Here is a 68,937-nt window from a genome sequence, read left to right as displayed (position 1 = left end):
AGAAGAAGAAGAAGAAGAAGAAGAAGAAGAAGAAGAAGAAGAAGAAGAAGAAGAAGAAGAAGAAGAAGAAGAAGAAGAAGAAGAAGACAAATTCCTTCATGCACTTTTAAGACAAAACAAAGGAGAACGAATATCTGAAACAAAAAACAAGACACAAAATAAAAAAAAAGATAACAAACATAATAACAAAAAAAGACGAAAAAGACAGAAACAAGACAAGAACAGAGAAAGAGAAAAATCCTTAACAATAGTAGTAGTAGTAGGTAGTAGTAGTAGTAGTAGTAGTAGTAGTAGTAGTAGTAGTAGTAGTAGTAGTAGTAGTAGTAGTAGTAGTAATCACAACACAAGACAAAAAAGAAAAAAATGTAATTAATAAATCGGATAAAGAAACAAGGAATACGGACAAGAATACGGACAGCCAAAGAACACAAGACACCGGCGCAACTCAACACAACACGTCAGCGAGCCCTTTGTCCCGCCGCTGGTGGGGGGCGCGACAACTACTGAGAGAGTACGGGGAGAGATGAGAGGGAGATGAGGCAAGCAAACTTACTCTCCCACGTGAAGCGAGGCCGCGGGCGTGTGTCAGGCGGCTTTGATGGCAGTGAGAGAGAGAGAGAGAGAGAGAGAGAGAGAGAGAGAGAGAGAGAGAGAGAGAGAGAGAGAGAGAGAGAGAGAGAGAGTTGTTACGTCCTGCTCCTCCTCCTCATTCTTCTTGTCGCCCTTCTTTACTTTTTTTTTATTCCTTTTCATCTTGCACCTCTTCTTCCTTATTCTCTCTCTCTCTCTCTCTCTCTCTCTCTCTCTCTCTCTCTCTCTCTCTCTCTCTCTCTCTCTCTCTCTCTCTGTGTTCCATAGAAATATTCAAAATGACAGACTACACTAACTTCATCTCATTTCTCTTCTAACCTTTTCTAGCACCCTCAACTTCTATTAATTTCTGTTAGGTTTTGCTCTCTCTTCCTTACCCTCACTAAGCTCTTCTCTGCCCTAATCCTTATCCTGCGTAGCTTCATATTCCAAAGTATTTTCAGTAAAATTCAATCTTTTGTGGTGTGTTATTACGTTTACCTATTGTAACATAGTAATTCTGCGAGTTCTAATGTATTCTAGTCTACAAAGGATCATCATCATCATCATCATCGTCATCATCATATCGCCACTGACCAGTCTAGCATAGCCTCTACCATAACTACACTTCGTTCTGTCGATCTATTCTTGTACATTGCTTACCACAGCCCAAATTAACCTGACAGCAGCTCGTAAGAACACCACTATGCATAACATAAACACGCACCTTAACCTAACGAAAATGTAACCTAACCAAACCCAAACCACTGAAGTCTAACACCACTAAACAGCCTCTAAACCCTCCGCAACACACCACAACGCAGCCTACCTAACCCTCACCTCACCAACCAACACACCTACCACACTACCACTTACCACACACACACACACACACACACACACACACACACACACACACGTGCAGACACACACATGACACACACGACACACATAACGAAAGCAGACACGACATTCCTCTTATTTACAGTGTGAATGAATTAGTACGCATGAAAAAAAAAAAATAATATAAGTAGTACGTGTGTGTGTGTGTGTGTGTTTGTGTGTGTGTGTGTGGCCTGAACTTAGCCGACACTTCCCACTGTGTACCTAAACAATCCCACTGCCCTCGCCGGACCACGCACAGGTAATGTACATAAATATCTAAGCAGGCACCATCACGCGCTGCCCCACTACTGCTGCTATTACTTCCACATCACCACCGCTCCTCCTCCTCCTCCAACCGCTACTTACCTTGCTCGCATCACACCTAAATCTTGCCGCTATAGTTTACTCCCTGCAGTACTCCCGCAATCACTATTACATCTACTACTACTACTACTACTGCCGCTGCTACTACTAATGGCGGTGGTGGTGATGTTATTACTTACCGACTGCTACATACAACTAACTCCCGCTTTTAGTACTTTTGCGCACAGCACCCTTAAATCTTCCGTAATATTGCCTGACAGTGTAAGACTTGTTTAACAGAAGGCCCCCCCCCCCTCGTACACACAAACACACACACACACGCACACACACACGCAATCTCATGCACGCAGCCCACCCAGCCATTGTCTACGCATAACTTAAACACTAATAACTTGTACGTCGCGGGGCCACCACCACTGTTATCGGTTTCTCAATGACTGGTCGGGGCGGACAGACATTGTTGGGCCTTACCTTTGTCCAGCGCCCCGCCCCGCATAGCCCCGCTCCGCACCACGACACAGAGGGGCGCTAAGGTGTGTGTGTGTGTGTGTGTGAGTTAAATATACCTCACATCCTAATGTCATGAACGTATCTAGTTTCATCATTTCCTATTTTCTCCACGCGGCCTTAGCGAAGAGAGTCACCAACTTTTTTTTCTTTTTTTTTTTGTGTAGGTGTGTTTGTGTATATGTTAAGAGGGGAGTGGCGTGCCCTCCTCCCCTATGAGACCCATACACAACCCATAGCAGCCTCGCAGGGATGTGTGGCGGCGGGAACTGGTCTGGCAGGCTAGGAGGTACAATTGCAACAGAGAAAAGAAGTATATGTATCTATCACTGTTACTCTCTTGCCCTTTCAAACCCATCTCGGTAACACCTCGTTCGTGCCTCCGTACATGCACACCTAGTACATCCTTCACGTGCATCCCTTCGTACCTACACCCTACGCGCACTTCCCTAGGTGTTAATACGAATATATAAATACACGTCAGTAAAACTAACACAAGACAGAGCAGCCAAGGTCGGTAAAGTGAAGTGTAAGGCGAGTACGAATGCAACGGTCGGGACGAAGGTGTGGTTGTCATGACGACGGATATAAACAGAGCGGCGCCGTGAATGTCAACACCTGGGTGGAGGCGGGGGAGGAACGGACCACCAGCCAAACTTTTATCTCCCACTTCATTATTGATCCCCCGTTTTCCTGCCGCAGACCGAACCGCCGCCGCCGCCGCCGCCGCCACCGCCGTCCTTGCCGCCTCCTCCACCAAACGGAACGAAGCCTCGACACCGACTCGGATCAGTGAGTAAAGAAGTTGTGTGTGTGTGTGTGTGTGTGTGTGTGTGTGTGTGTGTGTGTGTGTGTGTGTGTTAGGATATAGGTTGTTTTTTTTCGCGGTCTTAGTTGTAAAACTTGATATATCTAAAGAAGAAGGTGGAGGAGGAGGAGGAGGAGGAGGAGGAGGAGAAGAAGGAGGAGGAGGAGGAGGAGGAGGAGGAGGAGGAGGAGGAAAAGAAGGAGAAGAAGAAGAAAGAAAAGAAAAAAAAGAAATAGAAGAAAAAAGAAAGATATGAAAAAAAGACGAAGAAGAAAGAAAGAAAGTAAGAAAGGATAAGAAAAAGAAGAAGGAGGAGGGAGGGAGGGAGGAAGGAAGGAAGGAAGGAAGGAAGGAAGGAAGGAAGGAAGAACGAAAGAAAGAAAGAAAAAGAAAAAAGGAAAAAGAGGAGGAGACAAAATTATTTTCTTCTACAGCTTTAAGTTACTCCTAACACAGATTCCTCCATTTTTCTAGATGCATTGCTCAACTTGCATCATCCTTCAATGAGTTCCTAAATTTGCAAGATTCACTTTCAGAAGTCGTGACTGTAAACACATTATTATTATTATTATTATTATTATTATTATTATTATTATTATTATTATTATTATTATTGTTATTACTATTATTATTGACTTACTTATATCACTATCGTAACTATGCACTTTCACTTTATTTTAGAACTTGTTTTCATTTTCATTAACCAAATTGCCATTATTAGTGTATTATTAGTACATGTTTCTTAAGTCCCCTCACGTTTTGTATATTTTCATCTCTCTTGAGCTTTCTCTTCGTAAATAGTTCGTAGTAGTAGTAGTAGTAGTAGTAGTAGTAGTAGTGTCATTATTATTATTACTATTTACAGACGCTAAGTATCACAAAGGCTGTACGAGAGCCTCTCAGAATATGTTTCCTCACCATCTTATATTGATTAACCTTGCTTCTTTCTTTTTTCGTCACCTGAAGATCTACCCTAAAGCGAATGGCATTTTTAAACTAAATCTCACGGAAGTAAGGTAAGGCAAAGTTGAGGAGTGAGTAAGTGGTATTTGATTAATGGATTTAGCTTACTAATTCCTTTCAAGTGGTCCCTTTTTATTCCTTATATTTATTTACTTATTTATTCATCAATTTATTAACTAATTTATTTATTTATTCACTTTCAATTCGGTGTTCATTGCTGTTTTCTTTCATTATTCTTTCTTTATTTCTTTATTTCTTTCTTTATTTATTTGTTCATTTATTTTGTTATTCTTTTCTACTCAAGTCATCATATTCACCTACTTACGAAAATTCCCCTTTGGCATTGAGGTCCCTCCTTCACCGATTCACCTACCCATCATACATACTCAGTCCATTCCCTCTCAGTCCCCTTCCTGCTTCACCCTCCACACTCACCTACCCACTCTAAGACCCCTTTCTCACCCATCCACCCACCCAAACCATCAACAGGACACACTGCAGATAGGAAAGAGTGAAAACAATACAATTAACAGTTAAGAAAAGAGAAAAGAGAAATTTTTTTTTATTGGACGCAAAACAAGGAAACTTGGCGATAAACAGACAAGAAACTTCTTCATAATAGGAGAAGGAGGAGGAGGAGGAGGAACAGGAGCAAGAACAAGAACAAGAACAAGAAAGAAGACGACGACGAAAAACAACAACAACAACAACAACAACAACAACAACAGCAACAACAACAACAACAACAACAACAAAAAGACGAAGAAAAAGAAAGGAAGAAAGAAGACGAAGAACAAGAACAAGAAGAACAAGAGAAACAGGGGGGAAAAAAAAACAGAAGTGACATCAATAAAAGAAAAAAAAACAAGAAAAAAATATAAAGACACTTCCACCACCACCACCACCATCACCAAGGATAATAAGGTTCACTAGTCAATGGGAAGGACGAGACAAAAGGTAAAGGAGGCGGAGACACAGCAGGGAGGGAGAGATGGAGGAAGGAAAAAGCCTGAGAAGACTGGCCAAAGTAGTGTGATGAAGCAAAAATTACCCTAGACAACCTGAAGAAGGGAAGGGAAGGGAAAGCGAGGGAATAGAGGGGACGGGAAGGGAAGAGAACATAATGGAAGGGACAGGAATGAGAAAGGAAGGGAATAGAAGGAAAAGGAGGGAGGAAAGGGCAAGGAAAGAACGGTAGGGAGAAAAGGAAGGGAAATATAAGGGACGGGAGGAAGAGAATGGAAATGAAAAGAAGGGAATAAAAGAGAAGGGAAAAGGAAGGAAGAGAATAAAGGAAAAGTAAAGGAAGGAAGAGAATAAGCGGAAGGGAAAGGACGTGGAGAAATGACAGAGATTGAAGGGAGGAGAAAGGAAGGAAGGAAGAGAATAAAGAGCGAGAAGACGAGAAAGAATGAAGGAAGGGGAATAGAATGAAGAGAACGAAAGAAAAGGAAAGGCAGGTAAAGTACGAGAGAGAGAGAGAGAGAGAGAGAGAGAGAGAGAGAGAGAGAGAGAGAGAGAGAGAGAGAGAGAGACTGGTCTTCAAATGTCACGTCGCCACACCCTCTCTCTCTCTCTCTCTCTCTCTCTCTCTCTCTCTCTCTCTCTCTCTCTCTCTCTCTCTCTCTCTCTCCTGCCTGTACTGTTTTGAGACACAGACAGACAGACAAACACACAAGAATATATTATCCAGAAACAAAGTAAGGAGCAGACAGACAGACAAATAGACAAGCAGATGAATAAACTGAAAGATAGACAGACATGTAGACAGAAAAAAAAAAAAAAAAAAATAAGTACAGGTGACGAGGGGAGTGGTAGGAAGATCTGTGTAAGGGAGGGAGGGAGGGAGGGAGGGAGGGAGGAGGTAGAAGGAAGAAAGAAAGGAAGGAAGGAAGGAAGGAAGGAAGGAAGGGAGGAAAGAAGGAAGAGCGAAGAGAAAAATATAACGAGGAAAAAAAAAAAGGGAAGATAGAGGTACGAGATGGAAGTTAGCGGAGGAGGAGGAGGAGGAGGAGGGCACCACTTTAAAAAAAACTATGATCCCAAACAAAATCTCTCTCTCTCTCTCTCTCTCTCTCTCTCTCTCTCTCTCTCTCTCTCTCTCTCTCTCTCTCTCTCTCTCTCTCTCTCTCTCCACCAAAAAAACAAGAAAATTACCAAAATTGCCAAAAATTACAGACGGAGATGAAAACCAAACCAAGTCCTGTGTGTGTGTGTGTGTGTGTGTGTGTGTGTGTGTGTGTGTGTGTGTGTGTGTGTGTGTGTGTGTGTGTGTGTGTGTGTGTGTGTGTGTGTGTGTGTGTGTGTGTGTGTGCCCCAATGAATATCCTATGGGGGTATTTGGGACGGGGGGTGATGCTTGAGGGGGTAAGTGGGGGGGAGGGTGTAGGTCGTGCTGTTCCGGGCAATGGCGGGGGATCAATTATGAACGAGCACCAAGCCGCTTGTCCGGAGAACGCACTTGTTAGCCAATTGCAGGGACGCTGATATTATATGAGTTTCATGATGGCCGTCTGATCCCCTGCAGCGCCCCCGGCCGGAGTAAAACCCTGGTCACCTCCCTCTCCCTCCTTCTCCCTCCCTCTCTCCCTCCCTCAGTGTGTGTCTTTTCCTCTTCTACACTTTTTTTTTTTTTTTGAGGGGGAGGGTCAGTTTATCTTATTTCTGTTCATCTTCCCCCGTCTCGCCTTCCCTCAGTGTGTCTCTCCATCTCTTCTTCTGTTCTCCTGTTTTTTTTTTTTTTTCAAATTTATGTTACTTTTGGCCACCTCCCTCCCTCCCTCCCTCCCTCCCTCTCTCTCTCTCTCTCTCTCTCTCTTCTTCAGTGTGTGTCTCCTCGCCCACCCTCTTCTGCTCTTTCTCTCTCTCTTTTTTTTTTTCTTCAATTTCTATTACTTCGTTTTTATTGTGTCACTTTCTTTCATAGTTTTCCTCCGTTTCACTTTTGTCTCTTTCTTTCATACTTTTCTTCTTCCCTTTCTCATATGCTTTAATTTTTTTTTTTTTTTTTTTTAGATTATACTGCTTCTTTATCTGTATCATATCGTAATTCCATCCCTTCCTCTTTTACTTTCTTCTTCTTTCAAGGAAACTGACGGAGACGACTCTGAACCCCTAACTTCATAGAAGCTGTTTTAACTACAGATGAGATGTGAAGTTTCCAGTTTAGATTATAAGAAAAGGACAGACCGAGGATGTTCAGTGTAGAAGAGGTGGCCAGTTGAGTGTCATTGGAGAAGAGGGGATAGTTGTCCGGAAGGTTGTGTCGAGTTGATAGATGGAGGAACTGAATTTTTGGGACAATAAAAAAAAATGTTAAGTTTAATTTTCCTCAATCAGAAAATTTACAGAGATCAGAAGTCAGACATTTTGTGGCTTCCCTGCGTAAGATGTTTAAATCTTGAAGGAATGGACGTCTACAAAAAGACGTGGAAAAGTGCAGGGAGGTATCATCAGCGTAGGAGTGGACAGGACAAGAAGTTTGATTAAGTAGAATTATTGATGAATAATAGGAAGAGAATGGGCGACAGGACAGAACCCTGAGGAACACCACTGTTAACAGATTTAGGAGAAGAACAATGATTGTCTACCACAGCGGCAATATAACAGTCAGAGAGGAAATATGAGATGAAGTTACAGAGAGAAGGATAGAAGCCGTAGGAGGATAGTTTGGAAATCAAAGCTTTGTGCCAGACTCTAGCAAATGTTTTTGATATGTCTAAGGCAACAGCAAAAGTTTCATCAAATTCCCTAAAAGAGGATGACCAAGACTCAGTAAGGAAAGTCAGATCACCAGCAGAGCGGCCTCGACGGAACCCATTAAGGCGATCAGATACAAGCTTATGAAGTGACAGAAGTTCAAGAACCTTCCTGTTGAGAGACAAAAAATTTAGAAAGGCAGGAAATTAAAGCACAGGACGCCCATCTTTACCTTCGCTACCTTTCCATATATTACTTCATGTTCTTTCAGCTTTCAAACAAAAGATCTCCGAAAACACTAAGCTACGGAGATTCAACCACTACTGTACCTCCACTTATTAACTCCTCTTTATTTAACTCGTCCTAAAGATTACCAGGCTATCGAGATTCAGCATAACTTTAACTCGACAGCTCCCCTGCCAGCTATTAACTCTAATCCATAATTCACCTTCCAACTTAACCCGGTCATCAGCTCAATAACCCAATACTACTCAAGCGGCGTGCTGCAAAAAAAGTGGCGCAATGAATATTTATACGTTCAAATGGTTGCGTTGCGTTAAGTTGGGGTAAAGTTGGGTTAGGTTAATGTTTCTTTTTCTTCTCTCTCTCTCTCTCTCTCTCTCTCTCTCTCTCTCTCTCTCTCTCTCTCTCTCTCTCTCTCTCTCTCTCTCTCTCTCTCTTTTTGCCGAGTCATTTTACCTGTGCCACCTGCAAATGATTTACGTTAGGTTAGGTTAGGTTAGGTTAGGTTTGGTTAGGGTTAAGTTAGGTTAGGTTAAGTTAAGGTTGGGCTAAGATTTGGTTAGTTTATTTTTACTATTATTATTATTTTATTTTTTTTTTTTTTTTAGTAATTTCACCGGTATTACTCACGAATGGTTTGCGCTATGTTAGGTTAAGGTTAGGTCAGATTAGGTTAGGTTAGTTTTTAAGGCTGGGTTAAGGTGAGGTTAGGTTAATATTTTCCTTTTTTTTTCTTCTTTTTCATCTTCTTCTTTTGTGGTTATTTCACATGTGACACTTACGAATGATTTACGTGACGTTAGGTTAAGGTTAGAGTAATGGCATTTCTGCAACTCATTTAAGTTGCGCCATTTTAGCAAGCGTAAATAATACACGTATTTGCAAATGATTATGTTAGGATCTACGTAGTTCGATTAAGATTAGTTTATTGCTACTTTCGCTAAGTAATTTTAACTGTGACATTTTAACATCAATACCATAAGCATTTACTACGTTAGGATATGTTCAATTAGGTAAGGTGAGGATTACAGTAGTTAGTGTCATTTCTGCAAAGTCATTTTAACGCATTACATCTGAAACTAAAATAGCATACAAGCTCAATAATATACCCAAGTGTTATTATTATTATTTTTTTTTAAGCCAGTATCAAAAACTCAACACACACACACACACACACACACACACACACACAACGTTAACAAGACACGCCAGAACAAAAGAGAACACCGCTGAACAATGGCAGGTCAATGGAGCATCAAAATTACATGATAAAATCGAGAACTAAGAAGAATAAACCAGAAAACATAAACACATATACATTAGCCTTGAATTCTAAGCCACAAAATGACCTCACCTTTTGTGTACTCGTGCGTGTGAAAGAAAACAAAAAAGAAGGAAGAATAAAAGTAAAGATGAGAGAATGAAGGAATGAAAGGCCGGAGAGAAAGTATATTACATACAAAATCTGCTCGTATACATGACCGTCTTTTGTTTCTTTGTCACACCAGAGAGAGAGAGAGAGAGAGAGAGAGAGAGAGAGAGAGAGAGAGAGAGAGAGAGAGAGAGAGAGAGAGAGAGAGAGAGAGAGAGCAGAACGGTTCTCTCATTATATAGTTTCAAATCACAATCGAAGTCGTAAATTAGCGATCACGCATCGAATGCCACATAAACCCACTCGTAAACAAGTGCCCAACGCAACGTAATAAAACAAGAGACCCATTACTTGCATGGCGCCATTATGTTACACCACCACCACCACTACCCGGCGCCACACACAAACACACATACACATACACACACACACACAGAAAACAGCACCTCTGGGATCGGTCATTTTCCGAAATTTATGGAGGCAAAGTAACATTAACAATAACAATTACACGTTGAGGTATTATTATTACTATTATTATTCGCGTAGCAGCAGCAGCAGCAGCACCCCACAGCCACCCCCTCCACACACACACACAAGGTTACGACATGCTAAAAGGCGCCACGAACAAAGAATATTCAACATGACTGATTCTGCCTCAGGTCCTCGCAGTTCGTGGCACTCTCTTAGACTTTGTTCAGCACGCCCGAGTTATGACTGCACACACACACACACGTGTCAACAAGAAGTTCCAGCGCCATCCCCTCACACCAACAGCCGCCACTCTCCGCGGTGTCCTCGAGTGGGGGAACTTGACTCGAAAACCCCTGAGATGAGACGCTGATATTCGTGTATGCCATCCTTCAGTTTCTTGTTATGTATCTAAACTTATGTCAAAAGGTTGGTTATGTTGGTTTACAGGTCAACATCAGGGTATAAAAAGGGATTAAGTTGTATTCTTATATGAAAAGGTTAGGTTAGGTTATGAATACTGTCATAATCACTGTATACAAGGGAATGGAAAATAACAGGGTACACATTTTTCCGTCCAAACTTCATGTGAAAAAGTAATAATAACAATAAAAATATCATGATGGGAGGATAAGACATTAATTACATTACGCATCGCAACAATAAGTTCATACGGTCTTGGCTAAGGTGACGACAGACCGCTACCTCTCCCACCGAGAAACTCCAATTACCTAAAATCGAACCCTCAACCTTTCAACCGCGAGTCGAAAACAGCACCACAAAGCCACCAGACCCCGTGACTCTGCCCAAGAGCTGCGGTTGAAGAGGTACTGTCTACACTTAACGCTCAAATAGTTGAGGTACTTTTTTTCTTTATGTAAATGAGAACTCTGATCTAGAGCAACAAAAAGGCAGAAAAAAAAAACGCCTACAAAGGGTACAAATCCCCAAAGAGTGTAGGTAAAATGATTATCCAAAATTTGAGAAGTGTCTTGATACCTTCCCTCCGCCTACAGACCATTGATGTTCTAATAGACCTCTGCGCCGCACCTCCACTACCTTCAAAAGGCTCTAGTTGAAGTAACACTGTTAAGGGTGTCTTTATGGTTCTAGTGACAGATCAACAAGATTTATACATCATTAAAAGGAAAAATACTCCTGATAACCCGACTAATCATCTCTGTGGCCTTTGAAAATAGTCATGGTGAGAGAGCAAAGCGTTTCAGAATACGGGCCTATGTGTGAGTGTACTTTGTGGGTGTGGCCATAAGTGTGCGACAGTCAGTCCCGTGTTCAGAGGCACTGCAATCGACACAAATTCATAGGCAGAGGAGACGAAAGTGAACGCAGCGGTAATGCCACACTTTCAAACATTTCATTCAGTTGTATTTCTCATTGACCCTCTGATAAGGTGGTGGTGGTGGTGGTAGTGGTGGTGGTGTTGATAGTAATTGATGATGGCGGTTGATTGTGGTGATGGCCGTTGATGGTGATGATGTGGCAACGATAATCATTGAACATACGTATAGACATCGTGAACACACACACACACACACACACACACTATATGACATTACCTACCACCGCCATCACCACCACCACCACTACCACCACGTCGATGGCCGCCTGTTTACCAAGCGGCGATAATTTTCTCGCAGATCCATACCGTATTAGTGGCTCTTTTGATAGCCGTTGCGCCACCACCGCCGCCACTTGTTTGCTGCTCCGGATTTACTGTTTGCACCGCCCCTCCATCAAGCCCTCCCTCCCACCTAACCCGCCTCCCTCCTTCATCACCGTCCATCAAACTACACCTTTCTTCTTTTCCTTTTCCTAACCCTCCTCTTCCCATCACTACCCGCTCAAAAATTTCTACCTTTCTACCTTCCCTATTACTCCTTTCTCCTTTTTTTTCAACTTTCTTCCATCGCTCCTTTCGTCTCCATCATTCCTAGTTTCTACCTTCTGTCCTTTCTTGTTATTTTTTCCCTTTCCTCATTTTCTTGTTCTTTTACCTCCACCCCTTCTAGTTTCTATGTTTTTTTCATCTCTCCTGGCTGTTTTTCCCGTTCCCTCCACCTCTCTTCTGTTTTTCTAACTTCCCAAACACCCTCAAATCCCCCTTTCCTCACCAATTCTGTTCATTTTCCATCGTTTTTAACCTCCAGAAAGCTTCACTCACTCTTTTCTCATCCTTAAACTCCCCTTTCCCCATCTCTCCCAGCTGTTTTCCTCCCTCCTCCATTACCCAATCCTCAATCACCCCTCCCTCTCCCCCTAACTCTCCTTTCCCCAGCTCTCCACTCGTCCTCAACCTCTCTACCCTCCTCCACTCTCTCCATTCTCCTCCTCCTCCTCCTCCTCCCCACCCCGTTCCCAGACTGAGGTTAGCTGGCCGGGGTCTCAGACGGGGCTACCAGGTCTTAATGAAAGGGCAAACAGGTGCACTCAGGTGATCCGTATACACCTGGCAGAGCCCCGCCCACCACCCCCGGCCCTCCACACACACACACCTGGGCAGCCGGGAGGTCGGGTCAAGTTTCACCGTGAATTATATAATATTTTTGACGGATCACGGTGCCGATGCCACTTTGATGGAAGCAGGCTATTTGGATTGCTTAAATTGCTTGCTCTGAGCCGCGTCAGGGTTACGGGGTTAGCACACGTTAGCGCTGGTTGACTCGGCTCAGATCGGACTTGGCTTCGTTGAGATCAGCCCGGCTATATGTCGTCAGGCAGTCTCCAGAGCTTCTTTAGGTGGCCCTCTCCCGCTGCACCGCCACCCCTCGAATCGCACCATTCATGCCTCAAATCCTCCGAGGGCACGCCGCTCCCCAGTCTCTCCGACCCCCCGTCGCTGCCGTCTCCAAGGGCGCCGCAGAGAGCCACAAGTCCCACTGCCTTTCATCTTGCTTTAGAATGAAGCAAAATAAACAAGGACGTGGACGTGGAAGTGTTTGATCAAGAGCATAACATCCAGCCGAGTCGAGACGCCCCGCTTCCCCCCCGCCCCACCTCTCCTCTCCTTCCCTCCTCAACTTGTGTGCGTTAATCAGACTGTGTGTGTGTGTGTGTGTGTGTGTGTGTGTGTGTGTGTGTGTGTGTGTGTGTGTGTGTGTGTGTGTGTGTGTGTGTGTGTGTGTGTGTGTGTGTGAATAAAAATATTTACGGTTACATTTCAAGTCGGTAAATATAAAATTATGACGTGTTCCCTCAGCAGAAGAACAAACTAACACGTACACAGGTTAGATTAGTCCCGAGAACTCTGAACATTATAATGGTAAAAATATAATCAATGAAGGCTGGCTCTGCCCACCGACGCCCCGCCACGTTGACGTCAGCCGCTGCACCCACACACACACCGACCCGCCTTCTAAATGCCCGCCTTGCTGCAACACTCAGTACCTGCGAGCCGCCTGCTGCTGTGTCTCCTCTTCCCTAAGCCACAGCCAACTATTTTTTTTTTTTCGAAACTTTTCTAGGTACATAAATACATACATGTACATAAGGGCAGATTGAATAATAGATAGATAGATAGACAGATGGATACAAGTACGAAGGGACATGTACCTTATAAGAGTAAGAGGGGGTTGCGAGAACTTAGAAAAAAATAATAATTCTTTGGGTAATTTCTTTGCATGTTTGCACTAGTGCGAGTAACAAGTTTGTAGCAAATAAAATAAAAATAAAACATTCTGTACTGTAACGATTCTGGAAAAAAATATCAGTGTGTGTGTGTGTGTGTGTGTGTGTGTGTGTGTGTGTGTGTGTGTGTGTGTGTGTGTGTGTGTGTGTGTGTGTGTGTGTGTGTGTGTGTGTGAAGACTGAAATTAAGTAGCTAGTCTTCAAGGAGGCAACGAACGCATAAGAACAGCAAGTCAAAAAAGAAAGAAAAATTAAGATAAAGAGTCTGCCCGTCATTGTTCTCTGGCCGTGTGTGGCAGACTGAAAACAGTGACCCAAGTGCCAGGGTGATCCTTAGTAAACATCATCACAACGACACGCCAGCGAGTCTCGGGCATGCACCAGGCACCAAAAGGAACAGTACAGCTGGCGGAGAGTTGGGAACATTACATGATTACTAAAAGCTTCGTCAAGGTTGGCTCTTAAGATTCTCCGGGAATGGAGTCGGTACGTGAAGGCCGCGTGCCTCACCCGTAATTGCATAATGACCGCTCAGTAACGCGCAAGGTTTAGTCTGCTCTTATTACCGCAAGGCAGTGGAGCTGAAATTACACCATTTCTTGTACAGTTTATCGCGGGCAAGAGAGAGAGAGAGAGAGCATTTTGTACGTCCCCTCCCCAGTCTAGGCCATCGGACTAATGGTCTGACAGAGCTTGGTGAGTCACTATGCCCCAATGACTAAATTAAAAGGCCTCTATTATAATGTGTGGCCTCCTACTGCACAAACTTTCAAGGCACTTATCCTCTGTTATTTGATCATTCTATCCTGGCATCTCTTTGGGAAATGGCATTTGAGTGGGCGTGTTTTTATTACAAAATTTTTGTTACCTTTGGCCCGTGGTCCTCCTACATAAAAAAAATTAAATAAATAAAATAAATAAATAAATAAATAAATAATAATAGTAATAATAATAATAACAATAATAATAATAATAATAATAATAATAATAATAATTGATCAATTACTTAATTAAAGACGTGGTAGGGACTTACAGGTGAGAGGTGTGTAAACGTCTCGTCTAGGCCATTCCATTTTATGCAGGCATTGTACCTACGTTTAATGATGTCCAGAGTGTTATAGGTCTGCAATTTCCATCCCAGCAAAGTAGCGCATTGATCACCAATATTACAATTTTTTTTTTTTTTTTTTTTTACCTTTTGCATGTATTTCATGCTAGGACTGGCAAGCTCTAGGCTACTCCATTACCTCAATTTTATTTATTTATTTATTTTTATTTATTTATTTATTTTTTTTTTTTGGGGGGGGATAGACAGTTGGGTGAAAAAGAGTTTAGCTAGTATAGCTAAGGAAGACGTAGTCAGGGTGAAAGGATGAAGTAAAGTAGAAGGTAGATAGGTGGGGGGCGATCCCCCTTGCTAGGTATTTATTTGTTAAATCACATATCAGTGATATGACCTCAATTATATATATATATATATATATATATATATATATATATATATATATATATATATATATATATATATATATATATATATATATATATATATATATATATATATATATATAGGTGATCAATGCGCTATTTTGCTGGGATGGGAATTGCAGCCCTATAACATTTGAATCAATCGCTTTTTTCATTACTATTTTTATTATTATTATTATTATTATTATTATTATTATTATTATTATTATGTACGCAAATTTTTTTGTCTCCAATATATAGGTACCGTTTTCTTTATATACCGCAGATATAAAGAAATTGAGGTCATGTAAGACGAAGGGGATACTCACGAAACCTGAAAATCACAGTTCTCGTAATAGTATTGTATATTTAACACAGATCAGTCAAGAGAAATGCGGAATATTTGTTACAGCGACGCCTGAAAAACAAACCCCACCATTAAGGAATAGTGATGAAAGAAGAATGACGATGAGTTTCAGCTCTCTTAAAAGAAAAAAAAAAAATAAGAATAAACGGAATAATATAAAGAGAGAGTGTTACAAAAGTAGCTTAAGATCCAGTTACAAGCTAGGAATGAACAGACTATGATGTATGATGTACATACTGAATGTCTGTTTCCAATCCCAGTTATGTCGCATCCATCATTGCCAATTAGCTTTTATCTCTCTCTCTCTCTCTCTCTCTCTCTCTCTCTCTCTCTTAATGTAATATGTTGCGGCACTAAATAACATCAAAGTATAATTACCCGGTACTAGTGAACTAATATTTAAATTACCTCAGCTCTAAATGAAGTTATTGTATTTCCGTAATTCCAGTGTAGTTCAACAACTCTACATCATCAATGAGGAAAACATTAATAACAACACGATTAATTACCTCAATGGCCTTTGAAAATAATGGAGCCGGGTGGTTATCTGTTCTGGCGCCCCCTATCGGAAACAGCCAAAAAGACAGTCCTAATGATGTTCTTAGGAGCGATTAAAAAATTAAAAAGAAACAGACAAAGACTATATAAAGGATAAGGGTCTCTGGTAGAGGATGAGATAAGCGGAAATGGCGAATGATTTCAGAACCTGTAAGGTCGACGTATGTCACACACGTCATGTAATCATGATAACGTAACCGTAAAATGACGACTTCACGAACATAAAGTCTCAGGATTATTGTATTAACTATCATTTAACCACAGTACACGGTGAACAATAATACGAACTAAAGAAACAACATAAAGCTGGCCTAATACCACTCTGAATCCTCGCTGCCATGGAATCCACACACACTTTCTCATACTGACCATTGGCTGCCTACGATGAGTCCTCCACAGCTGCTATGCTTGCTCCATCAATAGTACAATGTACACACACAAAAAATAATGTCAGTAAAAGCACTGATTGAAAAACGGTGGGCCCGTCGCGTGGTGACCCACCAAGTAAACAACCACATTAACTAGGAGTCGGCGGTGGCGCTGCCATCGAATGGCTGCTATGTCAGAGAAAACATTGTTTTTAGGGATACCTCTGACACTTGTAGGTTTTGTTGTTATTTTACCTCCATGTGTTTATGACAAACACCATGTTTGCTATACCTGCACTAAGTAGAATATCATGTGACGAACCGCCACATACAGACAGACATGATGTAGTACTTACATGGCTACACAATACTGAGTGGAACCACCTTGAGTATTTTGAAATGGTAACTTATTTTACATAAATCATCAGGTTATATAATACATTTCTGTACGCATTAAGTGTAAAAATATGTTGAAATACATTTCACTCTTAACACCTCAGATTGGAAGTGGAATGAAGAATAAATAAAAGAGATCAGATATAGTGCTAATCAATTACCTGAAAGAGACTCAGAGAACAACTCATAAAGGTCAATGCACAGTTCTGAAAAGTTACTTGAAACGTGCATCTAGAAAACACAAAAGCTCAGCAGGCACACAGTTCTGAAGTGACCTCAACAATGCATATGGAACAACATAAGGTTGTGTATGGCTCTCGTATGTTTACTGAAACAATAAGGTAGGAAACCACACAGATCAAAGGTGTACAGAATACTACAAGGTAAATTGAGAGATTCATAGTGTGTGAGCTCTGGAGTAGTAATGTGTGAAAAATAAATGAGAAAATGTTTGAACATCTTAATAAATAAATACCAGACAACAAAAAGAGACGAGTGCTACCTATTTGATGGAGAAATACTCTGAGCAGCATGAGTTACCAGAGAAGAATTGCACAGAATGTGAAGTAAAAAAAACTGTCTGATCCTGCTTGACATTAATTATCTAGACATTCTTTACTAAGTACCACTGGCAAGATGCATAGGCATACTGATAAGCATTTCCTCAGTTTTGCAGTATTATAGATCTAATGATTCTTAAATCTGTTCTGCATTTTTCACAGTTTTTAGAATACATCACACCCAATGTTCATGTGAACTCTGAAGTTAATTCATATTACATATTTGGAATACTGATTTTATTCTGCTAAAAATGAATGCATACATTACTTATTGCACTTGCATATCTACATCAAACTCTAGAAAATGTTAGGAATAAGGTATAAATTGTGCAGAATATTCATATCAGTCAACAAAAAGATCAAGATGTTGACAGACCATGAATCTAAACTACCATAAACAAGGAATGTAGTCTACTAAGGCATTCCATTCCTGACCGAATGCATATCATGTTATTTTGCTACAGGATCATCTGATGTAATTCAAGTAACCTTCACTTCATGACAGAAAAAAATTATATAAACACAATAATGATGTAAATCAAGTAATCTTCACTTCATGGCAGAAAAAATCATACAAACACAATAATGCTACAACTTATCACCCAAGATAGAATATTTCAATATCAATATCAAAGGAATGTTTTTAGCAGGGGCACAGAAAATAGGAACCTGTAAAAGGAAACCATTCCCCTTTTTTTTTATTTTACTTTTAAGAAAGTAGATGAAACAAAGAAAAAAGCTCATGGCAATTCTTTCCACATAAAAAAAAAAAAAAAAAAGAGCATTAAAAAAACAAAGTTCTCAAGAGGTAACATGTTAGCAGAGACTACTCAGAGACTACTCCTTGAACCTTCCATGAAATCTCTACTACACATTGCTGTCATGTCACCGACAGGAACTACATCACTGCTGCACCACCTCCACCTCTCTCTGTGGCACAGGCTCATTCTCTTGAAGCCTCATGTCACTAAATATAAGGAATGCGCATAAACTTTTCCAAAATTAATTAAAATGTTTATCAGGCATCAGATGAGCATTTGGGAGATGAACAGGTGGGGCTATCCAAACATTACAGGCATTTAAAGCAAATATACATCACCATTATCATTTCATGAACCTATTTACTGCTAAGCAGAGTAGGTATATGACCAAGTATAAACAAATATTGAAGATATAGACGTAACATGTGCTACTTATGAATAAAATATTTCATTTAAACACAGCCACTAAATGCCATAAAATATTTTACACTAAAAACTTTTGTACATTTGTTTAACATTTTTTTGTGCACTGTGTAAATTCATACCACTATTAAAGGAGTGAAAGTGACACATTGAATGAAAGTATGGAAGACTATACTACATACAAGCTATTGTACAGGACAAGTTATTGCAGAACCCGAAATGAGATTGGTTCACCTGGCTGGCTGTGACTGTATAAAACGCTATAAAAGTTTAGACCGGTAAGCAAACATGTCTACAAGTAGTGCTTTAAGTACTCACTTTCATCACAAGCTACTTGAGCCTTTTTAGAGTGCACACAGTTGTACAAAACAAAGCCATGGTACACATCAGAGAAAATACACATTGCTTCAGTTTCAACTTCTCCAAGATTCATCAAATACCGTAAATGTAAACATATGGCAGTAAGCATAAAATGTGTTTAAAAACTTGGAAAACATTAAGCAGTAATACGATATGCAGCCTTACACGCTAAGCAAAGGATTCCACAGTGTGTCAGATATCTATGCCTTGTCTCTGCTCTCAGGGACAATCTGACATTATGTTGTTTGACACTAAAAGCTGAAAAATAAAGTAAAATCGTAATTTATTGTGACTAGGGATGAGCAGAGTTTCATTTTTTTTTAATTATTCCAATATAGCAAGAATAAAGCTTCATTTGTTTTCTCCAAGATTTTTGATGGCACACAGGCTATATCATATTTACTGGGATGGAAAATAAGATCACATAACAAATACAAGGATTCTAAATATGAAAAATCAAGAGTGTCAGCTGCCTGTCAAATATGGCATTATACATAAAAAGTAGAACTCTGCAGCACATAAAGACTAAGTAAAGATAAATATTTCTCAGTGTGCAATCTGAGGTAGATAATTTTGAGTGAATAAAGAGCACCTGATCACATGCATGAAGCTTTAGAAGGTAAGATGAGATTTCACAGCAATCAGAGGCACAGAATTGAACTCTCACATATGTATGCATATATATATATATATATATATATATATATATATATATATATATATATATATATATATATATATATATATATATATATATATATATATATATATATATATATATCATAGTACTTTTAATAAATAAACCTCCCTCAAATGTTCCCCTCTATCTAAACTCAACTTGTTCATGTTTAGTGTTCATTAAAATATACATTCATATTAAGATAGTATACTAGTTATAGAAATGAGACTATCTTTTCCCTCATGTTAAAATTAACACTTTGAACTCGGATTTCCCATACAAATATCACAACCTGAATTCTAATGCAGGCTGTTAAAATCTTTGTACAATAGTACTGTTACAGAACCCAAACAAATATTCAAAGCTTGGCAGGTTTCTAAAGATATGGTTTAAGGATATTCAAGTGAGTAATTACAGTCCTGCTGAACTCATGTAATATCCTGTCACTTCTTGCTTTCATTTTATCATAAAGAAGGAGGTTTGGGATAGTGCAAAACTGTTTGTGTTAAAGGAAGAACTTGTAAAGTGCAGGCCCCTTGGTGTAAGCAACCAAGGCAAAGCCTATGGTTATAAAGGATATGAACCAGGATTTCCAAGGAAACTGAAAAATAAAAGAAAAATATAATTAAATAATGGTCTTGTTACTATGGACAGCTTATTCATAATAATCATCATAAATAAGTAAATACATTTCTTGGGACACAGAAAATATCTTGTGGTTCAAGATATCTTACCAATCCCTGAACTTGCTTACAGGGAAAGCCTTTCTGACTTCAGTGATTCATGATACATACTGTATAACTGCATAACCGCATGTGTTTGCAATTACCCATTAAGCAATGCATATACTGGAAATTATCTAAAAGCAAAATAAATCAAGAAAAGCATTCTGCAACATCATCAGATCTTCATTTTAAGATTTAGAAAAAGAATTTTCACATATTATTGGTATATCACAAACTCTGAAAGCTTTACATTAACTAAGTTCTCATCTACGTGGCAAAATAAATACTCACGTTTTTAAGGGTAGGATAACGTTCTTCTCCCTGGGTTGAATCTTTTTTGAGGCCCAGCATACGTCTGTAGAGGCTCTTCTCTGACTCAGCTTCAATGCGGGCTTTCTCCCTCATTTTTGCCAACTCCTGGTGGATGAGACGGGACTCCGGTTCCAACTCCAGAGCTTTCTTGAGGAACATGATGGAATCTTTCATCTTGCCTTGCAGACCCAGTACCTGTCATGTTTCATGAACGGTTGTCTTTGTATCCTTATAAAAATATTTCAACCTCTTTTATAACATTATACTCCCACCATACACTTACAATCCTACAATACCAGTCAGTCACTTCTGTCATGCACTTCCTTGGTCTCCTTAAAAGCAACATGAACTTTCCTCCCTTTCATTACAAGATTTTAACTGCCATCCTGATCAACATGTCCCCTACCCTTTCTAAATCTTTTCTGATCTTTGTTAATTTTACTTTAAGTGATCTTCTCCATCTGTTCAATAATAACTTTCAATGAATGTTTCAAGTAGGTAATATTTCAGTATTCCTATAACTTGTGGCAAATTAACTCACATATCTCATACATGTACTTGCTATAATTTCTCCTCTTGTATTCAACATCTTAACTGTAACTCTTTCCATTCCTGCTGTCTTTCCATTGTTCAGATTTTAAGCCACTTTCATCATTTTTTCCTCTTCTTATTTATTTATTTATTTTTTATTTATATCTTTTTCAAGTTAATGCATCCTCATATCATTGCCTGTTATGTATCACATCTGCCTCATTTTTTAACTTTGAAATTCACAAAATTTTATACATATTTCATCCATCTTTCTTTCTTCATACACATCTCATTTGCCATAAAGAAAAAGTTGAATGCTGCACCCACCTTTCCCTTCCTGAATAAAGCCTTCACATTGTCAGGTTGACACCTTAAAACTGCTTCCAAGGACTTCAGAGCTACATCATAGGCCTCAATCCTCATCTGAGCTGCACCCATGTTGTTCAGGGCCTTTAACCGCTCTGTAAGAATGGTCTGAACCTCTGGCCTCACATCTTCCTGCAATGACAAGATAATACAGAAAGTGAGAACATCTTCAACACAAGCTTTCACCAAATTTTGAATGCATTTCAATAAAAATACAATGTTGACTCTGATTATTCATATATAAATTTTCTTCTATCAAAAATAAATGTTACCATAAATATAAATTTCTTAAATTTATAAAATAGACAGTAGAACAAAAGAAAGGCAGAGGCAGATGTAAACTACATTAACTGAAGATATGCAACAAGTAACACTATCACAACTCTTACAAACAGCAAAAGATTGAAATGGCTGGTGAAGACTGACCATCAACAATGCACACATATGACACAACAGTAAGGCATTATACCCACACCAATACTTTCTTTCTCCAACCTTTCCAGAATAAAGACTTAAGTGCATGATTAACTCCACACTTCCTTACCCCATACTCCACTTCAGCATCATCCAAAAAGTCAACTGCCGCACTGTAGCACTGTATGGCCTTGGCATACTCCCCTCGGTTGAACCACCAGTTACCTCGTTCACGCTTGCGATTCCTGAAAGTCAAAAGGAGAAAGGTTTATGGCCTGTGTGACAGAGTTCTTTGAAACAAGCCATCAATATGCTTTATGCCAGTGCTTTTGCAACCTGTCCCATGGCTGCCAGTCTTACCCAATCGCCATGCGCTGGTCCAAAGACAGAGACTCAGGGGACTGCTCTGGGGAGAAGTCCAGCAGCTCCACACGGTAGGTTATACTGGCATCTCCTGGAATGCTCGGAGGCAGGCCATCACTCCCATATGCAAACCTAGATACATACATTTATTAGTGACCATGATCTTACATCTATACACAGATCCCCTAAAAAAATAATAAATAAGAATAAATAAATTTAATAAGGAACACAACATAATTACATGATGTAGTATCACATGAAATTAACAAATTTGATAGTTGTTTCCCTGCTATATGAGGTTCCACAAAACACAGGCACATGCAGAGAACGTAGATTAAACTGCCTTGAAAAATGCCATTATGTATATTGCGGCAGATGTAGAACAAAGCCAGAGGGACAAAGGCAGAAAAAAATCTTCATAAATAAGCATTTGCAACAGAACATCATAGAATCATGTCATACATGTAAGTAATATTGTATAATACCAGTTTCCATACTGATGAGAATTAATCAAACATGCACAATATCCAGACAAATGCAACTTTCAAACATGCTGTGCATGGATATGGTAGGGATTGCTATATTAATGATGAAGTTGCACATTTAAGTCAAGGATGATTATACTATAAATAAATCTTTCATTTTCAGGCTTACAAGAAGAAAATCATTACCTGGATCCCATGTAGACATCGGCAATTTCTCCTTTGTCCATTAGTGGCAGAATCATTTCTAAACCAAGAATCACCTGAGATAAATTAAATAAATAAGTAAAAACAGTCCACTTTTAGCTTTTTATCTTCATCCCAGTTTTACTAACAAAAAGTTTGCACATATAGACACTACATTTTCTCCTTCCTACATGCAAGAATGTGCTTGGTTTCAAATGAATAAAGGAAGAACTATTCAGGTTCCTTCAAAATAAGAGTACAGGGAGGGACAGGTCGTACCTCACTATCACCAATTGTGAAGGTCAGCTCATCATGGACATCCACTGCTGTGCTATCCTCCAGCTGTCCACTTGCCCGCACTACCACTGCATATCCCTTGCTGGGCCTGGACTCAACAATTCCAGCCTTTATCACCTGTAGGCAAGGTAATGAAATAGCAGTTACCTGTGCCATCACCTCTTTGCCAAATATTTAAATTTAATGTACTGGTTTATATATATATATATATATTTTTTTTTTTTTTTCAATAAATTTCCTTGTTCATCTCTCATTAAGAAGACAACATGAAAGTATCTCACATACCTTCTTCTTCAGGTCTCCACTGCCCAGGATGTCCAACCATTCATCTGGTTCCTCATCCTTACCCTCCACACTCACTTCCTCCACCTTCTCCACCTTAACTTCCTTAGACTGTTCAACTTCTGGCATCTTTTAATCTTGCTGAAAAAAAAAAAAATAAATATTACATGAAATTTTCATGCCTCATCACAAAACTTTTATTTATTACTAAGGCAATGGTGACAAACTATGCACATTTTTTTTATTTGAATACTGGTGTATTTGTTAAAGTTTTAATCCCTGAAATTATTTGATTTACTTGGAAAACCAGAAAAGAGAATGAAAACCAAGAATCTATTAAGATAACCTGAAAAATACCTGCAGAGGAAACAAGACTGAGAGGTGATAATAAAGGAAATTAATAGATAGACTTCAAACATAACTGTAAAGAATGGGAGTAACAGAAAACATAACAGACTGCAATAATTAGTGAAATGATGGTGACTAGGAAGGTCAATGCTAACCAAAAACTGTTTAATGTTGGTGATCATTTATGGCTTCCACTGCTTCTATGACAGTCCTGGAGGGGGGTTTGATCCTTGGCTCGAGTATATTTAGAATATTTGAACATTTATCCATAGCCACTAGTAAAAATTACAAATAATAACAGTGAATTAATAATGAGAAAGAAACATAACTAGCATCTTGAAGCCAGAATGTTTCAGGTACAACTTAGATATAAAAAAAAAAGTAATTAACAAGTATAAATATATCATAACGTACAGAAAATTATAATATACCATAGTACATCTCACATCAAATTTATCTAATCTCAGCACCAATTTTTCTACATTTCCATGATAATATGAAGTCAGGCAACACAAAATCTCATAAGTAACACTAACACAATATTAGAACAACTGAAAGAAAAGAACAAAATCATGAACAGTAGCCACAGAGAACACATTATATTCTAACACAAATCTGACAGCTGTGCCATGAGGTCAGTGGTCAGGAAGGGAGGTGAGCTTCACTGCACTTCCATCTGACCTGATCTGGGGAAGGATTAACAGGAGAGCAGTGAGGGGTGGCAGTGACCTGATCAATAGGCTGGAATGTGAAAGGGAGAGATGTGCTAATGTTGAAAGTGGATGCATGATAGGAAGGCAGAGGCATGGCAATGTGTGTAAATTTCTTTCTCTAATACCTAGGTGCTTTAAATTCTGTGTGAGAAATTAAGTATAAAGGGGAAAAAAATGGAAAGTGTATAAAATAGATAGTCTGTGGTGAAAGTATTGTAATGAACGTAAAAGGCTTAGAGTAAAGCAGGTTAGATTTGGTCAGAAATGCCAGAATAAGAAAGAAAAAAAATGTATGTGGGATACATAGCAGATTCTCTCTATAAAAAAAATAAATAAATAAATAAAAGTATTAGTGAAAGTAAGTACCTGAATAGGCATGAACTAAAGCAGTGGAGGTGAAGTGAAAAGTAACATAAAACAAAAAAAAGGGGATTTGTTAGTGGAATAAATAAGCAACAAAATTTACTCTAATTTCCTCGGAGTGAACGCACGATAAAAAAAAAAATAAATAAATAAATAAATAAATCACCTACAGAACATTCACCATTACTGCAACCAAACCCCATACACAGACTAGCATACTTAAACTGACATCACTGAAAACAAATTTAATACCTTCACCAGTGCATATAAAAAATAAAAAAATAAACAAAGCTACCAAACCATTACGTGACAGATAAAGTGACAGGTAAACTCCTATAAAGTCGATACCCTCAGGCCTCATTCACACAATAATGGCTGATCACTAAGTACTACAGTGTTGCGTATGTACATGGTCATTTTTTTAGTTGTTTTGTTGATGCGTGCTAACCTTTGAACTCTAGAACAGTCCAGAACTCTCGCCGCACTCCCAGGTCAGCTGCTCGTGTTGACGTCCGCCGCTGCTCATGGATCCAAACATTCGGGACTCGCGCGGCGCCGATCAGGGATTCCTCATCAGCGCGATCATATCTTCATGTTCGTCTCTTTTTCGTCTACACTCTACCAGGTGATTTGATTTGAGTTTTATAGATTCAAAGTGTTTTTTTTTTTTTTGGCGTATATTTATAGCAAAGATAGGGGCATTTTATCTTCCCCGTTTATTTATTTATTTATTTATTTATTTATTTATTTATTTATTTTTATCCAACAGGCGGTTTTATTTGTTTTTAAGATCCATTATGAGCGTTTTTTTTTTTTTTAGCGTATATTTACAGCAAAGATAGAAGTATTTGACCTTCCTTAGATGTTCACATCCTCCGTATATCTAACAGGTGTTTTGATGTACATCTGCCACAGACTAATACATAAGTTCAGTTCCTGAAATAACACAATAACATAAAAATATTATTCTAGAAGTAACTCGAGAAAGTAACTGTTAATTCGTTAAACATCTGCCTGAAAACAACAGACTTGTCCTTCAGTAGTTAAGTACATTATCACCGAGTTACAGATGTTAGGCTGCGTATCGTGACACCGTGTCTGCTGGTTTATCTATGGAAGCTGATAATTATGCCCACAGATTACACAAGTCGATACACACCCTCCTCCATCCGAAGAAACAAGGTTAAGTCCACAAGCTCACAGCTCCTGTATTCTCCACTCAGTTGATCCTCCTCCCCCAGACATGCTTCACTCGGACTTGCCGCCTCCACCAACAGAGGACTTCCCGCAGGAGGAGGAGGCATTAGACACCTGCCGAAACGATAATTACTCCCAGTGAGGTCTAAAGCACTGTTCAGGGGGTGTTGTGAACTTATCATTAAACCCAGCTGTGACCTCACTGAACGTTTCCCTTTGTGTCTCACAACACAAGAGGGCAGTCACAGCCTGCCCTCTAAAGACAACTCTCTTAGTCCACACAAAACTACAAGCACCTAATAACACACACACCCTTTACACAAAAATTTCAAAATCATCATGGCGACTCCTACACCAGCCTCGGAGTCCCCATCTGGGGAGGGGACCATAAATGTCCCCAGGTCGGACTGCCTTTCTGTCGACGACCCTAAGTGTCTTGACACCCCCCTCAACTTTTTCTTCATTAATTTCTGTAACATTCGCGGTCTAAGATCTAATTTTCAATCTGTAGAACACCACCTCTCCTCTTCTAAACCTCACCTTCTTTTCCTCACTGAAACTCAGGCGTCTGAGGCAACTAACAGTAGCCTCTTTTCTGTTTCCTCCTACTTTCTCTATCCTCATTTTCGATCCAAAGCTGGATGCAGCGTTTATGTGCGCAGTGACTTAACCTGCTCTCGTGCCCACGCTCTTGAATCTTCCGAGTTTTCCACCATCTGGCTACGACTACAGAGTCACTCTCATACTAAATTTATCTGTGCTGTATACCTCTCACCTAACTCCTCTGATTATAAGAAATTATTTGACTACTTAACTTCCAAAGTGGAGCACATTCTGACCCTCTTCCCTTTTGCAGAGATCTCCATTCTTGGAGACTTCAATGTTCACCACCAGCTTTGGCTTTCCTCTCCCTTCACTGACCATCCTGGTGAACTAGCCTACAACTTTGGTATCCTCCATGACCTAGAGCAATTGGTGCAACACCCTACTCGTATTCCTGACCGTCTTGGAGATACGCCCAACATTCTTGACCTTTTCCTGACCTCTAATCCTTCTGTCACCCTTTCTTCTCCTTTGGGCTCCTCCGATCACAATCTCATATCTATATCTTGTCCTATCGCTCCAATCCCTCCTCAGGATCCCCCTAAGCGAACGTGCCTCTGGCGTTTTGCCTCTGCCAGTTGGGGGGACCTGAAGAGATATTTTGCTGATTTTCCTTGGAATGACTACTGCTTCTGTGTCAGAGACCGGTCTTTGTGTGCTGAGCGCATAACAGAGGTGATAGTGTCTGGCATGGAGACGTACATTCCTCACTCTTTTTCTCGTCCTAAACCTTCTAAACCTTGGTTTAACACAGCTTGTTCTCGTGCTATACATGATAGAGAGGTGGCCCACAAAAGGTACTTAAGCCTTCCATCACCAGAATCTCATGCACTTTATATTTCCGCCCGGAACCATGCCAAGTCTGTTCTCCAACTAGCCAAAAACTCCTTCATTAACAGAAAATGTCAAAACCTTTCAAGATCTAACTCCCCTCGTGATTTCTGGCATCTAGCCAAAAATATCTCCAATAACTTTGCTTCTTCTTCTTTCCCTCCTCTATTTCAACCAGATGGCACCACTGCTATCACATCTATTCCTAAAGCTGAACTCTTCGCTCAAACCTTTGCTAGAAACTCTACCTTGGACGATTCTGGGCTTGTTCCTCGCTCTCCTCCACCCTCTGACTACTTCATGCCACCTATTAAAATTCTTCGCAATGATGTTTTCCATGGCCTCGCTGGCCTAAACCCTCGGAAGGCTTATGGACCTGATGGGGTCCCTCCTATTGTTCTCCGAAATTGTGCCTCCGTGCTTGCACCTTGCCTAGTCAAACTCTTTCAGCTCTGTCTGTCAACATCTACCTTTCCTTCTTGCTGGAAGTTTGCCTACATTCAACCTGTTCCTAAAAAGGGTGACCGCTTTAATTCCTCAAACTACCTTCCTATTGCTTTAATTTCCTGCCTATCAAAAGTTTTTGAATCTATCCTCAACAGGAAGATTCTTAAACACTTCACAACCTTCTATCTGATCGCCAGTATGGGCTCCGTCAAGGCCGCTCAACTGGTGATCTTCTGGCTTTCCTTACTGAGTCTTGGTCATCCTCTTTTAGAGATTTTGGTGAAACTTTTGCTGTTGCCTTGGACATATCAAAAGCTTTTGATAGAGTCTGGCACAAAGCTTTGATTTCCAAACTACCCTCCTACGGTTTCTATCCTTCTCTCTGTAACTTCATCTCAAGTTTCCTTTCTGACCGTTCTATATTGCTGCTGTGGTGGACGGTCACTGTTCTTCTCCTAAATCTATTAACAGTGGTGTTCCTCAGGGTTCTGTCCTGTCACCCACTCTCTTCTTATTATTCATTAATGATCTTCTAAACCAAACTTCTTGTCCTATCCACTCCTACGCTGATGATACCACCCTGCACTTTTCTGCGTCTTTTCATAGACGTCCAACCCTTCAGGAGGTAAACATATCACGCAGGGAAGCCACAGAACGCTTGATTTCTGATCTTTCTAAAATATCTGATTGGGGCAGAGCAAACTTGGTATTGTTCAATGCCTCAAAAACTTAATTCCTCCATCTATCAACTCGACACAACTTTCCAGACAACTATCCCCTCTTCTTCAATGACACTCAACTGTCCCCCTCTTCTACACTGAACATCCTCGGTCTGTCCTTTACTTATAATCTGAACTGGAAATTTCACATCTCATCTTTAGCTAAAACAGCTTCTATGAAGTTAGGTGTTCTGAGACGTCTCCGCCAGTTTTTCTCACCCCCCAGCTGCTAACTCTGTACAAGGGCCTTATCCGTCCATGTATGGAGTATGGATCTTGCTAACTGCATGCCTCCCCTCCTTCCGCGGCCTCGCTGCACAAGACTTTCTTCTTTCTCTCACCCCTATTCTGTCCACCTCTCTAACACAAGAGTTAACCAGTATCCTCAATCATTCATCCCTTTCTCTGGTAAACTCTGGAACTCCCTGTCTGCTTCTGTATTTCCACCTTCCTATGACTTGAATTCCTTCAAGAGGGAGGTTTCAAGACACTTATTCATCAATTTTTGACCACTGCTTTGACCCTTTTATGGGACTGGCATTTCAGTGGGCATATTTTTTTACTGGATTTTTGTTGCCCTTGGCCAGTGTCCTTCTTACATATAAAAAAAAAAAAAAATACATTCATGTAGCAGAAATTGTGTAGACACACTTATTGCTTCCTCCACATCTGTAGTTTTCTATGCTGCTAATGAACCCTTCTGTTTCAAGCCGGTCCTTCTATGCTATGTGCTGCTAAGGATGCTTTTGCACCAATCTTTTTCATACTAACCCTGTTTGTAATCATGTTCAGCTTCCCCAACTTGCATACATAAGAATCCTTAATATATCTATTGAAGTTGAAAGAAAGAAAAAGATTGTACAAATTCCTTCAATTTTATTAAAATCCAACATAATTTTAATTAACAAAATACCTAGAAATTCAAGGACATTACAATAACCCACACAATTCAAGTATCTGCAACTGACACCTCATAAAACAATACTGCCCACACACAAGTAACATGATATGAGAGTCTTATATATGAGTTTATCAGTCAAACTGTACCTCTTAAAAAATAAGCTATGGTGCTGGAATGGATAAAGGAATTTGGAAGTTTTTGAAAGCACAGTTTACAATACCATTAATAAACGTCATGACAACAAATACTTATGTAAAAAAAAAAAAAATGCAACTTGAAGCATTCCAAACTTTTTATTTCAAGTACTTTGCCTTCCTGCCAATATCAAAGATCACATCCACCTACACTGTGTCCTAACAACATGAGTATTCCATCCAATGCCAGGAACAGTGATGTGGTACAAACATATGTTGTTCAGGTATATAAAAGCATGTGCACTCCTGATACCATACATTCTGCTTTGGAATTTTCAGCAGTAAAGTGTTTGTGGCTTGTAATATACTTCCATAATGGATCACAGTACTGAAGTGTAGCCATGCATTCCAACACACATAATATGTGTTAGAATGCATGGTATACCTCAGTATTGTAATTAAGTTGTGTGCATGTACAGACTTTTCAAAGCAATTATGATCATGTGTAGGTCTTCTGTAGTCATAAATGGATAAACTACAAAATTATCATGCATATGGCAGTGATAAAGATTCTAGCATTTTATGGAACATTGGTCACCAAACATGTGTGAGTCTGGCCATTGATGCTTACATATATCAAATCTTTCATATAGAATAACAAGACTAAAAGAATTGGTGTGTTTCCTACTTGCAAGTGGTACTGTCTGAAGACTAAAAGTTACAGTAAGTAAAATTATTAAAATAATGAATACATCTAAAAGATAAAATAAAGTTATGAAAACACACAGATAATGAATACTTTCCAAAATTGATTGAGCTGCACAACTAATGATCTCCACAGAAAATACTGAAAATATATGTTTTGACATATCATGGAACAATGACATGCACACTAATTTTGTATCAAAGCGTCTCATTATATGCATACATTACAAAAGACCCTGAAGGTATTTGGCTGCACACAGGCCCCTTCTCTTCACCATAGGAACAATGATTCAACCTCTCAATACTTTACAAAAACTTAGTTCATATCAGCTTCATGGCACTTACTACACTGACTGCTGGTGCCTGTGGATAAAACAGATCAGTTGCACACAAACACATCATACTTTGGAGAAAAATATGAGCCACAGGATGAGCATTCATTCTCAGACCACTTTGCCCCATCTGGTGTATGTAGCATTAACTGCAAAGGAAATATTGTCTATACGTCACACACTGAGTTTTGGAGGTGAACATATTAAGGGTTATGGGAATGTGGCACAATTAAAAAGTCTATGACTAGAGGGTTAAAGGATATGCATCAGCAAGTAAGTACAGAAAAATGAAATGTATAATTCCAGATATGAAGAGATATTGTGCATGAACTAAATGTAATTTGTGATAGCTTCTAGATATTTTTTCTGAACTCCTAAATTTTGTGCTACATTATCTCTCAACACTACATAATAATATAGATGTCACGTGGCCACACACAAGCCAACACACTGCTGCATCACTTCCTTCAGCACTTACACCAATATATCTCTGCACAACAAGCACTCACAAAGTTCAACATTCATCTGTCATAAAAATCATTATCACAAGGTAGTTTTTTAACAATGCAATGATTTGGAAATTTTCTCTTATTTACTAGATACAATGCAGGTTAAAGGAATATGTTTTTGACTTTAAAATATATTTACACCTTCATATACACACACAAACTAAAATACCAATTCCCTGAAACAATTAAGTTCAAAATATTCTCATCTTAGAGGCAATTCTGTCAGCTGTGGAATGGTGGCAAGTTAAATCATCTTCCGGATCATGTAGTTGAGGATGCCCCCGTGCTTGAAGTAGGTCAGCTCCACGTCAGTGTCAAAGCGCAGGATTGTGTTGAAGGAACAGTTACCCATCTGTTAGGAAATTAATGAAAAGTAAAAAAAAAAATAAATAAATAAATAAATAAATGAATAAAAAAAATTGTAATAATAATAATAACAATAAAAAAGCAGCTCTTTATATAGAAAATATTATGGGTGGAAACTCTAAATCATAAACACTTCCCTCAGCTTGGCATTCAATAAAACCAGACATTTGTAAAAATTCTCTCTCTCTCTCTTTTACCAACCCAGCCTTGTTTTCTTAGTTCTCCATGTTCCAGGATATTTGGAACCTCTATCTAGGCCCAGCTAATGCCACTACACCTCTTATGGACTCACAAACCACAAATGCAACACAGTACTGTACTAAAATATGGGTATTTTCCACAGCCTTCTGGCAGTTTATGCATGGAAACATATTCACTGGTAACAGTACCACTATCACCACACACATGCAAAACTGAGTGTTTGTAGGGATTAGATTGTTAAGGAGTTTGTAAGGTAGTGAGACATGGACCCTATTTTGCAAGGCCATAAAAAATATATGATGATAATAAGATGCTTTAAAAATTGTAGGTATGAAATAGTTTGCTTAAGAATATAGCATCAGAAAGATTTGTAGAAAAGATGCACTTTGTTAAAGATGATTGATTACAGTGTGTCAGTGATTTGGTCATAGAGAACAAGAGAAATATGAAAAGAGCATATAGACTCAGAGTATAAAGTGAAAGACTAAGGGCAATACCAACAAAAGGATGGTAAGATGGTGACAAGGCAGCACATTTACAGAGTTCTATTCATTTAGGAAAGTGAAAAGCATGTATAACAAATAATAAGTTACAAAGTAATGTGGCATTAATATATGCAGGGAAGAAATGCATCAATAAAAACCAATGTACAATTTCAATCTTCTCAGTAGTCATCAAATCATCATGGTAGACACTATGTGAAAATTCCTTTATATGCAGAAAAAAAAAAATCCTTCCTCTAAGATGACTTTTACAATCTGATATGCTGTTACATGAGCAAAAAAATTTTTCCCCTTTGTTTCAGTGATAATTAACACAAAAAAATCCCTCACCTGCACTGGAATAGTCATGCCAGTTTTCAGCTCCTCAGGAAGAATTATAGTGAAAGTTTCTTTTCCAGTGATTCCCAAGGTGGTGGCATTCTCTCCACTCATGTATTGGAGAGGAATGATGCCCATGCCCACAAGGTTGCTGCGGTGGATGCGCTCATAGGATTCTGCAATCACTGCACGCACACCCTGCAGATAAGAGTAATAATATGTAGTACTTATTTATATCTATATATAGTTCAAAAATTGTGAAAAGCAAATATATGAATACATGATGTTACACACTTGATATACTGCAATGTAACTTGGCCTCATATATCAAATTTATATGAAGTTAATAAAGAACTACATGAAATAACCACTTAGTTCTTATTTTCCAAGCTCCTCTTTTAAGTAAAAAAAAATTACTTCATATTTACTTAAAAAAAAAAAAAAAAAAAAATCACATGTATCATCACAGAACATTAATAGCATGAATCCCTTACCAGGAGGAATGGACCCTTAGCTGCCCAGTCCCGGGAGGAACCTGAGCCATACTCCTTCCCAGCCAGAATGATCACTGGCTGCTTCTCTTCACGGTAACGCTCAGCTGCATCAAACACATCCATCTGTTGTTGAAGGAACAGTTAGTACACGAATGACCTTGCTGCATCATTAACAGTCAAATTTTCATATGACATATGCAGAGATGTGTACCTCCTCCTGGGATGGGATGTGGAGGGTGCGGGGCCCAGTCTTCTTGGCCAGTTTGTTCACCAGCCTGATGTTGGCAAATGTTCCTCGAGCCATCACAGCATCATTCCCTCTTCGAGAACCATAGGAGTTAAATTCTCGAGGGGTAAGGCTGGAAAGGAATTTTATCATGAGCCACCATCATTTTATAAAAAATCAATGACAATGTTTAATATGGAGAGAATCACTTCTACATTTGTGTCTACCCATGACTTACATTTTCATTTTTTCAACATATAACATACTTGCATTTCTTGTGATATAATTCTGACTATTTGTGATCTTTTGCCTTATCATCTCACAAACTACACACATACACGCACACTCACAATTGAAGATAGAATTACTCAAACTAAATCACAACTCAACTTGTATCCTTACCCACTCTCTGATAGGTGAGGACATACATTACACAATACATCAGCAACAAGAATGTAGGCTTTCAAATGCCATTCATAAAGAAATAATAATGGAATAATTTCTTACACTGTCATGAAAGAAACAAAAATGCTTTGTTTTTCCCTGCAGCCCCTGGCATCTTACCCTCTAGAAGCAAGGTAACGTGCAGCTGGAGAGTTGCGTGCAATAGAGCCAGCCGGGGAAATGTGGTCTGTGGTCACTGAATCTCCAAGGTTCAGCAGGGCATAAGCATTCTCAATGCTCTTCACTGCAGGGAGTTCCTGTAAGTGGTAAATAGTCATCAGATCCTAAAATTCTTGTTTTTATTTTCATAACATATTATAACAAATTTATTGTGAAAGTGTTACTGATCAGCCTGAGAAAATGTCATTAGCACAGACACTCAGACAATCTAATTCTAGCTGCAGCATGTACGAGTATGTAGTTGTGTCATGTCTATTTTTTCTTGTCTGGCAGATACTCATATATTCAAAACTCATAATTTATTTGAGTTGACAAATTTATTGTTTAAATGACAGTAAACTATGGCAAGAAAATACATAAGGATTTTATATGATCATTTAAAAACAGGAACCTAAAATTCCCCAAAATGGTTTATTAAATATGATAGCTGATATAAAAAGACACAACAAAATGTTGTCCAGAAACAAACACTATCTTCCATACTTTGGTCATTCCCTCAAAGAATGGTGGCTTCTTGATATAGGTAGAACGAGTGTCCCATGGGTACAGGACATCTTCTGGTGCCTCCAGCTTGTTCCATCGTTCATTTCCAGTGGTGATGCGGGCATACACATCCTTGAACATGACAGGCAACACATGGTCCCGCTCCACCTGCTGAATCTCCCCTCGCCTGGGCCAGATATCTCGCAGGAACACAGGCTGCCCACTCACACCGAGACCTAAAAATAAGAGTCCCCTGTCACTGGCAACTGAATAGCTGTTTATCAATTTCTGTTATCTTAGAATAAATCTAAAGTGCTGTTGCATGCTATCCATTACCTATATTTACTAGCATTTCAAATAATATAAAGACATCCTGTTTAAGGTACATTGGTAAAAATGAGCAAGGAAATCAGGTTTCAGAGCTGTAATGAAGTAATGCTGCTATCAAGCCAAATCAAAAGTCTAAACAGCCTCAGCAGTTTACCAATAGGCTCAGCTTCAAAGTCAATGTCCACTCTTCCTGCCAAGGCATAAGCAATTACTAGGAGAGGTGAGGCAAGATAGTTGGCTCGGGTGTTGGGATGGATCCTGCCTTCAAAGTTGCGATTGCCTGAGAGGACACCACAACACACCAAGTCATTCTGCAAAATAAAAATGATAGAGATGAAGATGATGCAAATAACATTTCTAAATCACTTTACTTACTGCAGATAATTTAAGATTATCATTCACCATAAAAGGATTTTGGCTGCTGCCCTATGTAACCCTATTATGACCAACGAATAAGAGAAACTTCATAGTAATGGGCACAGATATGGATAGTCTAGATCTTAAACAAAGATGTTGCTTCCCTAACATTTAATATTAAAAATTATTCAAGTAAATATATATCTAAACAGAGATAAAGCTGTATTTTCACAAAAAAAAAAAAAACATTTAATTCATAAAGAAATTAAACACATTAAGATTTCCTTCAGAGGGGTTTACCTTTTCTATTGCCTCAACAATGGGTTCAGGAATGGGTCCTGAGTTACCAATACAGGTCATGCAGCCATAGCCTACAATATCAAAGCCAAGTTTGGTGAGGAAAGGTGTCACCCCAGAGTGCTGCAGGTAGTGAGTCACCACTCCTGATCCTGGTGAGAGGGAGGTCTTGATATATGGTGCCACCCTCAGGCCAGCCTCCACAGCATTCTTGGCAAGAAGACCTGAAGACAAATCAGCACATCATCCTCCTTGCTCATTGCTCTGAGATGATGTCTCCAGCACATGGGAAATATTACTGCATAGGTGTTCACACATTTATTCTTCTCCTGACTGACATCACTTTACATAACTAGCAAAATACACTTTTTACATTAAATTTCTAGCATTCAACCTTCCTAAAATATAAGTGATGTCCCTACCTGTAATGTCTGGTGATTTGTTGAACTAAGTCTTTGAAAATTATACTGAAACACAAACTATTCTACATGTCAAAAGTGATGTCCCCATTAAAGACACTGTACCAACCTGTAATTCCTGATACTCATCTCATCATATAATCTTCTCTAATTACTGTTATTGTTAAAACCCTATATTTGTCTCTCATGGAGGCTAATTATAAAACTTAACAGTTTTCTCTTTACTGTCTCATTCCCTGATTCATAAAACTCTATCCTACTCATAAGTGTACTTACCTGCCCCAAGCATGACAGTAGGATTACTGGTGTTGGTGCAGGAGGTGATGGCAGCAATGACCACTGAGCCATGGCGAAGGGTGTACTCTTGACCCTCATACACAAAGGGCACTGTCTTGTCATGCTGGTCTGCTGGCAACCCATAGCCCTTGAACCCAATCTGAAAGACACAGAAGTAAGTGAACTGGTTACTGAGGCACAGAACCATTTGGTTATGGACAGTAACTTTCAAATGTCACCAGTATAGCACATGACAGGTCAATGCACGAGATCAGGGGTCAATAATAGTCGAGGAGGAGGAGAGGGCAAAATTTTTATTTTACTTTTATAGCCCTTGAACCCAATCTGAAAGACACAGAAGTAAGTCAACTGCTTACTGAGGCACAGAGCCATTTGGTTATGGACAGTAACTTTCAACTGTCACCAGTATAGCACATGACAGGTTAATGCACGAGATCAGGGATCAATAATAGTCGAGGAGGAGGAGAGGGCAAAATTTTTATTCTACTTTTATAAGTTCCCTCAGCTCTTATCACAGTGCTTTTCATTGCCTCCCCTTATATATATATATATATATATATATATATATATATATATATATATATATATATATATATATATATATATATATATATATATATATATATATTGTCAAATTTGTTACATCGAAATTTCTTATCTTGTTCCAAAACCCTGAATGATTTAAGTTATGCTTTCTCTCTCTCTCTCTCTCTCTCTCTCTCTCTCTCTCTCTCTCTCTCTCTCTCTCTCTCTCTCTTATCTTTAATAATAAATACTTTCATCATCATCAGAAAAGATGGATGGTAAACTAAAAAGAAAATAGGATTTACTTTTGTAGGTAGTACATGTTAACAAACCTTGTTACCCCCTTTTCTCCTGTGAACTGCCATTTTTCTTCTTGTTGGCTAGGCGCCCTCCTCCCTTCCCTCCCACACTTTTCTTCCCACTCCCTCCTCTAGCAGTCCAAACGGTTGGCTTCTTACCTCATTCCGTTTTTCTTCTTATTTTTAACGATTTTAATTATATATATATATATATATATATATATATATATATATATATATATATATATATATATATATATATATATATATATATATATATATATATATATATATGCGTATGTCTAGCTATAACTTGGCCTATTCTCCACTTTCCCCCTAATTATTCATTTCTTGTCGACCTCCCACTCGTGTTGTCTGTATGTTAAGCATTTAACATATGACACCCTTGTAAAACAAATAATAATGATAAATAAATAAGAAAAATATGAACGCAATTACATATTATGGTTCCTTTTTTTTCACGAGAAGTATTGAATATCACGACATTTTACTTTCTCTGTTCACCCCCCAAACTCTCTCTCTCTCTCTCTCTCTCTCTCTCTCTCTCTCTCTCTCTCTCTCTCTCCGACAATCGTAGACACAAGTGAGAAGGCTATGCACGCAGTAAATAATTTCATGCTTGTGAGAATTCGTATATTTTGTTGTTGTTGGGAATAACAGAAAGGGATATGCTTAGAAATGCCTGAATTAAATTATATAGTTGTTTCATTTACCCCTAATACTTATGGCCTAAGACCACTATACTCCAAGGTGTCACACTCAAGTTGGAAACGTATTAGTGTATTGAATAAAATGCTAGATTACAAAAGACTGGGGTGGGGCTAGGAGAGGAGATGGAAGGAAAAAGTGCGTGAAAAATGGAAACACTGGGGGAGGCAGAAAGCGTTCGGCAGACAGGGCAGCTGTCACACTTGTAAAGAAATACAAAATTAGCAAGCACACGTCCCCACACATACACATACAAATCAAACGTTGAGATTCAAAGTTCACAGCGGCAGTTTCTCTCCCTGGACCTGACTAAGCCTCCCAACGCCCCCCTGCCACATCTCCCCTCCCATTCCCTCTAGGCCTCCTCCCACCCCACACCTTGACCTGACGCTACTTCAAGACGCCCAGGGACCCGAGACCTCAGTCAGTATCCTCAGTGGAAGAGGGTTTACAATGGATTTGTGGCATCCCCCTCCTCCACCTCCCCTTCCAGCCCCACGCTGCTACTACTACTACTACTGCTGCTGCTGCTGCTATAATTTTACTACTACTACTACTACTACTACTACTACTACTACTACTACTACTACTACTACTACTACTACTACTACTACTGCTGCTGCTGCTGCTGCTACAATTTTACTACTACTACTACTATTATTAGTACTCCTACTGCTGCTACTAATATAAAAACTACTACTACTACTACTACTACTACTACTACTACTACTACTACTACTACGAAAACAAGAAACACATTATTATTATTATTATTATTATAAATAATAATAATAATAATAATAATAATAATAATAATAATAATAATAATAATAATAATAAGAAGAAGAAGAAGAAACAATATTTTAATTACGTGCTCAGATCAATCGTCTGTTAATATGTGGAAGAAATTGACATTCTAAGAGGACGCTATAGTTTGCCTTGAAGGAAGCTTTCTTACTTCTAATATATATATATATATATATATATATATATATATATATATATATATATATATATATATATATATATATATATGATGCCTGAAAAATCTCAGCTTGCTTTTATGTTAAAACGCTTGTAATTATAGTCATTAATAAATGTTTCTTACGACACACACACACACACACACACACACACACACACACACAACAAAGAAGGAAATACAGGTAAGTGAGTAACAAAACAGAGGGATGGGGGAATTATGAAAGGAAGAAGATGAAATAAAACGAGAAGACGGATAAAAGAAGGAATGATGCGAGACGAAAAGTGGTGAGAAGGGAGGAATATATGGGTACAGGGTACGGGTGAACCTGAGGATGTGACAGAGGTGTGGGGAGGGGATGGGGGAGTCTGGGCAGGAAGAGTAGGAAGGAGTGGATGGGGAGGCCTGCTAATCCCTGGGCGTTGAGGGTGGGAGGCAGTGAGGTGGTTCCCGAGGTCAGCACATGCCCCATCCCCCAACTCTCCCATCTTCCTGGCTCACAGCAATACTCCTTGGAAATCGTTGCTCATTACCTTCATGACTGCTCTTTAAAGTGTTCTCTATGAATTTGCACCCTTTCCACATTTTCTTCCTTTATAATGTAGCTTCTCTTAAGATGTAGCGTGTGTGTGTGTTTAAGGATGTAAATAATGTAGTTACTGAAGGGTGATTTGCATTAGGTATACATTCAAATAGCTCAGTAAGGACTTCAAGACCTGGGAACGCGATGTAGACAATGTAGATTATTTTATGTATAAATTCAAACAACTAAGCAAGGTAGTAAAGATCTAGAACACGCCGAGTAACACAGTACTTAGCTTACTTTACCTAAATACAACACATTAACTCATTATGAACACAGCCTTGTGTCTAACCACCTACTGCAGACACGTTGTTAATTTCCACCTGACGCACGGACCTGAGAATATTTCAGATAGGTATAGTTATCTTTACAAGGACTACTATTCATTGTCAACCTATAACAAGGCAACAAGGGTAAACTATCGAAGCGCGCTGGTCACTAATAAGTAGTTTAATCTTTCTGACTGTTGGATGCTATATAAAAACTTTCCACAGTTAATATATAAATGAACCTACAGTATTTCTACGAAGAAAAGGAAATTAGATAAATCACTGGGAATGTAAGTAACGAAAACGAGTAAATACATAACTTAATGAACGAGTCATATCTTTTCACAACAATTAAATTAAACGATATTAAATGATAAATGTAAATACGTGTAGTAATTTTCACATCAAATTAAATTAATGAGTGAACGAATAAACAAATAAATCAATAACAAACAAATAAATAGATAAATCCTGATCTGCCAATATGCACAAACAATAGTCAACAACTCAATAACCCCACATAAGAGTTGCTTTCTTCCTATATATAACACACACACACACACACACACACACACACACACACACACACACACACACACACACAGAAAACTATTATACACACTCCTATTCAAAACATCAATATAATTACCTCACTAAATACACAACTAAACCACCGTATTGCTACATTAACTGCTTATTACTTAACACACACACGTAAGTAGGTGGGGGGGGGGATTCTATCAAGCCGTATCCATCATATGAACTAGTCGGTTAAAACTCAACAGTGAGTCGTCCATTAATGGCCAAATGTTTGTATTGTCAGCAGAAACATTACCATAACAAGACGCACGTTCCTTTCATTCCCATTCTCGTTACCCACGGACACACCTTTCCGCATGCAATAGGTGGTAAGTTTCGATGAGCCAATAAGGAGAGGAATATTACAGAATAAAATAAAGAATAGGCCTATGATTCATGTTTCACTGTCACCCCTAACCTATAATGCCTAATCCTCGCAGGTAAAGTTTACTACAATTTCATCAGGAGGACTTTTACTTTCATCACGATTTATATTTAGTGTACCTCCCTTCCTTCCCAAGAAACACCGCCTGTCACTATAGCCTGAGAGAGAGAGAGAGAGAGAGAGAGAGAGAGAGAGAGAGAGAGAGAGAGAGAGAGAGAGAGAGAGAGAGAGAGAGAGAGAGAGAGAGAGAGAGAGAGAGAGAGAGAGAGAGAGAGAGGTGGGGGTGGTGGGGGAACCATAAATCTATACTGAAAACACACACACACACACACAAACACACACACCTTCGAATTGTAACTTTTAACACAAAGAAAATCTTGCAACAGGAGACGAGAAGAACACAACTACTATTACCACCACCACCACCACCAACAACAACAACAACAACAACAACAACACGCAAACGAACGAGTCATTAACGTTATCCCTAAAATGGCCTAATCCGTGGAGGGAGGTGCCGCCACTGCTGTCAGGAGCGTCCCGTGGTGAGCACATGGGCAGGAGAGTGAGGTGAGGTCAGGTCAGGTCACTACACTAGTGTGGCTTGGCGTATCCCTCAGGTGTTCACGCAGGTGGTCGACTCAACTATTTTTTTGTTATACCTTTGCTTCCCTGCCACTCTTTCTGTCCCCCCCCCACTCTCTCTCTCTCTCTCTCTCTCTCTCTCTCTCTCTCTCTCTCTCTCTCTCTCTCTCTCTCTCTCTGTCCTCGATTATTCATTTTTTTATATGCTAATTTGTCACTTGCTTTTTTTTTGTTATTACTGTATGTGATGGCACTCTCTCTCTCTCTCTCTCTCTCTCTCTCTCTCTGTTCCTTATAAATACATCCCCTCAACACACACACACAGCCGAAACGTAAAAGAAATGACCCTCAGCTGGCAATGAGGCGTGGGGTGGGCATGTCCCTGTGGGCGGGAGAGGCGAGGCAAGGCGAAGCGGAGTGAAGTGAGGTGAGGCGGGATGATAGTACCTACCACCACTCCTTTAAACGCCAGTATACACTACAAATAACACACACACACACACACACACACACACACACACAAGCGCGAGAACTATGAAAAAAAACGAAAAAAAAACGATAACAATAAGTAACAGGAAAAAAAGATAAAACAATAAGTAAAGTCTTCGCAAGGAAAATGGTGCTTAAGTAACTTATACTTAAGCACCATTTTCCTTACGAAGACTTTACTTTTTTTCATGTTACTTTTTGTTATCGTTTTTTTTTTCATGTTTAGGTCTGCACAGTTTGCAACTGACGCCTATTCATGTTCTGCAATCCTTGTAATTATTACAGCAAAGGATTAATGAGTCAGTTGAACTAAATAGTGGTAGTGCAGGTGTGGAAGACAAATTATGGAAGTATTAATAAATAGATGGAGATAGTAGTCATTATTCTCTTTCTTTTATTACATTTTTTTCTTGCAATTAGTAAATACCTCTAATACATAAACACGATAAATTACGTCTGCTTTCCGACGAACTTATTCTATCGTTCGGTGATGTAATTTTTTGTCCTTGTTATACATAATAAGGTATGAGAACCACACAACAGTTATTGCATCACAATTTTCTTATTATTTTAATTAGTACTGTACAGTACCATTCCTACACACGGCATTGTAATACGTAAAACTTTATTACTTTCCCGAGTAAGTTATTCCACCATTCGGTAATACGTTTATTTGTCCTTGTTATTTTAAGGTATACGAACCACGAAACAGTTACTGACACAAACAAATCTTTCACAAACATACCAGCAAAAATTACCATTTCCGCATTACCCAATGTATTTGATTTATCTTTTTACACTTAGTGTGAAACACCAACTTTGCCTGTTACAGATATATGGAGTGGCATCTGATCATCATTCACCGATTTATTCAAGTACTGTCTAATAACACTGCATCCTTCTGAAGAAGCGTGCTGATGAGCGTCCCCGATCTGCACGAATGCGTTATTTGACGTTTGAACTCAATAAAATGCCAGATAATTTGCCCTGTAATTCAGCGTCACTTCACAACGTTCTTTCGTTAATCTTTAATCTGTTTTCGCATTCCTGCCTACCATGTTTCATAACGAGAGAGAGAGAGAGAGAGAGAGAGAGAGAGAGAGAGAGAGAGAGAGAGAGAGAGAGAGAGAGAGAGAAAAAAAAAATTATATATATATATATATATATATATATATATATATATATATATATATATATATATATATATATATATATATATATATATATATATATATATATATATATTATATATATATATTATATATATATATATATATATATATATATATATATATATATATATATATATATATATATATATATATATATATATATATATATATATATATATAAGAAAGCGCTTGATAGTAACTACATCGATCTATGCTAAAGGGGAAATGTTATAATTCTCATAAAATAAGAACGGAAAAACTAAATTAATAATATAAGGAGAGAAACAGCATGTATTTTCGCTAAAATATTTGCCAATTTACATTTTGATGAACCAGACCATGCCATTGGACAACGTCGATGTTAGTAATCTAACCAATGGCCGATTCGTATTTCGGTCACGTGACCCACGACTCCCGCATTCCCTAGCGAGGTTAGGCAGCCGGAGTGATCCGAAGTGGTTCGCTGGCTGGAAGCGAGGGTCAGTAAGCAAGCTGCAGCCACACAGGAGGGACATACATCCCGAGGAGCACGATAAGGCAAGTTATTCGAGACCTTGTTTAAATGTACTCTGATGGTGTGAACTTTTGTGATATTGGAGTGAAATTAGAGAGGGTCTAATATGTTTTCGCTTTGACCTGATTTCTTACAGGTTTCGAGTGGAGCGTTAGTGGTCGGAAGCTTGTGCGTCTAGTCGAGTGACCTTTCTTTGGTGATCTAGCTGTATGAATCCTGTTTAGTCAGTCATAAAGCTAGATCAGCAAGGCAGGGTATCGCGACTGTTTACTTCGGCACTCGCACTACCACCGAAACACTCCCGGCTTCATGGCTTAAGCCGGGCTCGCCGTACTATTGCGAACCTCTGGGAACTAGAGCTGTGCATGTGTTTTTGTGGTGTCATATCACAGTTTTAGTTACTAGACGGTTGCAAGACGGACTTGATCGTGGACTAACCCTGTCAAGTACGTCGTGTGGAAGCTGCATATTCCAATCGCAGGTGTCTGCACCAGATACGAGTTTATCTTACGAGTGTGGTTGCCAGGTAGTGTGGACCCAGTGCATGGCTTTATCATGACTAGATCCAACACTCATCTGGTGGCTCACTCGCTATTCGTCATCAAGACTGCAGTGACTTTAATACTTCGACCACTCATCCTGCCAATCCTGCCCTCCACGTATTTGACGCCTCCACGTATATGACGCCTCAGTGGAGAGGACCCGGTGCTGTAGCGTCAGTGTCATCACCGGGTTCTTTTCGCGGGGACGTCTAGTGTAAAAGCAACTGATTCACACTGGCTGCGAGGCTGTTGTTTACGGTGCCTAGTGCGATTCTATGTAACGTTATTACTATCCCAATAAAATTTAACAAGACTTTTTTCCATGCTTATCCCACTGTAATGTGTTTTAAATGTTTATCCCACTGACGGTTACTTACTACTACTAAGCATAATCAGTGAGTTAACTGTCCTTCTTAACTCTAATCACCTTGTCTGTTAAAAGAAATTTTTGGGGCGCGAGTCCTTGGTATTCTTTATTTTTTCTCTTATTTTTTTGTTGCCCCCTTATCCAGGTCCAGAACAGTTTTCCTCTTTTAAGTATATTTTAAGTGTACAAATGAACAAATGACAAGATAAAAATCCCATATTACTTAAAAACCCCATGCAGTAATCATTCTAAAACTTTCTCGTGCAACAGAAGTGCTGGTATACACGGTCTCTGCACTTTTCCCCTTTCACTTAATTGCTGAATGGTATTCCTAATGGTGTGATAAACGCACCTTAGGCTGAATGGTATTCCTGATGGTGTGATAAACCACCTTAATTATATAAAGACAACGGTCTCAGCTCTCTCCCTTTTTCACCTACTTGCTGAACGGTTTCTTTCCATTTTTCACTTAGTGAATGGTATTATTCTTAATGGTGTGATAAACTGCACCTTAATTATATCAAGAGATAATCTAGCAGTAGAGAAAACTTTGTCTATAGGCAGTGAGTGGCAAGACTACACACTAGTACATTGTCCTCAAATTGGATATCAATGTCACTATTGATACCCACCACTGGAATATCAATGACTACATGCACTGAACAAGATTTACTATATATACAATGGTAGGTAGTATACAATGGTAGGTAGTCATCATAAAAGAAGCAAATAGATATTGACTACTATTGTTAATGGATTTTTTCCAAACTAAAAAAAGTAATTCAGACTTTTGCAGCAGACGTTGAGGAATAAACCTCACCTGATTTCCAAGGCATTTACAGAAGTCTTCCTTCATCCCTGACACTGGCACCCTGTCATGGGGACGCTTTGGGCCAGACAAAGATGGCACCACATCTCCCAGGTCCAATGTCACTACCTGTGGGGCAACAGAGGAAATGTTTCAATAGTTTTAAATTTGATGTGTGATGGCTTCATTTTAAGCATGCAATTAAGTACTGGAGAGAATAAATAAATAAATCATATTTGAACATCATTTAAATAATTAAAATAAGGATGTTTTACAAACTTACCTCACTGTAAATAGGGTCTTGTGAGGCATCACTGAAGTTACGGAACATATTGACAGCTTTCAGATAGGCCTCTATTTCTGCTATCCTCTTTTCATCACGACCTGAAAATAATAATAACATGTATATACTTTATGAAACAAATAACAGAAATATTGACAAATACATTACATGTCTCAACCTGTGATTGTTTGGGATTTCACTCACTACTTTGCCGCAGGTACTTGATTGTGGTGGCATCAACAGGGAAGAACCCAACAGTGGCACCATATTCTGGGCACATGTTAGAGATGGTGGCACGGTCAGCCAGGGAAAGCTGCTCCACTCCAGGACCAAAGAACTCCACAAACTTCCCAACCACACCTACTTGACGCAAGTGCTGAAAGATGGTATAGTGCAACTGATCTATGTGCTGAAACTACTTGCCTGATTTCATGAGTAAAAGATGTCATATGTAAAGATTTATGTAATCTTCTTTATACAAGCAAACTAATTACATACCTTGGTAATTGTGAGGACAAGATCTGTTGAGGTGGAGAGTGGTGAAAGGGTGCCAGTGATGCAATACCCAACCACCTTGGGTAGGACCATGGACACAGCCTGTCCTAACATCACAGCCTCAGCCTCAATACCTGGTGATTGCAATGCATTCAAGTAAAGCAACAAAAGAGGACCACAAAATGTTGTCTACCATATGCTTAGGTGTGCTTCAAAATTAAAACTGAATGTTATACACTAAGTGTGAACAAATAGTGACCATATTCTGAAACACTTTTAGCCACTCCTCAATTACTTTCAAAAGGCTCTAGTAAGACTCCAGTTGAAGTTACACAGGGTGTTTTTATGGTTCTGGTAACAAATAAAATTTTTACATTATTAAAACACTTTTGGTGAACTACTTATCTTTGTAACATTTGAAAATTGTCACAGTGTGAGAGTAAAGCATTTCTGAATATGGGCCCAAGACATGCAGAAAAGACCCACCTCCAACTCCCCATCCGATGACCCCGAGGCCATTGATCATGGTGGTGTGGGAATCAGTACCCACCAGGGAGTCAGGGAACAGAAGGCTTTCATTCTTAAATACGACTCTGGCCAAGTACTCCAAGTTCACCTGTAAGAACAGACACGAATACTCATTCCTTTACATCAAAAGCCAAGCATAGTCTTATCCTTCACACATAAAAGACAGCCAATATTTTTTGAAGTATATACTTGAATGCTCCACAAATACTTCACCTGGCATAAGTCCCAATCAAAATCAAGATGGGTAATCATCCTCTGCATGGATGATTTCAGAGCAACTAATAATATGCAAATAAAGCAGTCTAGCAACAACACAGCTTCAATGTATCTTGTAGAGCCACACCACCATACCATAATTACCTCCTCATTTATGTAGCAATACAGACATGCTCATATACCCTGGTGACTCTAAAGAAAATAATATAATTCCCCCTTACCTGGTGCACAATTCCTGATCCTGGAGGAACAATCAGCATGTTCTTAAGGGCCTGAGCTCCCCACTTGAGAAAAATGAACCGCTCATAATTGCGCTCAAACTCAAGCTCCTGATTTTTCTGTAGGGCACTGGACCTGCAAGCAAACATCAGAAAGTAAAACTGCAACTTGCTTTGGAAATCACTGCTACATCCATTACTATTAAGTGCATTGTTACAGAAAACCTCCCAGTATTTACTAGCAACTAAGATTGAAACACTTTTGGGTATGCTCTAGTCACACAAAGCCAGTGCTACTATGACTATATGAAGACTGATATAAAGTATGTCATCAAAGTACACACACACACACACACACACACAAAAAAAAAAAAAAAAAAACAATGTAAAAGACATCCATAAGATTTACTTCTATAAAACAAAATTTACAGAAGCTCATGTGTTTTCTTCTACTTGCTGCATGATTCAAATGCAAGGTGAGAGTTATGTGTATGTAAAATGTACGGAATGTCGAGTTTGACAGAGGCCTATGGAGTGACGGAGGTGGTGAAGCACATAAGTAAGAGAGATGTGGGACCAATATGAAGCTGTATGTACAAGGCAAGGTTTGGTGACAGGAGATTCTTAATTCTGCCTTGCTGTTCACTTGAGAGCTCAAAGAAATATGCATCACAGGATACAAAGCAATGTATGGATTAATATACTTTTCTCTTATTGCCAATATTTCATCTCTGAAGTATCTAATTTTTTTTGTTTAAAGATTTTATGTGATTTTTTTTTTAAGTATGATAGATTAGTCAATTTCATAATGTCTGAATCTCTTTGCTTACATTCATCAAATTTAATCAACACAAAATGTGAGGCATTAGTAATCATTGACAGTTTCCATGATAAAGGTAACTAAAGTGAGAGTTGAATTACAGAATATAAAGTACTAAGTAAAGTAAAAAGGAATCCACAGGGAAAGTAAATGATAATGATGATAAGGATTTTCATGTGTGATGTCATGAAGTACCTACATTTCCTTCAAACAGTAAGCATTGATGAAGAACCTCTGTTAAATTGAATATGGGCACCACATAACTCACTGAGGACAGAAGGTGAAATTCTAGATACTGTAGATTTAATCATCATCTATATATATATATATATATATATATATATATATATATATATATATATATATATATATATATATATATATATATATATATATATATATATATATATATATAAAATAAAATAGGTAAATAAATAAATAATAAAAAAAAAAACTTTCATATCAACAATTATCACTACTTCAGTAACACAATATACATCTATAAAGAGTATGGTTGCATTTCTTTTTCACATTATAGAGCTCTTAATCCTCTAACTTGTGAACAAAAAGTATACTTGTTGTAACACTACTTATCCATATTTTGTATATACAACAAGCATAAAAATCAAACATAAATTAACTTCAGAAAGGTAACTGTGTGAATATAGGTGTGTGTGTGTGTGTGTGTGTGTGTGTGTGTGTGTGTGTGTGTGTGTGTGTGTGTGTGTGTGTGTGTGTGTGTGTGTGTGTGTGTGTGTGTGTGTGTGCGTTATACATTCCTCAGTGCATCCATGAAGCACATAGCAAGCATGGCTGGTTTGAAAAGCACTAGGATTTTTATGCCCCATTATTATTTGCTCACACATGAGGAATTGTAACATTTGACTGACAAACTGCAAGCTAGCAAGAACCAAGCATGATCAAAAGAACAGCAAATATAAATGACCCTTGCATATATACAGCTTATATAATAAAAGTACTAAATAAGAAAACTACATATAGCAATATCACCTATGATAAAGAGAAAAAGGTGCAATGAGCCCAATATGGAGGATGACTGACAAAAATCTTATAAAAGCATCTTGGCATTCTGAAGCTCCTGCTGAATAACTCTTAAGGGAGTTGACTTCATAAATTATTTCCTAAAGCAATACAAAGAAAGTAACCTTTATAACTAAAGTTATCTACAGACACTTTCAAATCAAATATGTCATTAACTATATTAACTATAAACAATCGCCACATGACAAATGTAACCAACATCTGCTGGAATTACATGCTGCTCTTGGATGGCAAGTTATCAAATGCAGATCTGAATATATCTGATAGAATCATAATACCCAGAATGAAGCTGATTAAAAAAAATGTCAATGTTGTACAATTTAACTCTGGAACAGCAACTTCCCAGGTAACCAGCACCCATGCATGCTATCAAGTGATTTCAAGCAGCGACCAGATTCACACACATACCCTCCGCCCAACAAATGCATCTTGCTATCCTACCCTAAGGGTAGTAGCTCTTTATCAAGTGTGCACATACAGAAGCTTACATATCCTTTGCTGATAGTCTTCTGCATACCAGCAATACTAATAATGGGAGAATGTCTACTGTCTGCCACATCAAATAAGTACAGCCCTTATAAGAAATATCTAGTCAACAGCACCAGATGAGCTTGAATTTTTTATAAAGTAAAATTTAAGCAATTACAAGCTGTCATGTGGGGAGCAAGGAATACCACAAGAGCCAATCTAAGCAGTTTAAATCTAGAAAATATTCATCATTGACTTTCAGAGATAATGAGTTTGTTTTCATCCTACATAAATGATATCTCAAAAGGATGATGTTCAGTCAATCAACAAATTCTCCAGCAAGCCAAAACTACTTTGGGTGCCTGTTAACTAGGAAGCTACGGTAATAATAAACCTCCAAAAATATCATACTAACATTCTTGTCAATAAGTTTCTCCTCACTATCTAACCCTAAATAATATATAAAAGTGTACATATTCAAAGAGGCTCTGCTCACAGCACAAGTACTGTACACCATACCACACGCAGCACAACACTGTACAAGGATAACAGATGCTAACCATTCAGACTGGCGCTCATGAAAAGGACACACTTCATCCTGAATGGGGATCCCAGGCACATCAAGAGGCGAAGGCAGGGATGATACTGACAGTCTTAAGGATGGAGTCACTGAAGTGTCACTCTTGATACTAGAGGTTTCTGAAACACTGGTGACAGACTCAGCAGCCACTTGTGTTCTTAATGGTCTTAATCTTGCACTTGATGTCCCACATGGTCTAAAGCTTATATCCTCAACATCTACGCTACAATGACTCTCAGAGTCTGACTGGAGGCTCTGGTCTGGAGTAGGAGCTCGACTGTCTGGTAGACTACTCTGTCTGTATGGAGGACCAAGGTAATAGTTGGCTGGGTACTGTGCCCCTGATACACTGGCATACTGAAGGGAGGGGTACACTGGTGGTTGGTAGCCATGGACCACTGGTGTATAAGTACCAGTCTGTTGTTGGTAGGTTACTGCTGATTCCCCAATAGATATGTGTGACACCATAGTGGAGAGCTGATGGGTACTTGTGGAGGGGATTGGCTGGTAATGCCAAGGTTGCTGCACACCAACCATGACAGTCCCTGGCACAGCCACTGCAGGTGGACACACAAATACTGGCTGTGGAAAGCCACTTGGTATGGAAGAATATACAGCAGGACTGGAAGGCTGTGACTGTAATAATGGGGAAGTGGGGCGTGATCTGGACCCTTGAGAGCCATGCCTGTGTGGTTGTCTCCCACGCGTATATGACCGACTACTGGGGCGGCGCCCAGCCATGGAGGCTGACAAGCAGCCTGGTTGGCCATAGCTCACACAACGGCCACAGGACTGACCAGACAAAGAGCCCCCACCACCAGGGTCGTCCCCTCCACGTCTGCAGGGGGAGAGACACTGTCAAAGGTGCGGCTTCAGTCTTACAGTATACACACATACATATCTAAACATACACCTACACACTCAGTCTTTCATACATACAGTCAGTCATTGATACACATTAAGAAGTCTTCATGGCCTTCAATCAACACCTTAATCAATATAGAAGAAAAGTATATTTTGGGAGCTTTGTAAGATATTTTGAGCATTATTTGCCTTGCTTCACCTGTCAAAATTATGTCATAGAATACTGAATTACACACATCCCTCTTCAACACAAAAAGGCTCAATAAACTTGTCACATTCATCATCCATATGGATAATAATTAAAACCCTTAAAAAGACTTAACACATGGAATTCATGTCATTATTTGATTTGTGGAGCAATTCCAGACTTGTTTGTACATTACTGTAGCAATTATATGTAAGGAGATTGACTAAACTTTGGAATATGAAAATCCATGCATCCTAAAGGAAAACATTTCCATAACTGCAACTCTGTGATCTGAATACAGATGTAATGTTTTAATATTTATCAGTTGATAAAAGCCTGAAAAGTAATAAGGATCTGACTAATGACTCTAGATTCAGTATAATGTTTTGAAACCTAGGTACTCTATTGAATATTAACATTATGATATCAATGCTAACACAGTTAAATGCTGAATCAAGAACTTACACTGGACTGCAAACAGAACAGATATAAATGTGATGCTACTCAGAAAGTTCAACAAGTGGGGAGGTGAGATGCAGTCTTGTCACATAACTGAGCATTACTTTGAGCATAAATTAAATTATGAAACCAAGTAGAATACGGATTTAGCCATAAAGAGAGAACAGATGAGAACACAGAGTGAGATGGGCTAAATATTTCAAAGAGGAAGGTTACGTGCCAATAGAAGGAACCACAATGTGTTCTGAGGAAGAATCTACCTATAACTGCATGGCATGGCGAGCTCCTATTAGGTAACAAAGGCTCATCCTTATAAATACAAAACCTGTGGTCCAAAACAAAGATGGCAATAAATGAATAGTTTACCAATGAGGTATCACATCATAAAAGGTTCCATTCCTGTCATAATAGGTACGATATAATTTTTTGCCATGTCCCAAGGTCTTCCTAAATACGTGATGATATACATGACAGTATACAGAGAGGTGTCCTCAAGATGCATGAACTCATGTTTCTATACATACATGTTCCTTGTCAGTTTAGCATTTTTCAAGGTGAGGTATTGACCATTTTTTGGTCTTTTATAACAAGGACACACACACACACACACACACACACACACACACACACACACACACACACACACACACACACACACACACTGCTCCTGTTCGGCAGTAAGGTCACAATTCTTGTGCCTACACTCTGTGCCTTTCATCTCTTACCAATCTACTCGGTGAACCAGGACTATACAGTGAATGGAGAGTAATCCAAATTGTTTCGATTTGGCTGGAGTTTGGCTAAGTTTGTTGAAAGGAACTTGCATGAAGTACAAAAATACCATAATTCACAATAATGTTGGAGTTATTTACTTTATGATCTTCTTGTATGAAGGAATAATCTTCTAATTTATCCCTCTTAATTTGAAGTAAATGGTGTTACTTTATGGTTACCAATTCATGCATTTAGTAGTATAACGATATGCATGGCCATGCAGAATTGGATACACAAGATGGGGCAATAATATGGAGAGAGAGAGAGAGAGAGAGAGAGAGAGAGAGAGAGAGAGAGAGAGAGAGAGAGAGAGAGAGAGAGAGAGAGAGAGAGAGAGAGAGAGAGAGAGAGAGAGAGAGAGAGAGAGAGAGAGAGAGAGAGAGAGAGAGAGAGAGAGAGAGAGAGAGAGAGAGGTCTGGCCATGTTAGTGGGAGAAGAAAAAAAAAAAAAAAAAAAAAAAAAAAAAAAAAAACTTGCTTACATTCTATATGCATGTCTCACTTGCATATGCATATGTCAGAGTATTTATGCTACCTTGATTTTTTTTTTTGTCCTTTCTCTTATCATGCCAGTGTCTTCTCACTCTATGCAGGCAAACACACCTGTGTTTGCTGTGTGCTGGACCTCATGTGCATCACCAAGACCAGAGAAAGATTATGAACCTCAATTACCAATCACATATTTTTGCTAAGACTTGAAAAAAATAAATAAACAAAATAAAAAGAAAAAGCAGATTCACAAATAAACAAATCAGTTAATGTTATGGCCAGCCATATCAGCATAAATCTGCTTCATAATAAGAATAAACACACTGGCATTCAAACTTAATGTACTGCCACAGCATCACACCAAATGCAGCAGAAACACTCAACTACACTGGTTTTAAAATTTTATCAAATAATTCTCTTCAAGCATCCTAGTTTATGTAGTATAAGACAACAGACAGACAGTCACATCAGGTTGTCACTCTATTCTTGGCATCATACTGAACACATCATGCAGCAATAGCACTTGCAGGCATCAAACAATTATCTGCCCCTCATTTTACATGCAACAAAAATTCAGTTCTTTGTTTTTCAAGATCTTGCAATACTGAATCTTAATTCATGATAAAAACATAATTCAACATATGATCTGCTGATATGGAGCAGAGTTCAACAACATTACTTGATACAAAACACCTCCACAGAGGATGAATTTGTGCATGTATATTGGCTCATCATGAGCAACTCATTATGATCTCTAATAACCATACTCAGCAAGATCACTCCCATAGTGTTCAGACTCTACTTCTGACAAGCTGAAAAGCTAAAAATCCTCTATTTGATTTGACCAATTTTCAACAATTATGAAAATGACGTTTTTTTTTTACTTTCCATTATTTTATCTGAACAGCATGCAAACAAATGTTATTTTAATGCAAAATGCATTAATAGTTACAACATGAAAAGTAGCCACTGCATTACTTCCTGGTTAATCTTAGTCATGAACTTGCAACAATATATCCATGACAACTTTCATTAATAGAAGTATTAAATTTACAGCAACTGGTATAACAGTTTTACGGTGCCTCATCAGCTGACTTGTGATTTATTTCAATATGTGGTTGATTATATTTAGGTCAGGCAAGTGGGTTTTATTTAGTGTGTTTGGAAATGAGTCTCATGTAATGGACAATCCGTTTACCTGTGAGTTTATAAAGCTTTTGGTGCTGTAGATGAGTGAGCTGTTGCTCAGGTTAGAAGGATTAAACGCTTGTTCAGAAGAATTAAAAGCTTGTTCAGATTATCAAATTTTTTAAGGAGGAGGAAAAGGGATACCCAAAAAGCATAACTACAAGTTTGTGGTTAATTAAACAAATAGCATTAATAATAACTAGAAAGCCAATTATAAAGTAGTTAAATACCCAAGCAAAAAGTAATTCCCCAAACAATGTGTAACATCACAGGAAGACTACCAAACAATTGTACTGGATAGTGAAAAAAATGAGGAATAGGAAAAACCATGGCAAAAGTTAATCAATTATCTGACAATTAAATTTCGCTGAACAACACTTTAAGTAGGAGTATGTATCTTCATATAACTTTCACTACTTTATTAAAACATGAGCTCATATATCATAAATTTAATTAATTTTAAAAGAATGAATTACAATGAAATGAAATATGAATGTGATACTAACGTCCTGGAGAACTCCACTTGCACTGAGTGGTCAATGACAAGGTCAGCTGGGCAGATGGGGTTGATCTTTTTGGGGTCCCCTTCAAGGTCCTTCACAGCATCCCTCATTGCTGCAAAGTCCACAACAGCTGGCACACCCGTGAAGTCCTGTCAGCATCAACTACTATGAAGGCATGGTTCACTTTTTATGAATGTGATAAAAAAGTCTTGTCCTTCTCTAGAATTATTAATTTATCTATTTCTTTCTCAATACCTTATCCATTTACCATCTTTGACTGAAACCATTTTTATTTTCTTTCTATTGGGCCACATTTAACAATCCACATGAGGGCTGGATTGTTGGCCTCCCATTCCTGGAGCACAGATAATCATATAAAAGCAAGGTGGTTAATTTCCTACTCTTACCAGGCACAATTACTCATTAATAATAAAATAATAACAATAAAATAAAATAAAATAAAATAAAAAACATTTCAAGATTTCCACAATGTATCTCAAATATTAAAACATGTGACAAAAATAATCTTTCTCAACACAGCTGACTTTAACACACAAATGGATGATGACAAAGACCAACCTGCAGGATGACCCGAGCTGGACGGAAGGCCACCTCCACTCCCTCTGCATCATTTTGCTTCTGTTCCCAGTCTAGAATGTTGTGCACATCTTCTTCTTTCACCTGCAACATGACCACCACAGTTAGCAGTAAAGGGACTGAATGTGTGTGTGTGTGTAGAAAATACATGCTTGCATGATAAATTTAAACTGTATAGCAATTAATTACCACCAAAAGAAAATATTTGAAATAAAAGGAAGAGCACTTCAAAATTTATCATGAGATGCATGCATACATGAACCACAACAACAAATACATGTTTACACTAGATTTCAGAGAGAGAGAGAGAGAGAGAGAGAGAGAGAGAGAGAGAGAGAGAGAGAGAGAGAGAGAGAGAGAGAGAGAGAGAGAGAGAGAGAGAGAGAGAGAGAGAGAGAGAGAGAGAGAGAGAGAGAGACCAAAAAAAAAAAAGAAAAGGATGGACGAAATTAAAAAATAAAATGGCTAACCATATTTTCATACAACAGTACAAAATGAAAAAGTAAAATAGCTACAGATATTTTAATGATGCTATGCAAGTTGCTACATGAAAATGTTTATATTCTTGAGATGTATAATAGGGTAAGAATGAAGTGCACAAATGTTTAACCTCTTCCCTCTAAAAAAGGGTAAACTGGCTTTCAAAGAATGTATTTCATTATGACAAGTGAGATCAATTAAGTTTTCTTACAGCATATAGTAAAACCACAAGATAAAGTAACTGGGATAAAGACCAAGCTGTTAAAGCTGAAAGCGTGTAATGTCCAATGATCACAACAGCAAAATCTTTTACCAGACTCATATCATTATATAAGGTGAGGTGTTTGAAGATATGTATGCAAACACGGGCAATTTTGAGGGGTGGGAGCGTAGAGAATTACACAATAGGATAAAACTTGCAGCTATATAAGCCATGACTTATGCATTCCATGCCCAATAACAGGATACTTGTGCCTATACATTACTTACATTTAGTGACAATTTCCCCTGTTTATGACAACTTGAAGTCTGTTAAATACAAAGCTTTTTTGATACACTTTTTGGTTTATTAAATCAAATACTTGTTGCTTTAAGGTTCCTTATAATGGGGGGTATAATATACATAAGAACTCCAAAGGTAGTACAGTACCTGAAAGTTATCACAGTTTCTGACAGCTGCCTCCAACAAGACCCTGATGCTAAAAGGTAGGCGATCTGGTGAAAAAAGATTATACTTTTGAATGACATGAACTTAAATATGTAAATCTCTATGTATATCATATTCTCATAAACATAATTTAATCCTTCATAGCTCAGCATCTCTACATATAAAAACTTGGAAGCATAATGATGTGAAAATTCACAAATATGAACTATCATCTGTCAAGAAAATCTTTAAAAAAAATAACAATAAGAAATAGTAGATAGATAATTCTGATGGTGTACTTGTTAAAGACAATGAAAAATTCTCCAAATGACTTCTGGCAAATTTGCAGTCATCATCTCTCTTTAGCTATGAAGTTAGTTTTCAATCTGAGCATGAAGAAAAGAACACTCTTTAACAAATCTCATTTAATTTATATGTTACATCACAAAATTCAACAACTTCCCTTGGATCACTACACTTGCTCAGAAGTAATGAGGCAACACCAAGAAGTCAAGCACATCCAAACTGAAAGACGCTTACCATAGCGTTTGTCTTTGAGGTCCAGAAGGTTGTAATAATTGAAGGTTTCCCCACCAATCTTGATCTCAGAGAGGAGGTGAGCAAATGGGTTTGTTCCTGGAAAAAAAAAAAAGTGTAGTTAATATATAGCTAATGTCTCTTTCCTTTATGATTCAAAATTAGTTTCCTTACTTGTATGAGGAATACAGTATCAATGTATCAGATAGGTAATACAATACACTACAGTTTAAGATTGTGTTGTGTAAGGGAGTTAACAGATAAGTGGCTAAGATGCACATTACAATGGTCCACTTTCCAGTTTTCCCATGGTACTGATGATAGTAGTTTTCTATAATTTGGCATTATATTTTCTCATTGATACCATTCTTACAAGAATATTGTTATTTAGGCATTTTCCATGTACAAGTCTTTAATGCAGGTATGCATTTTTAACATTTTATTGAATCATGATAGTCACTGTGTATGAAAGTTTTCTGAATCCTTTTGATAAGAACAATCATTTGGCACACCTGCTAATGTCAGATGATTAATAGTGTAAATGTTGCATTTCTAAACAAATTCATAATACTAATTTCATATCAAAGGGTCAAATAAAAGAAAAAAAAATCATAAACATATCATATTGAGCAAAGAAAAAAACAAGTACATATTATCTTATACAATGACTGTTACAATGTGCTGATCACTCTCATACAACTTTGGTTCTCTATGTTGTGCCATTGAGGAAGTTCTTTTCTACCACTTGCAGAAGGTCTTGCACCAATCAACAGATGGCAATGTGCCAGATTCTCCCCATCTGCCAATCATCATATGTTTTCATTGCCTGCTTCAGCATTCCTCTTTCCACTCATAACTGATTTCTTTCCTTCCCAATGGCACCATAGGATCTTGTCACTGTGATGCATCAAGTCAATCAATCAATTCTTTCCTTCCAGAAAATCTTCAAAAATAAATACAGTAGCCTATTCAACTTCAAGAACTTTCTTTTATATAATTTCTTCCTTCTTGTTTCTATAATAACAACTGAAGATTCTCCACACATCTTGAACTTTGATATCAAATGCACTTGACACAATTTCTCTTCCTTATTTGCAACTTATGACATGGCCAGTGGCCAGTAGTACGTAACTACATCTTGCACAGAGGCCCTTGGGGAAACATTAGATCAATTACAAGAAAATAAACTGGCATCTCCCTCAATTTTCCTACTGCTATTCTTGTTCTGAGAACAGCAATATATGCATTTTTTTATCCATTCTCTTTACTCAGCCAGTTTCCCTACTACATAAGAAATAAAGTAAAATGAATACATCCATCATGAAAAAAAAAATAAAATAAAAATAAATAAATAAATAAATAAATAAATAGATAAATAAATAAATAAAATGACTAAAAGAGAGTATTATGAGCTGACCTTTAAACAGAACCCAGCACAGAGTACAACTCTTATATATGAGGAGATTCCAACATACAGCTTTATTATACAAGGTAAAAGCTAGACCATTTCATCTCATAAATCCTCTTCTTGTTCTGTCTTCAATCTTTCATGCTATTCTGCAATGTTGCATCTCTCTCTCTCTCTTGAAGTGTAATTTTCATAACTGCTGATCTTAAGTTGTTCACTACATGCCTACCTCTCTCCTTTACTATGTCCACCTTAATAATGCATGAGCTACCCATTATTCTCACTCATTCATCCCTTTCACTGACAAACATGTTTTCTCTCCTTTCTACAATTAAACACTAAAGACAAGAGTTTTATGATGCCTCCAATACTGGATTTTATAATTTTTACAAGTAGTAGTAGTAGTAGTAGTAATAGTAGTAGTAGTAGTAGTAGTAGTAGTAGTAGTAGTAACAGCAGCAGTATAAGTACATATATTTATTCTGGTGGTAGTAGTAGTAGTAGTAGTAGTAGTAGTAGTAGTAGTAGTAGTAGTAGTAGTAGTAGTAGTAGTAACCACCAGCAGTATAAGTACATGTATTTATTGTAGTAGTAGTAGTAGTAGTGGTGGTAGTAGTAGTAGTATTAGTATTAGTAGTAGTAGTAGTTGCAGTAGTAATAGTAGTAGTAGTAGTAGTAGTAGTAGTAGTAGTAGTAGTAGTAGTAGTAGTAGCAGTATAAGTATTTATTGTAGTAGTAGTAGCAGTATAAGTATTTATTGTAGTAGTAGTAGTAGTACTAGTTGTTGTAACAACAACAACAACAGTAGTAGTAGTAGTAGTAGTAGTAGTAGTAGTAGTAGTAGTAGTAGTAGTAGTAGTAGTAGTAGTAGTAGTAGCAGCAGCAGCAGCAGCAGCAGTATGAGTATCTGCCACCATCCCTATTATCATATCAATAATAGTAATAAAAATTAAGAAAAATGCAGAACAATAGTAGTAGAGATGCACGTGGAAGGTTGGAGTGCGTGTAATGCAGGAATCGTGTGCTCAACAACAATGCCCAGTTCCATCTCATCGTGGTTTTGAGGTCATCCACAGTTGCCACAACGGTAGTGAACTAGCACCTTCATAGCGATGGCTCAAACAGTTGCAAGACCATGATCCTTCATTCTTAACTAACTAGGTATCCATAGGAGAGCATTAGTGCGTGGTGGTAATGGCAGCATACACAAAACTACACGGGAGCGGTTAATATAATTAGTCACTGATGACTAATACATATGGTTATGTTTGGTAATCTAATGATCATAAAACTACTTGTACTATGGCTGACATTAGCTATAAAGTGGCTGCTCCTAGCAAAGCTGTGGTCACAGGCGTAACAATGGCAAGGTACATGATAAGATAAGAGCGTGGGTAAGGTCAGGCCCCTTCGTGGTATGCCAAGCTTTTCTTTTTTTTCTTTTCTTATTAATTTCTTAATGCGAAGTCAATATTACTGTTGCAAACCACATGCTAATCAAACGCATTTACGTCATGGAAAATAACAAGACCTTTGAACTGCCTATATATAAGAATCTCGTCATTGTTTCTGATCTTTTACAAGCACGCAGTTTTACATGTTACTACAAGCTGTTATATGACCAAACCTGTGCTATTAATAAACAAGCACTGCGATATTCTACCTTCCAAGGATGAGAAACACTGTCGTCACAAATATGAGTACCATTAGATACAGTTCTCAGATAAGAATTCATTATATAATCTATGGACTAATAACCTGTGGCCCATTACTTCCCGATTCTACTAAGGATTTGAAGCCATCACCATGCGGAATTTCTGATTAAACACTTCTAGTACACTACGTATTCATTGAGGCATTTGTACCGTTAACTATCTTAACAATTTGCAAGACCGTGGTGATCGTTAACTAGCACTCGTACATTCATGCACACAACATCGTTCTGAAAAGTATAAATAAAACAATCCCTGCAGTAAGAAACAAACGCATCATTAAAAAAAAAAAAAAAAAAAAAAACCATCAATCACATCAACTACACTTCGAATCATCAATTCCTGAAAATTTTAAGTCTGAAAAAAATAACAACTCAGCAGCTTTCAACTCTTCCCTGAGGTTAAATGGCAATTAGATAGGAACAATGATGCCTTAGGAAGCACAGTACATCCTTGCAGCTCACCTTCCCCTGCCATTCCGGCGTATTTTAAGGTGTCAGGAAGAGAAGGAAGCAGCAGGCGAGGTGATGCTGGGCAGCGCAAGAGGGTTGTGGCAGAAGTGGCGACACTCGGCACCTCCCTTCACCCCCCCCCTGCCTCAGCCTCCCCGCCTTGCCTCACCACCCCAACCTCACCACAGCCTCCACCTCATCTTTTTTTACGAATTTCTTTTTTTTGCCTTCTCGTGCGATATTATGTCGTGTTTAATTTGTCTATAACATTTTGTAACATTGGCCTGTTTTTTGAGCTCATCACAATGCACCTTTATCTTTATAATTATGTGCTAAAGTACTGTGGTCAGTTTTGCTGGTGGACAAACTACAAGGTGATGATGTTTGCATGAAACGGCAAAAGTGGCCTACGCAATGACGTATGTTTTGTCCTTCATTGTCCTCTGGTATGTTAGATTAAGTTGATATATCTTTTTACCATTGGAGGAAGTAAATAACACTGTAAAATAATGTGTGGTGCCACAGTGAGTGTCAGGCAATCGGACGCACCCAGTGGAGTATAACAGGTATTGTGGTTAGGACCATGAATAGCTCTGTATACAAGGACATTATATTTACAATGTTTGTATAGCCTTCCTCCTGCGTAACAATAGTCTCTCTCTCTCTCTCTCTCTCTCTCTCTCTCTCTCTCTCTCTCTCTCTCTCTCTCTCTCTCTCTCAGCTGGTGGTGCACATTTTCCCTTTTCTAGCTGTAGTTACAGATACGTCTATGAATTTAACTGTTGTCATAAAACAAAATTAATAAATGCAATAGATTTGTTTAAAGGTGGCTCAAATAATGTTTCCACAAAATATTTACCAAACGAAAAAGAAAAAAAAAAAAAACTCGTTGAATATGAACAACAATAAAGGTCCAGGATCTGACTAAAATGATTTTGTGATAAAAAAAAAGGGAACCACATGACAACCTAAGGCGTAGAGTAATAAAGAGCTAAGTAATGTCATGTAAGGGCGACAGCTCGGCGTTCAAGCGACCTAACATTGTCAGAAGTTGACTTGCACACGTATGGGGTTCCGGTATTTGTGACCCTAGTGAAACTTGGTTATTTTAGCGGTAATAACCACACTGACCTTACAATGAGTGGTGGCAGTGGGTACAAACTGCGGTGTAACCTCCTGGGCCATTCTAAGGACGTGCGCGCCGTGACCACCAGCCGGGAGGGCCTGGTGGTGACGGCCTCGCGGGACGCCACGGCCAGGCTATGGGTCCCCCAGGCCACTTCAGGGTGAGTGGCTCTGTATGAATATAGATGATGACTAAGTGAAAAGCAACACGAAATTGTTTTCCTGGTAGTTTTTAAAGTTTTGCTCAGTCTGGGGTTGTGTGTGGAGGATCAAGAATTGAGTATTTGCAAGTCATTTGTGGGACTCGAATGCCAGTCTCACCTTGATGCATAGGTCAAGATGGGTACTGGGACTGCCTACACAATTAGCGACGACATGCTTTTACCCACATGTAGTACTTTTCTTTGTTCCATGATGTAATTTTAGCAAACCATTTCAAAGTTACAGATTTGTAAAAAAATAACCTGTCAATCTTAGGGTGAGCAAAACTAATGCCACTCACTAGCGTCCTATTCTACTTGATGAATTACATAAAGTTTGGTGAAAATAAAAATAACCTTCTTCATTACTGTTAGTATGCTATGTAATTGATTTTGAGAAAATATAAATTCAGTGAATGTTGATCACACACTGCCAAGTGGATGTGTTGTTAATTTTTCCAGGTCTTGAATTGGTATGTGGATGAAATAAACTGAATGATGTGCAGGAGGTATACTTTTCAGCCTTATGGAATTTTACACAGCAGATATTGATTATGTTTGTTCTTAAATGATAATCCAAACTTTTCTGATATCCATTTTAACTTTGACAGAAATTCTTTTGAAGCAGAGCAAGTCTACAGTGGACACACTTCCTACGTAACGAGTGTTTGTGTGCTGCCGGGGGATGCCACACATCCAGAAGGACTGGTTGCCACAGGCTCTCGGGACACAAACATCCTAATATTTCCCCTCAGGAGCCAACAGGCAGTCCACACATTATCTGGCCATTCAGACACAGGTAAAAGGACTCACCTTGAAGCTTGCTAGTGATTTGTAGACCATTATTAGCCAAAGCAGTTGCACTCAAGTTCTGAATACTTTGCTCCAAATATCAGCTTCAAATAAGCCCCTGTTATACAGTTATGGTGATGTCAATAGTCTTTATTGCAAAGGAAAGACTAAATTCTCGTAATGTTATTATCATTATAGAATTAATACAACCTTGATAAAATATAAAGTAATTTGAGGAGATTTGAATAACTGAGCTAATTTTCTTGGAGCCAACAGCTACAGATTGCCATTACCTACTATATTGAGAAGTGGGTTTATTTATAATGGGTATCTTTGCAGTGTCTTGCCTCACTTGGGGAAATGGAGTGTTGGTGTCTGGCTCATGGGACCATTCTGGCAGAATATGGAGTAACTGGGAGTGTAGCCATGTGCTTAAGGGGCATGAAGGACCTCTGTGGTCTGTAGTGGTGCTGCCAAGTGAGGGCTCTAACTCTCCCAACATCTTGACAGCTTCAGCGGACAAGACAGTCAAACTATGGAAGGAAGGAAAAGTATGACAAAACATTCCAGTGTTTTTTCAATTCTTATATTCTCTTATATTTATTTGGTATACATCAGGGAGTGTGGTAAATGTGGATTTGAGAGGAAGACTAAGAATAAGGCATCAAAAAAACAGTATTGCAGTATTTGAGAAGGGAAGTAGGGACTGGACTAGGGGCTTTGTAAAGATGAAATATTTGGAGGTGGAGACTTTTTTTTTCCCTCCAGCCTTTGATAGAATTATTAAAAAATAGTATTTAAGAAAAGCAGATAATGCATTTTATTTTTTCAGGTTGAATTGTTACTTTTTCTATACATGCATTATGTGCACACTAAGAACATTGACATCAAGTGTCCTGCCCCTCCAGGTATGCACCACCTACTCTGGCCACAAGGATTGTGTGCGGGGCTTGGCAGTCGTCAATGCCACACAGTTTCTTTCTTGCTCAAATGATGCCACTGTTATACGCTGGTCCATATCAGGGGAGCTATTGGCTACTTATTATGGCCACACTAATTTTATATATGGGTGAGTTATATGGCTTTGCTCTTTATCTTTCCAATTTTTTTCTGTCACATAAACATGCTACTAAATCTTTACACTTGACAGTTTTGTAACCACTGTGGCTTTTCAAACTTGTTATGTTGATTAAATTTCAGATATCAGTAGAAACCTATGGTGCCTCAAGTGTCCAAAGTTGCAAAGTCAAAAGTACCTATATTCTACATAACTTGCTGTCTGTGATGTCTCCTATCATAAATTCCCTTCAAGTAAACTTAAGATTTTTATATTTTTTTCCCAAGTGATGTTTATATTTTATATAATGTTTTCTCATTCTTGCTTCTTCTAAATGCAGCAGTAGAGTAACATCTTTGCCATTTTGATTTCCATCTTTGTAAACTTTGGACCAGAACATACTCCTCCTTAAACTAAGCTTTAATATCTGGATTGAAATGTTAATGTAAAATAAGCAGTTTCATATAGTGTTACCAAAACATGATACATTGTCCTCAGAGTGAGTGTGGTGACACAGGAAGGAGACTTTGTAACAGGTGGAGAGGACCGAACACTGCGAGTGTGGGGGGCTAACGGAGAGTGTGTGCAGACCATCCACATGCCAGCCCAGTCTGTGTGGGCGGTGGCTGCCCTTCCTAACTCTGATATCGTTTGTGGCTCAAGGTAAAACTTAAATAAGAGTTAATGTTTGAATGATATGGTTTACTTATAGCTTGAAATTTTTTTACGTACCTTTATATGAGCAAACCACATATTTTATTGCATTGTAGTGTTGCTTTTCTTTTTGCTATTTTGTCACTAGCAGTCAAAAACTCCATCATTCTTTGATCCAATGTGTAAACATCTTTAAAAGGAGGCATTTGCGGAAGAGTTGAGAAATCAACTCTTGATTTTGTAAAGGAAGCATGTCGATATATGTCATTGTAATAAATAAGGATTAAAAAGGTTAATGCTTGCTGTATATGATGGTCTAAATGATGCTGGATGTTGGCAGATGCACTTCGATTTTGTAGTTCAGAGAAAAGTTGGATCAGTAACAGACAGTCATTCCCTGATATACTGTAGACTTAAAAATTTAGAATGGAATGTTGCTGCTTAAAAATGGCATATAGTTTGATGGAGAGCACCAACCTTCACTTTGAAAGAGACCAGCCATCACCATTTTCCTCTGAGAATATTGAAAGTATTAGGTGAAGTGAATTTTTTGTGATATTGAAATTAACAAGTAATTTGGTATTGAAATAAGTTGTTGATTTAAGTTACTGATCTTAGTGTTGTTTGCTATCATTATGTATTCTTTGCTCTGCTAGGAGATAATAGGTACTGTATAGAAACCTTAAAAAGTTGCAATCTTGTAATCTGGCAATATGATTGGCAACCCTGCCAAGATGCTTTAAGCCAGCATGACAAGATGTATGATTACCTGATAACAAAGATGTGGGTGAGGCCTTGTCCTAAAATGGATTGATTTAAAAAGAGCCAAGGACATGTTTTCACCTTGAAAGATGAAAGTTGATTTTGTGAGAGTTTTGATGCAAAAACTTTGTCCTTTAAGGTGTCAAATACAGTTCACGTGCTTCATTTTAGGAGTTGTTTCTTGATTGACAATAGCTCTTCTTTTTTCCATCACCTTACTTAGTGTGTTAAATGAAGATAATTTCCTTAACTGAAGCTTCCTTACACACTTCCCTCTTGACAGTGATGGAACATGCCGCATTTTTACCAGAGTTGAAGAGCAACAGGCAAGTCCAGAAGATCTAAAGGAATTTGAAGAAAGTGTTGCTAAATCCACAATGGCTGTAGGAGACCTTGGAGGCATAAAGAAAAGTGAACTCCCTGGGAAAGAAGTTCTTTTTGCCCCAGGGAAACGTGATGGACAAACTGTGATGGTTCGTGAGGGAGAAAAGATTAACTGCTATTCGTGGTCGAGTTCTAGCCAACAGTGGACTGCAGTTGGAGAAGTTGTTGGTGGGACTGGAGGTTCAGCTTCTACTTCAGGTAAAGTCCTGCATGAAGGTAAGGAATATGATTATGTCTTCGATGTGGAACTTGACCAAGGCAATATCCTTAAGCTTCCTTACAACACATGTGAGGATCCCTACTTTGCTGCTCAGCGCTTCATTCATAAACATGATCTGCCTCAAGACTTCTTAGATAGAGTAGCAAACTTCATCATGGAAAACACGAAGGGTGTTACCCTTGGGGTTGAACCAAGTGGCCAGCTTGTAGATCCCTTCACTGGTGCATCACGATACCAGCCTGGTGGTTCACAGGGTGCAGGTAGAGGAAGTGATCCCTTCACTGGAAGTGGGAGATATGTTCCTGCTGGTACTTCAAGAGGGACTGGTGGGGCTGACCCCTTTACTGGAACATCAAGCTACACAACACAGACAGCTGTAAAGCAACTGCAATCTTCTCATTTCTTCCCCCAATTGATACCTCTCCAATTTGAGGGTTGCAATCCTTCAGGAATTCTTGCAAAGTTAGTTGAATTCAATGCCAACATTGATAAAGAGAAGCAGTTTGCACCAGAGGTGTTAGAGAAGATGGTTGAAGCAGTTTCAAAGCCAGCTGAATCAGATCCTGCACAGTTAGGTTCCCTAGAAGTAGCTTTGCAGTGGCCAGTTGAGCATGTATGGCCAGCCCTTGATGTACTGAGATTAGCTTTACTGTCTGAGCAGATGCAGAATGCTTGGTTGGTTGATGGGCGTAGTGAGGCACTGGTTGCTCACTTGATCTCTTTAGTCAGGCCACCTTCCCCACCCAATGCTCAGCTGATGGCCCTGCGTTGCTTTGCTAACTTGGGTGCCTTTCAACCAGGGCGCTCAGTGCTAATGAAGATGTGGGAACAAGTTGTTTCTGTCACTGTAGAAATCTCTCCATACAAAAATAAGAATTTAGAAATTGCAGCAGCAACTGTACTTCTTAACTACAGTGTTATTTTAGGCACAAATGATAACTTTGACAAAAAATGTCAGGTTCTAAGTGGTGCTGGGACTGTAGCCATGTCTGTAAATGACTCTGAGGCACAGTTTCGTTCTCTCGTGGCTCTTGGAACTCTGCTTTATAACTGTGGCCAGTGTCGGTCCCTTGCTGGATCACTGGATTTGAAACCGGTGGTACAAACCTTGTCAACTGTGACCTCTCCAGCAAAGGTTGGGGAATGTGCAGGTCACATACTTCGGCTGCTTTAGCATTTGTTGTGAAATAATGTTTTTGAATTAGGAATTTATGCAGTGGATATTTTATTGGTATAATTAAACTTCATTATACTTGTATACTAAAAACTGAAAAATTTCATTGAATTTTCATAGATATGAAAACATTTTGTAAGTCTGCATGTAAGTAATACAAGGACTTCATAGATATGTATTGAAATGCTGGAACCTTAAGAATTAATTTATGAACATGACGTATTCTTTTCTAACAAGTTTTCACGACGCATTCAGTTTAGATATGCTGTTCCAATCTGGTATAATTTTTCTTCACAACATCATGTGATGTAATGTACCAACCTGATTTACTTTATGACATGTTGTGAAGATGTAATCTATTGTTATATTTGGAAATCCACAACTTTAACTTATGCTTTTGGAGAAAGAGGTATTACATTTATAGTATATGAGTGGTATATGAGACTTGTCTTAGTATATGTTTTATGAGGACATGTTTTTACAAGATGCAAATAAAATAGTATGTGCTCTTGATCTGTTTCCTGATCAGTGGTGTCAGCAGTGATTGAAAACTATGAGGTTACATGAGATCCTTGTAGGGAGGGCAGCTTAGCATGTGCACATTCTCTCTACTATTGATCATTGCACGAGTGTGTAGTAACAAGACTGATTCTCATGATGATTTTTTTAGTAGTTTTATATAGTGAGGATCAGAGTCCTGGAAATCAAAAGTGAATTTATATATAGTAAATGCCATTGCATTTAAGAAATAATGGTTTAAAGGTCAGAAAGTTGTGGGATCATAGTAAGAAAAGATTTCCTTCATGAAAAATAAGAGAATTTATTATAATATAGGGGAAAATACATATCTACTTGTTCCTCTCTATTTAATTTTTGCTTAATCTCTCTCACCTCAGCACTTTTCCAGTATTTGTGAGAGCCTCTGCTACACAGCCACCCTTTTTTATACACATGTCCTTGTCACTTTCCTATATGTTCTTTCCAGCTAACCAAACCATCCTTGTTTTTATTGTTTACCTTTCATTTACACATAACATTTGATTCATTGTTCCTTCACAGACCTTCTTAAATCACTGTGGTACACTATGTGCTATTCCATCCCTGGCAATGCCAGTTCTTCCAATAATTGTATCTTACAGTCTCTTTCCAGTCTGTATCTTCATAGTTATCCACCTAGTGTGCCTTCATTCTCTCTCTCTCTCTCTCTCTCTCTCTCTCTCTCTCTCTCTCTCTCTCTCTCTCTCTCTCTCTCTCTCTCTCTCTCTCTCTCTCTCTCTCTCTCTCTCTCTCTCTCTCTCTCTCTCTGTTTCATGCTTGGTTCTTTCTTAATTCTGTAGAATAATTCCTTTTCTCTTATATTTCATCTTCACCAGGTAACACTTTTTTGTAATCCCTAAATGGCAGGTACCAGATTGGTATGTGGTACGTAGAGAAGGCTTATGTCTTTGCAATCCTTTTTCTTCACTTAAATGTAAAAAAACTGGAGTGCATAGGCTCCAATGCTTTCATTAGTCTTTAAATTAGTAAGTTGCCAGATGCCACACACCTTAAATGAAGCAGCTGCCACTGGATAGCCATTGACAGTTTCACAAGAACACATCTAAAGAACACTAAGAAGATTGTGACCATGGTAAGCACTTGTGACCAGTACTCACATTTTGGTCACAAATAAAAAGTGCCCTGCAGTTTGCAAGGCTGGGACACCTCAATGTCCTACAATTAGCTGCCATCCCTTATTTTAGCTGCCCATAGCCAGGTCCATCAAAAACAGGGCACTGATAGACCCATCTCAGGATTACCATTGGCTGCAGTAGGTCCCAGAAGTGCTTAGACAACTCAAAATTCTAAGTTAAGGGGTCATCATTGGGATACACAAAATCTCCAGACAAGATTATCTTATCAAACTGACAGCTCTTAAGAGCTTCCCACAGTTGGACTTATCTGCATTTGAGCTAAATGCACTAAAGATGCCATTCATCCACACTACCAGTCAACATCCATCATCAGTTAGAGAACAGAAGAACAGATAAGGTTGAGAATACAGGAGATGGCTCAAGGTATGGCACAGGACATCAACACTCATCCTGGAAGAGACCAGCAACCACCAAGGCTAAGTTTTCAACTTATTTTAGAATATGTACATTGTAGATAGCTATTGCCTTTAAACTTGAAGCATGAACTTGTTTACCTGAACTAGAAAGGACAGAGAGGGTGTGCATCACATTATCAGGGACAGTAAGTCTGCTGTAGCACAAAAGGCTGCTCTTACCTCTTTCACCCATCTCTGTTAGACATTTCTTTATTGCAGGACACCCCCCAAAAAAAAAAATCTATATGTACACTGAACCACAGTGAAAAGTGTGAAAAAAAAAATAAAAAAATTATATATATATATATATATATATATATATATATATATATATATATATATATATATATATATATATATATATATTTAAAGATTTGAAACTTTAGTTCTAAATAAAAATGTATTTAGCTGGACATAATAGATTTGAATAGTTATTATTCATTGTAAGGGTCAATCATGTTGACTACAAAATTTACTAAAGGAAAGTTTTATTGGGAAAGGAGGTTTGGCTTTCATTACTGCATACAAGTAAAGGCACAAGAAATCTGAAATGGACTTGACCCATCTGTCATTTCATAAAATTATAATA

The 68,937-nt window shown here is 38.4% G+C and overlaps 4 protein-coding genes across 7 annotated transcripts in view; 1 reads left to right on the top strand and 3 right to left on the bottom strand.

Moving 5' to 3' along the window:
* Positions 1 to 17,422: 17,422 nt before the first annotated feature.
* Positions 17,423 to 25,413, bottom strand: LOC135104430 (peptidyl-prolyl cis-trans isomerase FKBP8-like). Its single transcript, XM_064011845.1, has 9 exons — positions 25,254 to 25,413; positions 23,385 to 23,522; positions 23,082 to 23,216; positions 22,806 to 22,879; positions 22,132 to 22,266; positions 21,902 to 22,016; positions 21,319 to 21,489; positions 20,440 to 20,655; positions 17,423 to 20,024 (listed from the first exon to the last, which is right to left on the bottom strand). Exons 2-9 carry the CDS (start codon positions 23,508 to 23,510, stop codon positions 19,929 to 19,931), a joined length of 1,068 nt encoding a protein of 355 aa, XP_063867915.1. The 5' UTR covers positions 23,511 to 23,522; positions 25,254 to 25,413; the 3' UTR covers positions 17,423 to 19,928.
* A 4,045-nt stretch (positions 25,414 to 29,458) lies between these two features.
* On the bottom strand, positions 29,459 to 60,051 carry LOC135104428 (cytoplasmic aconitate hydratase-like). 2 transcript variants are annotated; one of them, XM_064011842.1, is made up of 21 exons: positions 59,904 to 60,051; positions 56,323 to 56,418; positions 55,786 to 55,850; positions 54,639 to 54,740; positions 54,063 to 54,208; positions 49,577 to 50,434; positions 46,670 to 46,802; positions 46,191 to 46,320; positions 45,708 to 45,838; positions 45,414 to 45,585; positions 45,210 to 45,310; positions 44,939 to 45,055; positions 36,078 to 36,237; positions 35,386 to 35,606; positions 34,883 to 35,039; positions 34,399 to 34,634; positions 33,856 to 33,992; positions 33,277 to 33,424; positions 33,066 to 33,188; positions 32,584 to 32,769; positions 29,459 to 31,535 (listed from the first exon to the last, which is right to left on the bottom strand). In XM_064011842.1, the coding sequence occupies exons 1-21, from the start codon at positions 59,914 to 59,916 to the stop codon at positions 31,428 to 31,430; spliced, it is 3,540 nt and encodes a 1,179-aa protein (XP_063867912.1). In that variant the 5' UTR covers positions 59,917 to 60,051; the 3' UTR covers positions 29,459 to 31,427. The 2 variants fall into 2 exon arrangements, with proteins under 2 accessions (XP_063867912.1, XP_063867913.1); XM_064011843.1 differs by lacking the exon at positions 49,577 to 50,434.
* Positions 60,052 to 60,895: 844 nt separating this feature from the next.
* On the top strand, positions 60,896 to 66,769 carry LOC135104429 (phospholipase A-2-activating protein-like). Its single transcript, XM_064011844.1, has 6 exons — positions 60,896 to 61,177; positions 61,828 to 62,015; positions 62,348 to 62,559; positions 62,917 to 63,077; positions 63,564 to 63,728; positions 64,765 to 66,769. Exons 1-6 carry the CDS (start codon positions 61,029 to 61,031, stop codon positions 66,257 to 66,259), a joined length of 2,370 nt encoding a protein of 789 aa, XP_063867914.1. The 5' UTR covers positions 60,896 to 61,028; the 3' UTR covers positions 66,260 to 66,769.
* A 2,050-nt stretch (positions 66,770 to 68,819) lies between these two features.
* The window catches only part of LOC135104425 (sodium- and chloride-dependent GABA transporter ine-like), a 57,310-nt gene continuing 57,192 nt past the window's right edge, over positions 68,820 to 68,937 (bottom strand). For all 3 annotated transcript variants that reach the window (XM_064011830.1, XM_064011832.1, XM_064011831.1), the window contains one exon: positions 68,820 to 68,937. This exon is cut by the window's right edge and continues 382 nt beyond it. The gene's annotated coding sequence lies outside the window, so the exon portion shown is untranslated.

Source organism: Scylla paramamosain, chromosome 10 (assembly GCF_035594125.1).
Source record: "Scylla paramamosain isolate STU-SP2022 chromosome 10, ASM3559412v1, whole genome shotgun sequence".
Lineage (NCBI taxonomy): Eukaryota > Metazoa > Arthropoda > Malacostraca > Decapoda > Portunidae > Scylla > Scylla paramamosain.
The sequence above is the reverse complement of the archived record's forward strand: the minus strand, read 5'-3'. Positions and strand labels throughout refer to the sequence as shown.

Bases quoted from the DNA above. Each gene is read 5' to 3' on its own strand.
- LOC135104430 (XM_064011845.1), bottom strand. From the start codon at position 23,510: ATGCCAGAAGTTGAACAGTCTAAGGAAGTTAAGGTGGAGAAGGTGGAG. The intron at 22,880-23,081 runs GTACGACCTGTC...AATTTATCTCAG, and splicing joins TCACAATTGGTGATAGTGAG to GTGATTCTTGGTTTAGAAAT. The intron at 22,267-22,805 runs GTAATGATTTTC...GTATGTATCTAG, and splicing joins GATGTCTACATGGGATCCAG to GTTTGCATATGGGAGTGATG.
- LOC135104428 (XM_064011842.1), bottom strand. The intron at 54,741-55,785 runs GTACTGTACTAC...GTCATGTTGCAG, and splicing joins GAAACTGTGATAACTTTCAG to GTGAAAGAAGAAGATGTGCA. The intron at 35,040-35,385 runs GTAAACCCCTCT...TTTATTTTGCAG, and splicing joins TTGTTGAGGCAATAGAAAAG to AATGACTTGGTGTGTTGTGG.
- LOC135104429 (XM_064011844.1), top strand. From the start codon at position 61,029: ATGAGTGGTGGCAGTGGGTACAAACTGCGGTGTAACCTCCTGGGCCAT. The intron at 62,016-62,347 runs GTAAAAGGACTC...GTATCTTTGCAG, and splicing joins ATCTGGCCATTCAGACACAG to TGTCTTGCCTCACTTGGGGA. The intron at 63,078-63,563 runs GTGAGTTATATG...CATTGTCCTCAG, and splicing joins CACACTAATTTTATATATGG to AGTGAGTGTGGTGACACAGG.